Consider the following 72,089-nt stretch of genomic DNA (forward strand, 5'->3'; position numbering starts at 1 on the left):
CTCAAAAAAAAAAAAAATAGACATTTCATAGAGTACTTTTAAAGATTAAATGAGATAATGTGGCTTAATAGTAGGCACTCAGTTTTTTTAAAAGTTGAAGTAGATTTCTATATCATGGGTAGCCCAGGAATGATATTTTCTCACAACATAAACCATATTCTTATAATAACAAAGACTCTCTTTCAATAAGTAATAATATATACTACAATTCTCATTAATTATAGAAAAATGAAGATTCGTAAAAGCTTTCCTTAAAAAAAAAGTAAATTACCATTTCAGTAGAGTTAAGAAAATGGGCAAGCTGAAGTATGTGGCTCTTTGATACTGCAGACTCTTTTTTTTTTCTTTTTTTTTTGAGACGGAGTTTCACTCTTGTTGCCCAGGCTGGAGTGCAATGACGCGATCTCAGCTCACTGCAACCTCTGCTTCCCAGGTTCAAGTGATTCTCCTGTCTTAGCCTCCTGAGTAGCTGGGACTACAGGTGCCCGCCACCACACCCAGCTAATTTTTTGTATTTTTAGTAGAGATGGGGTTTCACCATGTTGGCCAGGCTGGTCTTGAACTCCTGACCTCAGGTGATCCACCCTCCTCGGCCTCCCAAAGTGCTGGGATTACAGGCGTGAGCCCTGCGCCTGGCCCTGTCTGTATAAAACAATTTGAATGACAGTGGATTTCTCATCAGAAGACATGGAGGCCAAAGGGAAGTGGCATCATATTTTTCAAATGTTTATCCTACAACCAGCAAAAATATTCTTTAGGAATTAAGGGGAAATCGATCAAGACATTATTGCTTTTTGGGTTTTTTTTTTTTCTTGCAGATAGGATGTCTGTTTCCCAGGCTGGAGTGCAGTGGCATGATCTCAGTTCACTGCAACCTCTGCCTCCCAGGTTCAAGCAATACTCCTGCCTCAGCCTCCGAGTATCTGGGACAACAGGTATGTGCCACCACATCCAGCTAATTTTTTGTATTTTGTTGTTGTTGTTGAGACAGGGTTTCACCATGTTACCCAGGCTGGTCTCGAACTCCTGGACTCAAGTGATCAGCCCGCCTCAGCCTCCCAAATTGGTGGGATTATAGTTGTGAGCTATTGTGCCTGTCCTCAAGACATTATTATATGAAGGAAAATGAAGAAAAGCTGTGGCCGGCAGACCTATTCTAAAATAATAGCTTAAAAGAAGTTCTCTAAACAGAGACAAAATGATAAAGGAAAAAAATCTTGGAACAAGAAATAACTTTGCAAACAAAATAGGACTAAATAGAATAAGGTTTCCATGTCATCTTGAGAGTTACTACATTAAGTTTGAAGGTTTAAACCATAATGATAACAGTCTGATGTGTTTTTAACTGTATGTAGAGGAAATATCTAAAACAATTACATTGCAAATGGGGAAGGATAAAGGGGCATAAAAGGTTCCGTATTTTATTTGAAATAGTTAAAATAACAGTAGTAGAGTGTGATCAGTTATGTATATATAGTGTAATACCTAGTGCAACACCAAATCTACTCAATCCCTTCCAGAAAACAGAAGAGGAGGAAACAATTTCCATTTCGTTTTATAAAGTTAGTATTAGCCTGATACCCAAAACAGGCAAAGAAAGAATACAGCCAATATCACTCTTGAATACAGATGCAAAAGTCCTTAACAAAATATTAGAAAAAAGAATTCAGCTCTTCCTTCCTGTAGGAGATAGCTTTTTAAAAAACTCAGCTATTCATAAAAATAATGATGTAGCATGACCAAGTGGATTATGTCAGAGATGCGAGGTTGTCTCAACTATTGAAAATCAACCAGTATAATCAACCATATTAACAGGGAAAAGAAGAAAAATCACATAATCATGTAAATTAATACCGAAAAAACATTTGACAAGCTTCAACACCAATTCATCACTCTCAGAAAAATAAGAATAGAGAGGAAACTTTCTCAACTTGAGAAAAAAAATTTACAAAAAACCTCTATAGTGCAGACGGTGGCTCACGCCTGTAATCCCAGCACTTTGGGAGGCAGAGACAGGCGGATCATCTGAGGTCAGGAGTTCGAGACCAGCCTGGCCAATGTGGTGAAACCCCGTCTCTACTAAAAATACAAAAATTAGCCAGGCATGGTGGCACACACATGTAGTCCCAGCTACCTGGGAGGCTGAGGCAGGAGAATCTCTTGAACCCGGAAGTTGGAGGTTGCAGTGAGCCAAGATCCTACCACTGCACTCCAACCTGGGTAACAGAGCAAGACTGCATCTCAAAAAATAAAAATAGCTGGGCATGGTGGCTCACTCCTGTAATACCAGCACTTTGGGAGGCCGAGGCGGGCAGATCATGAGGTCAGGAGTTTGAGACCAGCCTGGGCAACATGGTGAAACCCCGTCTCTACTGAAAATACAAAAAATTAGCCAGGTGTGGTGGCGGGCGCCTGTAATCCCAGCTACTCAGGAGGCTAAGGCAGGAGAATCGCTTGAATCCGGGAAATGGAGGTTGCAGTGAGCCGAGACTGTGCCACTGCACTCCAGCCTGGGCAACAGAGTGAGACTCCATCTCAAAAAATAAATAAATAAAAATAAAAAACAAAATAAAATAAACCTTATAGATAATATTATATTTAATGGTAAAAGACTAAATGCTTTTCTCCTAAGATCAGGAACAAAGCAAGGATATGTGTTCTCACTGCTCTTCTTCAACATATTGCTGCAACTCCTAGCCAGTGTTGGAAATAAAAGGCGACAGATCAGATAGGAAGAAACAAGGAAGTAAAAGGCGACAGATCAGATAGGAAGAAACAAAAGAGTTCCTTTTGCGGACTGCATAGTTGTTTACATAAAAAATTCCAAAGAATTTACAAAAAAACTGAATGCAATTGTATTTCCACATGCTAGCAGCAAACACAATCACTAAGATTAAAAATACAATATGATTTACACTCACTCAAAAAAAAAAAAGTGAAGAGGCCGAGCGTGGTGTCTCAGGCCTGCAATCTGAGCACTTTGGGAGGCCAAGGCAGCAGATTACCTGAGGTCAGGAGTTTGAGACCAGCCTGGACAACATGGTGAAACCCCATGTCTACTAAAAATATAAAAATTAGCTGGGAATGGTGGTGGGCGCCTATAATCCCGGCTACTCCGGTGGCTGAGGCAGGAGAATCGCTTGAACCTGGGAAGCAGAGGTTGCAGTGAGTCAAGATTGTGCCATTGTACTCTAGCCAGAGTGAGACTCCATCTCAAAAAAAATTAAAAAAAAAAAGTGAAGAAATATTTAGGTGTAAATTTAATATAACATGTACAGAACTTATATGCCAAAAGCTATAGAATGCTAATGAAGAAATAAAAAGAGATCTAAATAAATGTAGAAAATTGTTAATGTATTGAAAAATTAAGTGTAGTAAAGGTATCAATTTACCCCAAATTGATACACAGCTTTAATCAAATTCCTATGAAAACCTCAGCAAGACTTTTTACAGATACAGACAAGATTATTCTAAAATGTGTACGGAAAGGCAAGAAACAAAAATAGCTACAACAATTTTGAAAAAGAAGAATAAAGTAATCTGATTTCAAGACTGGTTATATAGCTACAGTAGACAGGACTGTGTAGTATTGGCAGAGAGACAGACACTTAGATCAATGGAACAGAACAAAAAAATCCACAAGTAGACCCATATAAATATGCTCAAGTGATCTTTGACAAAGGTGCAAAAGCAATTCAATGAAGGAAAGGTAGCCTTTTTAACAAATGATGCTGGAGCAATTGGACATCTGTATTTCCATAGGCAAAAAAAAAAAAAAAAAAAAAAAAAAGAAAGAAAGAAAGAAATTCTATGTAATCCCATACCTTCAACAAAAATTAACCAAAAATGGAATATAGACTTAAATGGAAAACTGAAAAACTTTTAGGAGAAAATCAAAGAAAATCGGCCAGGTGCGGTGGCTCATGCCTGTAATCCCAGCACTTTGGGAGGCCAAGGAGATCAATCACAAGGTCAGGAGATGGAGACCATCCTGGCTAACACAGTGAAACCCTGTCTCTACTAAAAAAAAATACAAAAAAATTAGCTGGCATGGTGGCAGGCGCCTGTAGTCCCAGCTACTCGGGAGGCTGAGACAGGAGAATGGCATGAACCCGGGAGATGGAGGTTGCAGTGAACCAAGATTGCACCACTGTACTCCAGCCTGGGCAACAGAGTGAGACTCCATCTCAAAAAAAAAAAAAAAAAAAAAAAAAAAAAAAAAAAGGAAAATCACTGGGTTCCAGGGCTAGTCAAAATGTCCTTAGACTTCACACCAAACTTGTGACCCACAAAAGCAAAAATGTATAAATTGGACCTCATCAAAATTAAAAACTTTGCTATTTGAAAGACCTTGTTAAGAAGATGAAAAATGGAAGAATATATTTGCAAACCTTGTATTTGACAAAAGATTAGCATCTAGAATATATTTTAAAAATTCTCAAAATTCAACAGTCAGAAAAAAAATCAACCCAATTAGGAAATGGACAAAATGTATGAAGAGACACTTTACTGAAGAGGATATACAGATGACAAATAAGCACATAATAAAATGTTCAACATCATAGTTACTGGGGAAGTGCAAGTTAAAACCACAATGAGATATCACTACATACCCACCAGAATGGCTAAGAGATAATGACACACCAAGTGTTGGCAAGGATATAGAGAAATGGAATCACTTATATGTTATTGGTGGAAGTGTAAAATGGTATAGCTACTCTGGAAAAGATTTTGGCAGTTTTTAAAAAAGCTAAATACACAACTACTGTGTGACCCAGCAACTATACCCCTGGGCATTTTCCCCAGAGAAATGATTATATATGTTAATACAAAAACGTGTACATGAATGTTTATAGACAGTTTATTTGTAATAGGCAGAACTGGAAACAACCCAGATGTTCTTCAATGGGTGAATGGCTGTCTAAAGTGTGATGCATCCATGCCATGGAATACCATTCAGTAATAAAGAGGAACAAACTAATGATGTGTGTGTCAAGCCGGATGAATCTACAAAGAATTATGCTGCGTAAAAAAGTCAGTCCCCAAAATGTTACATACTGTATGATTCCACTACTATAACATTCTTGACATGACAAAATTATAGAAATGGAGAACAGAATAGTGATTGTCAGGAATTAAGGAAGTGGTGGCAGGAGAGGGAAGTTGGTGGGGTTATAAAAGGGCAACATAGTAATAATAATGTCCTTTAACTTGATGTATCACTGTTCAATATCCTGGTTATGACATTGTACTTTAGTTTTGCAAGATGTAACCATTGGGAGAAACTGGGTAAACGGCACATGAGATTTCTCTGCATTGCTTTTTACAACTGCTGGTGAATCTATAAATATCTCAAAAATTTTTTAAGTTTTTAAAAGGCTTAATGAAAAAAACACAAGTCCTTGACTTCATGGAGCTTATAATCTAGTTGGGAGGGAAGATATGGATTATTTTTTAAAGTACAGAAGTATATAACTAAAACAGTAACCTCATGTAGTTATGAGGGAAGGCTTTCCTGACTTTTGAGTGACATTTACCATCAGTTATAAAAGATAAGTAGGAGTTGACTAAGTGAGGGAGAGTGGGTTGTTGCAGTTCTTCCAGAACTGAGGGAAGAGAATAGGTAAAGACCCAGGGTTGGGAAGGAGCATGATACATTGGAGTGATGGAAAGAGGGCTGAATGGCTGGAGCAGTGAACCAGAGGTGATAAGGTGGTGTCAAATGAGGCTGGACTGTTAGGCTACATCAAGCAGGGGCTTGTAGGCAGCTCTACGATTTTGGCCTTTTAAACAGTGAAAGAAACTGAAAAGTTTTGAGATAGGATCTCGCTCTGTCACCCAGGCTGGAGTGCAGTGGCATGATCAGGGCTCACTGCAGCCTCAACTTCCCGGGCTCAAGCAATCCTCCTGTCTTAGCTACCCAAGCAGGTGGGACTACCTGTAGCAATCCCACTTCAGCCTCCCAAAGTGTTAGGATTACAGGTGTGACTCACTGCACCCAGCAAAATGGAAAAGTTTTAAGCAGGAGAGAAACTTGTGCAGAATATTACTTTAAAAAGATCAGTCTGACTGCACTGTGGAGAGTGGATTAGGGAGGGAAAGCAAGATCATTAAGGAAGCTAGGTCCAGGTCTCAGGTGATGAAACTGAGATTTTGCTAAAGCAGTAAAAATTGAAAAAAAAAATGGATGCATTTAAATGGTATTTAGGAGGTAGAATTCACAGGACTTGGCATTGGATTTGTGTTGGAAAGAGGTTTTCAAGACCATCCATGGTTTCATGCTTTAATAACTAGATGGCTGGTGGTGTCATTCCCTGAGATAAATATTCAAGTTTTATACAAAAGACCATGAGTTTGACTTTTTAAATTTGATTTTGAAGTACCTTTGAGATATCCAAGTCAAATAGATATGTCAAATAGGTAATTGGGTACATAAATTTGTACCACACAGAATGATCTGGGCTGGCGATATGAATTGAGAGTCATTGTAGGCAACATGCATGGATGACAACATATGAGGAAAGAGTGTAGGGCAAGACCAGATCATAAGATAAAGCCTTGGCGGACAATTTTATTATTATTATTACTATTTTTATAGAGACAGGGTCTTGCTATGTTGCCCAGGCTGGTCTCAAACTCCTGGGCTCAAGTGATCTCCCTGCCTCAGCCTCCCAAATTGTTAGAATTATAGGTGCGAGTCACTGCACCTGGCTATGGGAACAATTTTTAGTGGCTAGGTAGAGGAGGATGAGTCAAGAAAAGACACGGTCATATGGTGAGAGAGGTAGGAGGGAACTTAAGAGAGTATATTGCCAGAGAAACTGAAGGCTTCAAAGAGAGTGTTCAAGAACTCACACTGAGAAGTTACAAAAGGTTAGAACCTAAAATGTATTGGATTTAGCCTCATGGCGGTTGTATTAGTCTCTTCTTGCATTGCTATGAACAAATACCCAAGACTGGGTAATTTATAAGAAAAGAGGTTTAATTGGCTCATAGTTCTGCAGGCTGTATGGAAAGTATAGTGGTATTTGCTTCTGGGAAGGCTCCAGGAAGCTTTTTACTCATGGTGGAGGGCAGAACAGGAGCAGGTGGTTCACATGGTGAAAGCAGGAACAAGAGAGTGAGGTGGGACATGCTACACACTTTTAAACAACCATATCTCATGAGAACTCACTATCTCAAAGACAGTACCAGGAGGGATGGTGCTAAACCATTCATGAGAAATCCACTCCCTTGATCCAATCACCTCCCACCAGACCCCACCTCCAACATTGTGGATTATATTTCAATATAAGATTTGGGTGGGGACACAGATCCAAAACATATCAGAGATCTTTGGTGACTTTGGAAAGACTTGTTTGGCAGGTTAATGGGGGAAGAAGCCAAATTAGTTTATCAAAGGCTACATCATATGCTGAATGACAGATAAGACCATTAGGCTAAAATTCAGTTGTTGAAAATATATTATATATAATATATATCTATCACTGGGTAAATAAGTCGATGTATTACATGAGGTAGGTAAAATTATTCACACTATTCATATTTTTAAAACAGAGTCTTAGAGATGTTAATGTCACATGACTATTAAGTATTTAAAGTCAAGATTTGCACCTGTAGTCAACAACATGCTGATTCTCTAAACAAAGGCATTATCAAGCAAGGAAAGATTCATGTTTTCCTTTTTTCGTTTTTTGTTTTTTGTAGAGACAGGGTCTCATTCTATCACCTAGACTGGAGTGCAGTAGTGTGATCATAGCTGACTGCAGCCTCAAATTTCCTGGGCTCAAGCTATCCTCCTACCTTAGCCTCCCAAGTAGCTGGGACTACAGGCATGCATTACTATGCCCGGCAAAATTTTTTATTTTTATTTCTTGGGTCCCCCGAAGTTGCCCAGGCTGGTCTCAAACTCCTGGCCTCAAGTGATCCTCTTGCCTCAGCCTTCTGAGTGGCTAGGATTACAGGCTGGGGCCACCATGCCCAGCGTTTTTCATTGATTTTTTTCTCTCATTTTTCACATAAGCTGAGACAGAATGCATGAATTTTGAACACTCTAGAATTTAGGCTTATTGATTTTTTTTAAAAAAAGAATTTAATTAGGGAAAATAACAAACATACACAAAATTATAGAGAATAGCATTGAGTTCCAGCACTCTGAAAAAAGGAAAAGAAAAACAAAGAATAGCATAATTTGTTACCATCAACATTTATTGACTCATGGCTTTTCTGGTTTAATGTATACCCCTAGACATCATCTCTCCTCTCTTTCTGCCCTCCCTACCCTAGAAAATTATTTCAAGGCAAATCCCAGACATAGCTCTTCCTAAAATCCATAGCATTTTTTATTCAAAGTTGTCAATTTTGCCTGCTATAAACTTCCTCTTTTAAATATCTGATCAAACTACCTGATAGTTCAAATAGAAGAGCAGGAAATAAAATTACACCTGAAAGTTATGTAAGTTTTAAAGTTAGTTTTTCACTTCCCACAGGTGAAAGGAATCACTTAATTGCTTTAATGACAACAGGTGAATGAAGTAAACTGATGTTTCTTTTGAAGTTTAGCTACTTCTTTTCTGCCAGTTGTTTACTATAATAAAATGATCAGAAAAACTTCATGCATTTTCACATGTAATATTTTATTTTTAAATTTATAAAGACATGGCTTTGGTCATGATTGCTTATAGAGGTCAGATAATGCAAATAACAAAGAGCAAATTTGCATTTTTTTTTTTTTTTTGAGACAGAGTTTCACTCTTGTTGCCCAGGCTGGAGTGCAATCGCGTGATCTTGGCTCACTGCAACCTCCACCTGCTGGGTTCAAGTGATTCTCTTGCCTCAGCCTCCCGAGTAGCTGGCATTACAGGCACCTGCCACCACACCCAGCTAATTTTTGTACTTTTTTAGTAGAGACGGGGTTTCAACATGTTGGCCGGGCTGGTCTTGAACTCCTGACCTCAGGTGATCCACCCGCTTCGGCCTCCCAAATTTCTGCGATTACAGGCATGAGCCACTGTGCCCGGCCAAATTTGTATTTTTTTTAAAGTTGATGTCTGATTTTTTTAAAGATGATTTTTTTAAAGACAAGGTCTCACTGTGTGGCCCAAGCTGATGTTAAACTCCTGAGCTCAAGCAATCCTCCTGCTTCAGCCTCCCAAAGTGCTGGGATCACAGGCATGAGTCACCATGCCCAGCCAGATCTCTACATCATAAACATCACAAAGGGCCTTTGGAGATCACTTGTCCTTGGTACCCAGGAAGTCATGGTTCCTCTGTGTGCTTTATGTGACATCACTAAGTGAATGGTAGCCCATGTTACACCAAGTGCTGAAGGCTGAGATGGTGAGAGCATGAGTCATAAAATGCTCTCTCCCCTTGCTCTCTTTCTGAAGATGACAAACTCCATCTTTTTTCTAAAGTCTTACTAAAGGTGGAAATCTTTTTTCTTCACTTCAATTTTAAAAAATTACTTGTTTTTGTTTTATAGAATAGACTGAGAGTGGGCTTTTAAGAGTAACAAATTGATTTTATATTTATATACAAACACTGCATATTGTTAGACACTTATAAATAGGTTGATGAATATTCAGTATATATGATAGATATACAAGCAGTTTGGTGTGGATATATTAAGCTTACTGAAAAATTTTTAAAATGTGAGATTTTACATATTTCTGACTTTTTCAAAATTTGAGTTTAGAAGAAAGTTGAAATATAGCCCAGAGCTAATTTTCAGGTTGAGCTCTCTGTAGCCCTAGGTACTCCAAACCAAGTGTTTCAAGAGTCACCTGGAGTTGCGATAGTTGGCAGTTTAGGGGGCAAGAACCCTCGTACTCTTTCTGTTCCTCCCCTCCCAATTTGGCAGTTGTATTTATTAAGCATCTGCACCATCCTTTGTTGAAGAAAGGGCTCCCCACTTAAGTTTGATAATCAATGGTCTACAAAAATAGCACTTTGATGAAATCTGATGTCCTGGGAGGAAGGAATTCAGAACAGAAATAGGAAACAGGTTCCACTTGACAGTTTATTTAGTGCGTTCAGAATAGAAGGTAGAGAAACAAGTATTGTAATCAAGATAATATTCATGTACAGAGGAATATAGTGAACATGCAATATTTCTAAAATTGCAGTTTAACAAGAAATAAAAAAAAAGTACAAATGTTTCTCATTCAAGATAATCCACACTTTGAAGATCTCATGTTACACAAAAAAGGGTAATTAGAACTATATAAACAGGTCTTTATAATAAGCACTTAATATAATTAATGTGCAGTTATGATTTTTAAAATTGGCAAACATGCAAAATTGCATTAAATAAGTTATGTCAGATAATTATCCTTTGTTTAATGTTTATTTACAGCTTGTAATTAATGTTTAATCATTTTGTTATCAGTGGTGGGAATCCAAGTTACACAGCACCAAAATATGTTATCAGCGGCAAATCCATACGGGTCTGCAACAACAATTCTTGTGTCCTCAGGAGAGAATCCGACTAAGGGGCATAAAGCAGAAGAGACCAAGGCAAGTTTTAGAGCAGGAGTGAAGGTTTATTGAAAAACTTTAGAGGAGGAATGAAAAGAAAGTAAAGTACACTTGGAAGAGGGCCAAGCGGGCATCTTGGAGGACAAGTGCCCCATTTGACCTTGGATGTAGGGTTTTACATGTTGGCATACTTCCGGCATCTTGCATCCCTTTTCCCTTGATTCTTCCCTCGGAGTGGGAGGCCTGTTAGCAATTTGGAGGTAAGCATGCGCAGTGTGTTTACTGGAGTTGTACGCATGCTCACTAGAGGGGTTCTTCCTTTACCAGCTGAATGTCCTTAGGAGGTCAGCTACCAGTTAAACTCCTCCATTTTGCCTCTTAATATGCGTGCTCGAGCCCACTCTCCCAACTCCTTAGATCTTATCCAGAAGCTGCTGACCACCAGTTTTAGGTGTTTCTATCTACTGGGAAACTGCCTTTTCCTGGCACTGGCTGCAACCAATTATTTTAGAAAGACAGTTTAACAACCGTCTGACATTCCTGGTTGGGATAGGGGGTACCCTCTCTTGCTCTGTTTATGCCTGAATAGCTACCTACTGTAACCATTTATTTTTCAACATACATTTAATTGAAAAATAATGGAAATACAAAATAGGAAAAGTTATGGTCCCTGGCCTCAAGAAAATCCATCTAGTGGTGCTGAAAAGAAAACTTACAAAACAAGTATCTTACAGCAAAGTGAGGTGAAGAGATACGATGATTCAGAGTTGGCAATGGCTGGGGCAGATTTCATGACATAAAGAGGCTTGAGCTGCTACTTGAAAGAAACACAAGACTTTGCAAATTGGGGTGGAAAGCTAAGGGATGCTAGGTAGAGGGTTGATGTGAGCAAGAAATACAATGTGAAGAGCTGTTCACAAGAGAATGAGGGTTTTCCACAGGGAATAATGAGAGAATTGATTGGAGCAAAAGGTTAGGATGAGGAGGTGAAGGAAATTTTTATTTTTGGAGGGGGGTGGGCGGGGAACAGGGTCCAGCTCTGTGGTCTAGGCTGGAGTTCAGTAACAGGATCATGGCTTACTGCAGCATGGAACTCCTGGGCTCAAGTGATCCTCCCGCCTCAGCCTCCTGAGTAGCTGGGACTAAAAGGTACATGCCACCCCACCCTTGGATTTTATTTTTGAAGCCAAGGTTCTCAGTTACCCCAAGGTGAAAGTAGGGTAACAATGTGTATTGCCATTAGGGGTTCCTATGGAAGTCTCTTAAAGAGATGCTTCTACCCTCCCACCATGAGAGATTCTGATTTTTTTCCTTCTTTGCTGTCCGGGTGACAATGTATATAGTATAATGAAGGATGTTACTAAAATGACATGTGCTGCACACCTGAGTCTTGTGGAGGCTGAAGAAAAGGAGGCTTCTGTAGAAAATAGGAACTCAGTGAGTGTTTTCAGACAGCTGGGTAATGTGTATGAAGAAGAAAGCTTTGGGCCAGGCGCGGTGGCTCATGCCTGTAATCCCAACACTTTGGGAGGTGAAAGCTGACAGATCACTCGAGGTCAGGATTTCGAGACCAGCCTGGCCAACATGGCAAAACCCTGTCTCTATTAAAAATACAAAAAGTAGCCGGCTGTGGCGGTGTGCGCCTGTAATCCCAGCTACTCGGGAGCCTGAGGCAGGAGAATTTCTTGAACACGGGAGGCAGATGTTGCAGTAACCTGGGATCGCTCCACTGCACTCCAGCCTGGATGACAGAGTGAGACTCCGTCTCAAAAAAAAAAAACACACAAAAAAAGCAAGTTTTGGCTACTGGTGTGTTAGGCTTGGTGGGAGAAACTGAAGGCAGGGATGTAAGGAGTTGACTGCAATTGTATAGGAATTGAAGAGGCAGAAAGAATATCTGAATGTTTGATGGTAGAGAAGGTGAATGTCAGAAAAAACAAAGCGGAGCAGACACTGTATTAAGAATAACCATTTTTCAAAGTAGGTATTGTTTCTATTTTACAAACAATAAAATCTAGAAATCAAATACAAATCCAAGTTATACAGGTTTTAGTGAGAGAGTTGGGCTCTGAATTGAGGTCTGTCTGACTCTAAATTCCACTAACACACTATGAATTCAATTTTGAGTTTCTAAGAGATGAAAAAAAGAGACAAAAGATGAGCTTGCTTTTGAGGTTTGATGTACGGGTAGGTTGTCCAGCAAGCATCTGGAAAAGTGGCATTTGGCTTTAGAGATGTTGGGCATAGATTATTAAAAATTATTTGCACAGGGTGACAATGATAAGGATTCCAAGGGAGACCACTAAGAGTTGAAAAAGAAAGGAGAGAGCAAAGGCTTGAACAACAATAATATTCCCAGGTTAGAAAAAAAAAATGGGATCAATTATTGAAAAACCAGAAAAGGAGTAGGAAGTTATGAGAAATAGGAAGTGTAGCATCACCAAAAATAGAGAAAACATTTGTACTTAGGAAAAGATTGTCAAAGCTGTTGGATACTGCAGATGTCAAGGAGGCAGGTCTAATTTGGCAATTAGAAAAAAAAATAGTTGGGGTCAGTAGTTTTATTTCGGAAGAGCATTACACAGGAGCCAATCTGTAATTAATTAAAAATCAAAATAGTAAAGATAGGGAAACAGATAATTTACTAAAATCTATAGACACTTCTTTTGAGATTGTGAAAAAATGAAATGAGAGAGAAATTAGCACATGGTAGGTAGGTGGAGGAGCAAGGCCTAGGGAGGGTTTCAATACTGGGCTTCTTTATAGCTTGGTAAGGAAAGAGCCCGTTGAAAGGGTAAAAGATTGAAATGCAGGTAAAGAAAGGAAAATAAATGTCTTAATGGAAAAAAGTTTTTAATTTAAAAAATAAAGAAAATAGGGCCAGGCATGGTGGCTCATGCTTGTAATCCCAGCTCTTTGGGAGGTTGAGGCGGGCGGATTATGAGGTCAGGAGATCAAGACCATCCTGGCCAAGATGGTAAAACTCTGTCTCTACTAAAATTCAAAAAAAAAAAAATTAGTCGGGTGTGGTGGCATGCACCTGTAGTCCCAGCTACTCGGGAGGCTGAGGCAGGGGAATCAGTGGAGGTTGCAGTGAGCTGAGATCACGCCACTGCACTCCAGCCTGGCGACAGAGTGAGACTACATCTCAAAATAAATAAATAAATAAATAAATAAATAAATAAAATAGCAGTAACACCTGTCATCAACCACAAAAATTGTATAAAATAAGTTAAAGGCCATTCTTTTTATTATTATTATTATACTTTAAGTTCTAGGGTACATGTGCACAACGTGCAGGTTTGTTACATATGTATACATGTGTAAAGGCCATTCTTAAATCCTCCAATTTACAAACCCTTTCCTACTTTATCTCTACTGTTAATAGTTTGGTGCGAATCTTTTTTTCTTTTCTTTTTTTTTTTTTGAGACGGAGTCTTGCTCTGTTGCCAGGCTGGAGTGCAGTGGCATGGTCTTGGCTCACTGCAACCTCCGCCTCCTGGGTTCAAGCTATTCTCCTGCCTCAGCCTCCCAAGTAGCTGGGATTACAGGCACGAGCCACCATGCCTGGATAATTTTTGTATCTTTAGTAGAGATGGGGTTTCACCATGTTGGCCAGGCTGGTCTCGAACTCCTGACCTTGTGATCCGCCCACCTCGGCCTCCCAAAGTGCTGGGATTACAGGCGTGAGCCACCGCGCCCGGCTGGTGCCAAATCTTTTTCAACATCTTCCTTTATTTAAAGAAGCATCACTGTTTTTTCTCTCTCTATCTTTCTCTGCATCTGTTCCTAAATAAACCTGTTATTAAATAAAAATGATGCCATATATGCATGCATGTTTTCAAATTACTTTTTTTCATTATATCTATCACAGAGGTCTTTCTTGGTTAATATTTACACTCATATCAAATCCATCTAATTCATTTTAGCTGGTGTATAGTGTTCTTTTGTTTGGCTAGATCATAATTTGTATAGAAATTTCTTTTTAAAAAATTTATTTTTTATTTTGTAGAGAAGTGGGGTCTCACTATGTCTCAAACTCCTGGGCTCAAGTGATCAACCCCTCAGCCTCCCAAGGTGCTGGGATTGCAGGTGTGAGCCACCACATCTAGCCTCAATGTGTGTAGAAATTTCTTCATTGATATACCTTTCTTGGTAGCTTAATTCTAAAAAGTGGATTGCTCTGTGTTGTGGGCTGACTACTCTCCAAAGATATCCATACACTAAGCTTTAGAATCTGTGAATGTTACCTTATATGGCAAAAGGTATTTTGAAGATGTGATTATTAACTTAATCGCCTCTACTGGATATTGAAATAGTAAGATTATCCTGGATTACCCGGGTGAGTCCTAAATGTCATCACAAGGCTATGTGATGGCAGAAGCTGAACAAAGCAGTGTCAGACAGACCAAAGATGCTACATCGTCGGCTTTGAAAAAGCAGGCAGGTGGCACAAGCTAAGAAATATAAGTGGCTTCTAGAAGCTTGACAAAGCAAGGTAATAGATTCTCTCCTGGAGCCTCCAGAAGAAAATAGTCCTTCTGGTACCTTGATTTTAGCCCCACAATACTCATTTTGGATTTTTGGCCTCCAGAACTATAAGAGATACATTTGTAATGGTTTAGTTAACCGAGCTTGTGGTACTCCAATATGACTTTATCTGAACTTTATTACATCTGCAAAGACCCGATTTCCAAATAAGATCATATTCATAAGCATGAAGGTTAGGACTTGAACATAAATTTTTGGGGGACACAATTCAATTCGCACACCCATTTTCAAAAAGTCAATTCGATCTGTGAGTGGTTTTAAAATTTGATTTCTGTGAACCATTTAATTCTGGAATTGTTATTGCCTCATTCCAAAGACAAAATTCTTCCTCCATTTGAGATTTTAGGAAGTCCTAGAAGAAATAGCTGAGCATGGGTGGATGTTTTGGAAATAATCCTCATGGTATGGAGCAGAGAACGTCCCCAGTTGTACGTATGTAGCACATTATTTTATAAAGACAGTAGCTGGGCAAAACTAAACAATATATTTTTACACACACATATGCAGAATGTGTATATGATTTACGTATGACTATGCCCTAAAGAAAAGCAGCAAAGTGAGGGGAGGTGGACGGCAGGGATGGCACATGCAAGAAGCACGCAAGATTCCGCGGTGTGGAGGGTTCGTGGGTACGTATAATTATCCTCCATTATTTACATGTGTACTTTATGCGTTCGTTAGCTATATTTTTGTATGTTTTAATATGCAACAAAACAGCGTATGAGTTATGCTTTAATGTAAAATTGTCTACAAAACACAAAATTTAAAAGAAATGGCATACGGATAGTAGAAAACATGCTTTGAGAAAAAAGCGTCATGTACTAAGCCCAGAAATCGACATTGCAAAGAGGCACCAACTGTTTTCATCAAGCAGGCTTTTCCAGGTGTTACTCAGAAAAGCTTACCGATGATAAGAGCACTGGGTCAACTCACGCTGATTATGAAACCGTGAGTAAAATAACCTGTGCTCCTATGTAATTTAAGTACCAACAAATCAGGAAGCATTCCCGGATGAAAAGCATTCATAGAACCACACACTGGTTCGCCACCTTCCCGGTGGAAAAACCCTTTTCTCGGAAATTCTCAGCGCAAAGACTTTGCCCTATTCCAAAATGGCTCCGGCGCCCACAACTTAAGCAGGGCGCAGGTCCGGAAGTTACGCAACCCCATAAGGTAGCACGCCCTTACCCGTCGGGAGCGTTTCCGCCATTTTTGAAAATTGGGAAGGTCCTGGTTTTAAGTGTAGTTGCCGACGCAATGGCAGCCTTTGCCGTGGAACCTCAGGGGCCCGCGTTAGGTGAGTGAAATATTGCTTTTCCTTGCTGGCACTGCCATCCATGCTCTGGGCCTGGAGGCGGGCAAGACTGAAAGGCAGTCGTCAGGCTCTCGTCTGCTGGTTTCAGTCGCGGAGGGGGAACCCTTGGGTGCCCCCAAGTTCCTAGTCGGTCCCCTACTCGACGCATCGCCTCCGTACTGCTACAAAGGTGGCGCCGGGAAGCTGTGGGCCCTGGGAGGGTGAAGAAAAGACCGTCTGGCGGTGACTGAGCTGTGTTTGTGCCCCCACACGCCAGCCGCGTTAGACTGGCCCATACCTTAACCTCCTCCTGATACCCGAGACGCGATGCTGGTTGCTGGATTCCCCGGTCCCCGGTAGCATCCCTGAGAGGAACTGACCGCGGTACACGTGGGTGGGCGGTGCCCTGAAGTGTGTGGGTGCAGTCCACTGCTTCTTGATCACCTGTGCTTCTAGTTCCTGTTTCGACTCCTCTCTCCCGGGCTTTGCCAAAGGAATCTTGTTGTTAATGGAAGCTCGAATCGTGCAACATTTAATCAACCATGTGGTTGGTAATCATTGAGATATTGACCTTAATAGCAAGCTAGGAGTTCGCACGATATTTCCCGCCTTTATTTGGGGAAAGTGACTCTTAAGTATTGTAGGAGGTATTTTTCTCTAATAAGTCACGATCTGAATTTTTTTAAAGATTCATTTCCATTATTCATTGCGGAGCCTCGTTGAAATATGTCGTCTTTGAAAAAAATCTACCACTTTAACAGCACGCGGATTCCTTTTTTTCCTGCTGAGTTTTGCGACTTGTGAGAATCGTCGAAAATTTTAGAACGGAAAATGAACCGTCTTACTGTCATAGAGACTTACCTGAAAAGTTAGGTTATAACTTTCTGAGCTTGGAAAAGAGAGCAAATGTGATATATATGGTGTAGAAAGAGTCTTTAGATTTGAAGGGTATGTAATGCTTGCCATGTTTGGTGTAAGATAAGTTCCTTCTGAGAACAGAGTAACTTGAACTGCTTTAGTCTGTCATAAAAAAAACTAAATGCATAATGTCAATAATGCAGATACTCTGCATTAAAATTTATATACAGATGTCGTCTTGGTATTTATTTTTAATATATTTTAGAGATCAGAAAACTTCATTTCCGGTTCCAAATTTTTCTATTCAACAAAAACATTTTGGAGTGCGTATTTATTGGGGTTACACATGTGAATAACCAATCCCTGTATATTGCCTTGCCAGAAATCTGACATTGGCCAGTATTAATGTTCAAGTCCACATTTTGCAGATATTCCAGGTGCCCACTGGTGTAGTAAAACTAAGGGTTGACTTCAACAAACTGTGCTAGCTGAGTACGTATCTTTTAGGAGCACAGAATATGAAATGTAATTGAGGACATGCAGCATCTTTTCCTTACGTTTGCTTTAAGTGAAATTTAGCCTGAGGGGTGGTTAGTGACAGTCCTGATTAAGAGCCCATTGTGCCCTCCTTCTTGTCTGGTGCTTTCTTTTTTCTTTTCCTTCCTTCTTCCCTCTCTCCTTCCTTCCCTCCCTCCCTCCCTTCCTCTTTTTTGACACAGGGTCTCGCCGTGTCACCCGGGCTGGAGTGCAGTTGTGCAGTCTCAGCTCACTGCAACCTCCGCCTCCGGGCTCAAGCGATCCTCCCACCTCAGCCTCCCAGGGGCTGGGACCACAGGCGTGTGCTGCCACGCCCAGCTACTTTTTGTATTTTTGGTAGAGACAAGGTTTCGCCATTTTGTCCGGACTGGTCTCGAACTGAGCTCAAGCGATCCACCCGCCTCGGCGTCCCAAAATCCTGGGATTACAGGCTTGAGCCTTCTACTATGTCTGTATGTATCCAGATATATCAGAACTTTTCTTAAGCCAATTCTTACTTTATTTTGCTATATTTTTTTTTTCTTTTAGGGAGGGGGAGTGAATGTAGTGGATGTTACCAAAAACTTTGCGTTTAATGTGGTATTCTGAATATCTGTTAAGAATATGCTTTTGTTAAGACTTTTGGTTTGATTTTAGTGGATCTTCTTATGAAATATTTCTATAGTGCCATGTAACATAGTAACTAGCACTTTATAAAATAATTACAATGTAATTAGAGTTTTTCACACCTTGTTTTAGTATTTGCTTTATCCATTTATTGAAATTTTTTTTTTTGTCTTTTATACACTTGTTAATATCTAGGCCTAGTATAATGGGAAATAAGAGGAAGACTAAATAGTTGGCAGCTTTTGGATATTAAGAAACAGATTTTTAAGGCTGTCTAGAAGTTAAGTAATAGTTAATAAAAAAACATACAAATAACATAGCAAACATTTGACCCTTCTGAGTGCAGTGAGTCACACTCAGGCTTGTCACCTAGTTGAAAATTATTTTCATAAGCAGACATTGCAAATTCTATATTTATACTTTACTCAGTTTTTGCTGTTATAAAATATTTGTAGAAAATAATAATTCGTATTTATTGAGCACCTAACTGTATATCAGGTACCAGGTCAAGCTATACTTGCAGTAATTCTAACAAAAGCTCTGTTAGTGGATGCTAGCTATGGTTATTCCCTTTTGCTGAGAGAACTTGAACCCACATCTTTGACTCCATAGCCCATTGTTTTCCTTATTCTGCTATTTTGCTCTGAAATTAGAATTACATAGCTCACTCATCTTCATAAGGGAAATAATATCTACTCTATAGATTGTGAGGATTAATTTTGTATCAGTTGTGAGGTTTCATTTCTCTAAGTTGGCTTTATATTGGGATATTTAATGATGATTCTTTAATTTTTTTTTTTTTTAAATAAAAAAGATGAGATCTCAGTGTGTTGCCCAGGCTGGTCTTGAACTCCCAAGCTCAAGTGATCCTCTTGCCTTGGCCTCCCAAAGTGCTAGGACTGCAGGCGTGAGTCACCATGCCCAGCTGTGATTATTCTTGATTTAAACTAATGATTAAGAAAAAAGATAGAAAAATAAGTTTTCAACTCTTTTCAACATGTTTCTGAGTTAGGATGCTAGTTATCGCTGTTATTTTCTAAGTGCTCTAATATATGCATGGTTACAGTTTTATCACAATAATGATGAACTTTTTATGGGGAAGAAAAAGAAACAATTTAGCAAGCTAAACCCATTGTGTTTGATATGCTAAGACTTTGTATGTATAAGTAGTGCAGCCTGTCCTTGTTTTCGGTTGTTACATAGTCCCAACTGATTCGGAAATGGAAAGAAATTATTATATTAGTGTGATTTTTAAACCCCTGAAATAATGTAAACAAAAATAGCTGTCACAGATTAATATTGTGCTGCCAGGCGTAGTGGCTTCACGCCTTTAATCTCAGCACTTTGGGAGGCGAAGGCTGGTGGATCACCTGAGCTCAGGAGCACCAGAGCAGCCTGGACAGCATGGTGAAACCCTGTTTCTACAAAAAAATACAAAAATTAGCTGGGTGTGGTGGTGCAGGCCTGTAGACTTAGCTACTGAGAGGCTGAGGAGGGAGGATCGGTTGAGCCTAGGAGGTGAAGGTTGCAGTGAGCTGAGATTGTGCCACTGCACTCCAGCCTAGTGACAGAGTGAGACTCCGACTCAAGAAAAAAAATGAATACAAGATAACTTTACATTTTTCTAGAAATATTTTTTGTTGGCTTTTAAAATAATAAATTCAACTATGGTTCTATTACATCTAAAAGTTTTGATTAAATTTTCAAAATTATGTTAGATTCTTGCATGTTTTTGTCAGATACTGTAACAGAAAAGTCCTTAATTTATTTTTTGATTCATGTAGGATCTGAACCAATGATGCTGGGTTCACCCACATCTCCAAAGCCAGGAGTTAATGCCCAGTTCTTACCTGGATTTTTAATGGGGGATTTGCCAGCTCCGGTGACTCCACAACCTCGATCAATTAGTGGCCCTTCAGTAGGAGTAATGGAAATGAGATCACCTTTACTTGCAGGTAGGTGAATTGCTTAAAATAATTTTTATAGACATGCTAAATACAGGGATGTCCAATTTTTTGGCTTTCCTGGACCACATTGGAAGAAGAATTGACTTGGGCCACACATAAAATACAGTAACTCTGATAATAGCTGATGAGCTAAAAAAAAAAAAAAATGCAAAAAAAATCTTAAAATGTTTTAAGAAAGTTTACCAATTTGTGTTGGGCCACATTCAGAGCCATCCTGGGCTTCATGCAGTGTTCAAGCCATGGGTGGGACAAGCTTGTGCTAGAATTTTAAAAAGTGTAATGGTGCAGCATTCACCCTCATCAATACATTCATTAATTAAAAAAATTTAAGCAATGTGTCTATTATAAAGCAAAGCCTTTATTTAAAGGCTCTTGGAATAGAGGTGTAAGCAGTATAAGCTATAATTTCTAGAGCCACTAAAATGTATTCTATGTTTTATTCATTCTAAGATGCCTTTGAATTGGCTTTTAAGTACTACTAGGAAAGATAACCCTAAATATGACACAATGCTAAGATGCCATTTTTTGTAAAATTTCTGTTTTGGAGATGTCAGAGAGTGGTAGGGGGAAGAGTGCCTCATAGAGTTGATGAAATACCATCATTTAGCTTCAACTGAATTGATTTAAAGTAATTCATCTTAAGATACAAGAATAGGAAATAATCGGTCAAAAGAAGTGTAACTTGAAGATGTAGATACGAATTTTGCCTTTAGTCTTAGTGAATTGAGATTCTCACATACAGCATGTTTAAGGAAACTAGGGGGAGGTTTTATACACAGAATTGGTGATTGTGAGGGCAAAGTATTGTAAATGCAGCCTGTATTTATTACAGAACTCCTTTAGCAAAGAAATATTTTTAAAAATGACTTCGAAGTTTTAACTGAGTAGTGAGAATTAGATACAGAAGTGTTGAATTCTAATTGTGAGCTAATATCCTTTAGTAGTTGTTCAAGTGAAAACTCTTTTTACCTTAATTGCCCTTTAAAGTATTTTTGCTTTAAAATGGTTTATTATTTAGGATTTATCAGGGAGAATGATAAATTATATTTGAAGTAATTCATTTAACATTAAACATTAAATTTCAAATGTGTTATTTTATTATGGTAGCCAACATATATTGATTGCTTATGAGCCTGGCAGTATGCTAATCATTATTTTGTCAATCTTAAAGGGTAGGTAATAGTATCCCCATCTTTAAAAAGAGAAAACTGAGGCTAAATGCAATAAATAATTTGCTGAAGCTCACTTGCTAGTAAGTGAGAGAGCACTACAAACCTCAGGTTAGTCTTATTCCATAGATTGTGCTCTGAATAGCTTAAGCTGTACAGTCCAGGCTCAGACATTAGTCTTACCGATGGTCTGGGCTGCATCACTATTTGACATTGCATGTTCTCTGATCGATAAAGACATCTTTATGTCACAGAACTTGGTCCTTTTACTACATCTTTATTATGTACTTAAATATATTTCTACTGTGAGAAACATGAATGGGATCTACTTAATCTGGATAGTCAAGTTCTACATTAGGGAATTATATTTATTCAGGAATCTACAGACTGGAGCTGTTTAGTACCTACTTTCAAGTGAGAAATGGGATCAAGTTTTGTATTTAAATGTTAAGCGTTTTGTAGAGCAAGCAAAAGTTACATGTGTTTTGTGAAAACTAAGATTTTCATTAACTACTTACTCCGAATCCTTTTATTCAAAATGCAGTCTGTGGATCAGCAGCATTGGCATCACCTGGGAGCTTATTAGAACTGTATAATCTCAGGCTTCACCCTACACCTTCTGAATCAGAGTCTGAATTTTAACAAGGTCCCCAGGTGACTGTTCAGCATATTAAAGTTTGAAAAGAACTAGGAGACAAGATTTTAAGTCAGTATTTCAAAAATATCAATTTAAAAAATCTTACCAAAAAGACAGAAGAATCCTTTTTTTTTTGTGTGCTGTAGGTGGGTCACCACCACAACCAGTCGTACCAGCTCATAAAGATAAAAGTGGCGCTCCACCAGTTAGAAGTATATATGATGACATTTCTAGCCCAGGACTTGGATCAACACCTTTAACTTCGAGAAGACAGGTAATATGAATACGCTTTTGATCCACAATGAACAACATCATGGTTTTATGTGGCTGTTCAGTGAGAGTCAATACTTTGAAATGTTTCCCTAAAGTCTATTTTAATAGACTATGCAACTATGTTGCACCGAATAAGCATTAAACACATCATAGAATGTACTTCAATTGTGTTGATGATGAACTGTACTTAACAGTGTAGAACTCTAGATTTTCTCTCATAGGTAATTCTCAGGTTTTTATAGGTATGCCTTATCCACCTGCCCATACCTCCAACCTACTTAATGTACATGTAGAATGTGATTATCATTTAAATCATTCTGATTGTTTAAGAAGTTTAATATTTAATATTTAAAAATTATTTGAAAGAACAAATGAAAATTTAGAGTTTCATCTAGATCTAGGGCACTTGTCAGCTGAGAAGTAGTATGTATTTGTCTTTATTTTCTTCTTTTTTTAGGGTCCCCAACAGGGTCCTGCTCAGTTGCCCAGGCTAGAGTGCAGTGGCACAGTCATAACTCTGCAGCCTTGAACTCCTGGGTTCAACCAGTCCTCCTGCCTCAACTGTCCTATTGGGATATAGGCACGTGCTGCTATGCCTGGCTAATTGTATTTTTTTTTGTAGAGATGAGGTCTTGCCGGATTCAGGTGATCCTTGCACCTTGACCTCTCATAGCTCTAGGTTATAAATGTGAGACACTGTGCCTGGCTGACTTTTCTTTTAAGTAGAAAATTTAGCAGCTTCATAGACAAAAGTGTTTCCTATTACTGTGCTTAGTAGGATGTATAAACAAAGTTTATCAGTTAAGTTGATAAGTTCTTTATATAAAGATATGTCTGCTGTTTGCTTTAGATAAATGTTTTATGCCTTTCCCTAAATTGTATTTAGTGAAGTTGAGAGTTCAAGAATATTAGAAAGCATTTTTCAGTGGATTCATGCTATTTATAGGCTTGATATGTCTGGCATACTAGATTTCCTTGTCAAGTAAAGCAAAATTCATTCACTGTGGTAAACAGGTTGCTGTTTCTTCCCAATACTTCTAGACTTGCCTTCCTGTCCAACAGGAGCCACTAGCTAAGTGTGGCTATTGATACTAGAGATATAGCTAGTCTTTATTGAGATATACTTTATAAAATACACACTAGAGTTTGAAGACTTAGAAAGAATGTAAGGTATCTTATTTTTTTATGTTGATTACATATTGAAATGATAATGTTTTGGATGTGTTTGGCTAAATAAACTATTACTAAATTTTACCTGTTTGTACTTTTAAAATGTGCCTACTAGAAATGGTAAAATTACACGTGTGGCATTTGTTGTTCCTAATGGATATCCTGGTCTGGGATGGTTTTCTAAAGGTTGCTAAGTAAAGCTTATGATTAGTTTGGTATGAAGGCTGGGCGTGTTGGTGCACGCCTGTAATCCCAGCACTTTGGGAGGCCGAGGTGGGTGGATTGCTTGATTTTTATGTATTTTTGTTTATTATTATTATTTTTTGAGACAGGGTCTTACTCTATCACCCAGACTAGAGTGCAGTGAAATGCTCATGCCCCACTGTAGCCTCGACATCCTGGGCTCAAGTGATCCTCCCACCTCTTCTCCCTAGTAGCGGGGACTACAGACGTGCACCACCATGTCTTGCTAACTTTTGTATTTTTTGTAGAGATGGGATTTGTCCTGTTGCCCAGGCTGGTCTTGAACTCCTGAGCTCAAGTAATCCACCTTCCTTGGCCTCCAAAAGTGCTGGGATTACAGGTGTGAGCCACTGTGCTGGCCTTTGGGCAGATTGCTTGAACCCATGAGTTTGAGATCACCTTGGGCTACATGGCGAAACTCTGTCTCTACTGAAAATACAAAAAAAAAAAAATTGGCTAGATGTGGTGGTGTGTACCTATAGTCCAAGCTACTCAGAAGGCTGAGGTGGGACGATTGCTTGAGCCTGGCAAGCTCAGGCTACAGTGGGCTGTGATCGTGTTACTGCACTCAGCCTGGGTGACAGAGTGAGACCCTGTCTCAAAAATAAAATAATAAAAATTAAAAAATTAAAAAATTGTTTGTTACAAGAACCACTGGCTTCTAAATTTGTGCAAGTTTTCATTACTTCTCTGATGATACAAACAAAGGTTTACAGATATTGCTGTATTCAAAATGTTTCAAAAACTCATGGGTCATGATTTATAGAGAATATTTTTGATTTGAAAGTTGGTAGGAATATTATTGCTAGATTAGAGCCCAAATTAGTTATGCCCCCTGGAATTTGCTCAACCTTTTTCTATCATGAAAGAATTGGCATTAATAATTGAAGAATAAATTTTATATCTCTCCCAACATTCTCTCAGCATTTAGTTCTGGTTGCTAAATGAAGCTATTTGAGATTTCCTTAGTTTAATTAGAATCTGTTTTAAAAAATCTTTATTGAGTTCTAGAGGGATTCTGTTCTCATTTATTGATTGGATATTGTCTTTGTTTTAGAAGGATTTTTAACTATTTTAATCCTTAATTTTTTTATATTTAAAGGAACTGAAATGGATAATTTACCAGTTTTGGAACTTTCTACTGGTAGTGGTAGGGATATGCTGTCTTTTATTGTTTAGACTGATTTGAATCTATAGTATTTCATGGTTTCTAAGTATCTGTTGAAAATCAAATTTTGTCACCCTTCTGTTTTTCTATATGAACTTGGTCATTTTAAAAATTACCATTATCTCTGTTATTTCAAATATTGTACATTAGAAACTAAAAACAGTTACCATGTCACCTTTTACAGAAGATAGCCTTTTTTTTTTTTTAAACATAATATGACTTTTCTTATTTTAAACAAATACTAAGGGATCTAGTAAATTTTAGGTTAATACTGTTTAACTTACGGGGAAAAAAGAGTGCATTTGTACTTTGAGCTAATTAGAGGCATCTCCAGCACATGATAAAAATTCAGTTATCCATTGAATGAAGCCTTTTAACACTTACTGTATTTATGTTTTGCATTTTTACCATAACACTTTCTTCTGTTTTTGTGTAGCCAAACATTTCAGTAATGCAGAGTCCTCTTGTTGGAGTTACATCTACTCCTGGAACAGGTAAGTGATTCTTTCTTTTTTTTTTTTTTTAAAGACAGGGTGTGGCTCTGCTACCCATGCTGGAGTGCAGTGGTGTGATCATGGAGTAAACAACTCTGACACCAAATACTTCTCTATTCTTCGAATGAATTTAATGTAAGATGTTTGTTGGTAACTGCCAAAATTTTTTATTTTACATTTCAAACTTGGAGATTTTCCGAAATCTCTATAACTTCTTTCAGGAAGGAAATACTTTGTATATTGATTATTTTCTGAATCAAATCACCCTAAAGGTATGATGGGGTGAATATTCAGAATGTCTTTTTAAGAAATTGTATACTTAATAGATGTTTGAAGTGTCTCATTAGTTATTAAAACTTGTCAATAAAAAAACCATTGCGATTGGGATGAAAAGGAATAGTTAAGACACAATAATAAAGGTGTTTTGAGAGATGTTAATGCATAGTTATAAATCTGAATGCCGTTGAATAGAAGCAGCCACTGATTATATACCTAGTTTTTCTTTAAGATTAATGGCTTTTTAATAATCATCATTATCCTTAGCACAGTTCTTCATATGTAGTCATATGTGTATAATCCCATCAAATGTTTATTCAGCAAATATTTGAGCACCTAACTATGTACTCTGGGAAATAGTAAACAAAATAGATATTCCCTGCCTTTATGGAACTTACATTTATTTGCAGAATTTACATTTATAAACAAAACAAATTATAAAGTTTGTTAGAAGGTATTACATTTTGTGGAGGAAAAAATTAAGCAGCAAAGGGGGGAAGTGGGTGGAGACTTAGAGTTTTACATAGGGTAATGTATTAGTTTTTTGTTGCTGCCGTAACAAACTACCACAAACATAAAAGTGGCTTAAACAAACAAATTCATTGTCTTTCATTTCTGGAGGTCAGAAGTTTGAAATGGGTCTTGGTGGGCTAAAATCTAGACATTGGTAGGGCTGTGTTCATTTATGGAGGTTCTAGACAAAAATCTATTTTTCTTTTTTTTTGAGATGGAGTCTTGCTCTGTCACCCAGGTTAGAGTGCAGTGGCACCATCTTGGCTCACTGCAACCTCCACCTCCTGGGTTCAAGTGATTGTTCTGACTCAGCCTCCTGAGTAGCTGGGATTACAGGTGCTCGCCACTGTGCCTGGCTAATTTTTTTTTTCTTTTGTATTTTTGGTAGAGATGGGGTTTCACCATCTTGGCCAGGCTGGTCTTGAACTCCTGACCTTGTGATCTACCCGCCTCGGCCTCCCAAAGTGCTGGGATTACAGGCTTGAGCCACTGCGCCTGGCCGGCAATAATCTATTTTTTTGCCTTTTCCATTTCTAGAGGCTACTTACGTTTCTTGGCTTGTGGTTCCCTTCCTCCATCTTCACAGTCAGCAACTTTGTAACTCTCTGATCATTCTTCTGTAGTCACATCTCCCTCTCTCTTTTAAAGACCCTTGTGAATACATTGGGCCGTTCTAGATAATCTAGGATAATCTTTGTATTTTAAGGTCAGTTGATTAGCAGCCTTAATTCCACCTGCAACCTTAATTCCCTTTGCCATGTAATGTAACATTCACAGGTTCCAGGGATTAGGTCATGGCCATCATTTGGGGACCTACCCAGCTTATTCCACCTACCACTGATAGTTAGGGGACAAGTAAACTTTACTCAAAAGTCTGTAAGTGAGGGAGGTAGGGAATAGTATTCTAGACGGAGGGAACAGTGTGTCTGGGGTGTTCAAGGAAGAGTAAGGGGACAGTGACTGAAATGGAGTAAGTGAGAGGGAGAATAGTAGAAAATGACGTCAGAGAGGAGAGGTAATGGGGGCAGATGTATTACAGGGCCCTGTAGGTTATTGACACAATTGGTCTTTACCCAGAAAAGGTGGAAGACAATAAGGATGAGACTGTTGCTGGGTTCAACTAGTTTGGGAGTAAAAATTAGCTTAGAAGCAAGGAGACAAGTTAGCAGGCTACTTGTAGCAATCTAGGTGAGAGATGATAGTGATAGAAAAAGAAGGCAGGCAAGAAGGAAAAGAATACAATAACAGGGAAAGATGGAACATAAGAAACAATAGCAAGACAGTAGATTTTAAACTAAGCAAATCAGGCATGTGCCTATAGTCTCAGCTACTCGGAAGGCTGAGGCAGGAGGATTGCTTGAGCCCAGGAATTTGAGGTTGCAGTGAGCTGATTTTGTCACTGCACTCCAGCTTGGGTGACAGAACAAGACCCTATCTCTAAAAAAAAGTAAATAAAAATTTTTAAAAAAGCCAAAAAACTAACCAAATTAACAATTATGTAAAATGTATTAAACACTCTGGTTAAGGCAGGTATTGTCAGAATGGATAACAAAAGGAACACCCAAGACAAATTGGATCCTTGGAATCCTCCAAGTCTGAATTTCTTGAGGCAGTCTGTGAGCACTCATAGGCCATGTCTTTAAAGTCTACATTTCTAGTAAAATGTTCTTCAAGGAAACTTAGTCATTTTCTATCACGATGCTCAGAATTCTTCCAGCCTCTATCCACTGCCTGATTTCTAAAGCCATTTCCATATTTTTAGTTGTGTGTTAACAACAGCACCTGACTTGTACCAAAACCTGTACTAGTTTTCTGTAGTTGCCATAACAAATTACCACAAACTTAGTGGTTCCAAACAATACATGTATTATCTTCTGGTTTCTAGAGGTCAGATATCTGGGCTGTTGCTTAGAGCTCAGGTGTCAACAGGGCTGTGTTTCTCTCTGGAGGCCTTGGGTATGAATCTGCTTCCAGGCTCCTTCAAGTTGTTGGCAGAATTTAGTTCTGTGTGGTTATAGGAATGAATGAGGTCCCTCTCCTTGCTGGCTGTTACCTTAAGATCTTAACTTCTAGAGGCTGCCCTCACTCCCTGGCTCATGGCTCTCCATCTTCCATCTTCAGATATAGCAATGGCAGATCAAGTCCTTTGTTACGCTTCGTATCTCTCGAGCTTTACTTTTCTGCCTTCTGCTGGTGCTTAGAGCTCGTTTGATTATATCAGGCCCATGAGGATAATCTGAGATAGTTCCTTATTCTAAAGTCAGCTGAGTAGTAACCCTAAGTTCATCTGCAAAGTTCCTTCACGGCAGTACCTAGATTGGTTGATTGGATTACCAGTCAGTCAAACCAGGGGACAGAAATCTTGGAGGCCTCTTTAGGCTGGGCACAGTGGCTCATGCCAGTAATCTCAGCACTTTAGGAGGCCGAGGAGGGCAGATCACTTGAGGCCAGGAGTTTGAGACCAGGCTGGCCAACATGGGGAAACGCTGTCTCTAGTAAAAATATAAAAATTAGCCAGGCATGGTGGTGCACGCTTGTAATCCCAGCTGCTTGGGAGGCTGAGATGGGAGGATCACTTGAACCTGGGAGGCAGAGGTTGGAGTGAGCTGAGATCGAGTCACTGCACTCCAGCCTGGGTGACAGAGCGAGACTTTGTCTCCAAAAAAAAAGAAATCTTGGAGGCCTTTTTAGAAGTCTATCTACTGTGTATGTCATGATCAAACATCTAGAATGTCACTCTAATCTTTTCAGCCAGGTGACTGAAGTTGAATGTCTAGGAAAATTAGTTCTGAACAGCCTTAAGCTGATCAAACTGTAACAAATAGGTGGATGATGATGCTTTGTTACACACAGAAATAGTGACTATTCAGTTATTTGAGTCATGCCAGCTGCCACTGGCTCACGCCTGTAATCCCAAGGCAGGTGGATCACTTGAGTCCAGGAGTTTTGAGACCAGCCTGGGCAACATAGTGAGATGCCTGTCTCTACAAAAAAAATTCAAAAATTAGCCTGGCATGGTGGCACACACCTGTAGTCCCAGCTACCTCGGAGGCTGGGGTTAGGAGGATCACTTGAGCCTGGGAAGTCAAGGCTGTAGTGAACAGTGATCACACCACTGCATTCCAACCTGGGTGACAGAGTGAGACCTCCTTGTTTCAAAGAAATAAAATAATTGAGTCAGTAAGTGATCCCAGGGACATTGAAAATCCCCAAACAGGGCTGGGTGCGGCATGATGGCACATGCCTATAATTCCAGCGCTATGGGAGGTCAAGGTGGGAAGCCCTCCCACCTTCCAGCGCTATGGGAGGTCAAGGAGTTTAAGGCTGCAGGCAGCTATGATTGCACCACTGCATGCCAGCCTGGGTGACAGCGAGACCTCAAAGAAAAAAAAAATGCAAAAACACATAATGTTAAGTAATGTTTTACATTTTAGCGGCTTTCTTAGTTGACTGAAAAGCATACATTTTATACATTTTAATTTTCCTACTGTTGTCAAGTAGAAAAGCACAAGATTAATGTTAATAAATATCTTTTTGTTAACTTATTTTTTTTTCTAATATAGTAACTTCTGTGAGGTTTTGTAATTATAGAAACTACATATGAAAATACAAGAGCTGTGATAGGAAAAATACCTATCATGAATTGGCCACTGGGAGCCACTGCTGCTTCTACTTTGAGTTTAAGGAATTTACATATAGAAAGTCTTAATGGGGCATAAGTGACAAAGAATATTTTTGAAAAGATGACAAGGTGTGGAGATCTATCATGCATGGCCAATGATAGGCAAGAAATAGAAAAAGAGAATTGACAGGAAAATTGAGGGGAAAACCTAGAGTTTTCATTTAGAGCTATATATATATATATATATATATATATATATATATACATATTTTTTTTTTTAGCTCCTATATTTAGTGTTAAGTGAATTTTTTTGGATAATTAGTAAATCTCAGCTTTCTGAGATTGGCAGCTTTTATAAAGAGATGTCATGGGATATAATGGCATGACTGCCACTTTATGCTTAGGTTGTTTTTTGCACCTAAAGAGGTTAGTGGGTTTATTTTATTTTATTTTTTAAACATTCTGTAACGGATGTTAAGATCTTTTTTAGAATATTATTTCTGGTGCAGGAAAACATTGGTCATAAGTCAAAATAGGAAATCTGGGTTAAAGAATATAAGAAACTCTTAGTCATGGTATATTACTGCCCCTGGTAAAGAACATTGAATGTGTTTGCTCTACTTTCCCCATCCTCATCCCTCAGTATTTTTTTTCTGCTGCAATTTAAGTTTTCTTCTGCTTTTCTTCTTCCTTTATATTTTTTATTACTTTTTTTCTTGAGAAGTTTTTTCACTTATATATTAGCTCTCTTCCAAAATGGTAGGTCACTAGTTAATTAACTAGAATCATTATTTGTGTTAGCATATTGTTAACAGGTTAAGTGTGATATTAAGTGATAGTAGCACTTTATGGCGCTTTTGTTGATGCAAGGACCTCAGAGTTTTGATAGTGTTCCTGGAAGTGGGGGCCAAAAGGGACTCTTCTTTTTCTGGTTTGGGTTAGGTACTCCTTACATGTGTTCCTTTTAAAGCTCTCTCTGCTTGGCTCTCATCTGTCTTTATTACTTGATTATGAACTCCTTCAAGACAGAGATTTTTCCTGTGTCTTCAGTGTTTACCCATCTCAGAGCTGGGTACAAAGGGCCTACCTAACATTAATCCTGTGCTTTTCCACTTGACAACAATAAGAAAATTAAAATGTATGCTTTTCAGTAGACTAAGAGAGCTACTAAAATGTAAAACATTACTTAACATTATGGTTTTGCATTTCTTTATTTTTTATTTTTTTGAGAAAAGATCTCGCTGTCACCCAGGCTGGAGTGCAGTGGTGCAGTCATAGCTCCCTGCAGCCTTAAACTCCCAGGCTCAAGCAGTCCTCCCACCTCGACCTCCCATAGTGCTGGAATTATAGGCATGTGCCACCATGACATACCCAGCCCTTTGTAAATGTTTGTTGACTGAATATATTGATGGATATAAGCTGTAGAGATTTGAATGGTGGCCTCCATACAATAGGTCCACATTCTAATCACTGGAACCTGTGACTGTTAACTTACATGATTGAGTTAAGGATTTTCAGAGGGGAGACTCTGAAGGAGAGTCTAAAGAGTTAAGGAGGGAAGGGGAGAGAATCCTGGATTGCCTGGATGGCGCCTAAATCCAATCACAAGGGTCCTTGTAGGTAAGAGGCAAAAAGAAATTTGAAACGGAAGAGGAAGAGAAACATATAGAGGAGAGAGATGTTCAGAAGGGGGCAGAGATTAGAGTGTTGTTTCCAAAGCATGCCATAAGTCACCAAAAGGTGGAGGAGGCAAGCAGTGGCTCCTTCCATAGAGTCTGCAGCAGGTGTGCCACCTTGCCAACAACATAATTTTGGACTTCGGGCCTCCAGAACTTGTGAGAGAATAAATTTCTGTTTTAAGCCGTCCAGTTTGTGGTAATTTGTTACAGCAGCCATAGGTAACTAATATATGTAAATATTGTTTTGAGACAATGACATTCCAACACCAGTATCCACTACCAAATAAGAGGATTGGAGTATTTGCATCCAACTTGGCAAGGCATGATTTTTCTTTAATAATACTGAATAAAAACTATCCTTATTCTAGACTGTGTAGCTTCTTGTTGCTGCTGAACCATATTATCACAAATTAATATCTTAAAACAACACAAATTTATTGTGTTACAGTTATGGAGGTCAGAAGTCTGAAGTAGGCCTCAGTGGACTAAAATCAAGATGTTAGCAGGACTGCATTCCTTTCTGGAGGCTCTAGAGGAGAATTTTTTTTTTTTTCTTTTCTAACTTGTAGAGGCTGCCCACATTCTTTGGCTTATGTCCCCCTACCATCTTCAGAACCACCAGTGTCCAGTGAGTGTTTCTACATTATTCTTTTCCTTTCCTCTTCCCCTTTTAAGGACCTTATTGGTTATATTGGGCCTATTTGGATAATCTAGGATAATCTTATTTTTAATTAGTCACCAAAATTTTATTTACTCTCATGTCAGATTAACTATGCTACCACTGAGTGGTCTCTAGTTATGGTGGTGGCAATATTTATGTTTTAGTCAAAATAATAAATTCAGATAGTTTTAGAAAATTAAATAGAACTTACTGTAATCCCAGCAATTTGGGAGGCCAAGGCGGGTAGATCACCTCAGGTCAGGAGTTCAAGATCAGCCTGGCCAACATGGTGAAACCCCATCTCTACAAAAACTACAAGAAATTAGCCAAGCATGGTGGTGGGCACCTGTAATCCCAGCTACTCAGGAGGCTGAGGCAGGAGAATCACTTGAACTGGGGAGGTGGAAGTGGCAGTGAGCTGAGATTGTACCACTGCACTCCAGCCTGGGCAACAAGAGCAAAACTCCATTCAAAAAAAAAAAAAGGAAAATTAAATAGAACTTTAATACAACAAAATGCAATAATCTTTAACCTTATTATGAACTAGCCAGTCCAGATCTTAGAGCTATTCTTTTTGGAATTTACTTCTATGTCCAAATTAGATGTTATATTAGTTTACTCTTGCCATTGTAACAAATTACCACAAATGTAGTGGCTTAAAACACTTTACATTTATTCTCATTTATCCCAAAATCAGTTTCACTGGGCTGAAGTCAAGGTGTTGATAGATTACCTCTGGAGATTCTATGGACAATCAGCTTCCTTGTTTTTTTTTTTTTTTTTTTCAGCATCTAGCTGGATTCTCGTTTATGCCTTTTTCCTTCATCTTCAAAGCATATCATTCCAGTCCCTGCTTCCATAATCACATAGCCTTCTCTGAAGTAAAATCTCCTACTTCCCTCTTGTAAGGATACTTGTGGTTACATATAGGGCCCACCTGGATAATCTCCCCATCTGAGGATCTGTAATCACATCTGCAAGATCCCTTTTGCCACATAGATAGCATTTGCAGATTTCAGGGATTAGAATGTTGTTATCTTGGAGGGCTGTTATTTAGCCAGCCACATATCATCATATTGCTAATTCTTAATTTTCAGTTTTTAATTTTGCTATATTTCTCTTAAAGTAATTGAAGATACTGTATTTTCTCCTCATATTATCTGAATATAGTTATATCTAACTTTATTCCTTTGTCAGTGTTTATACTGTGACTATGTAAATACTGCTCAGTGCTGAACCAATTAATATGATTAGTCTTTCTGTAAAACTCTTGATTCTCCAATAGTTAATAATTGTTTTTTTTCTATTAGTCTAATTTTTATGCGCCATTTCTTTCCTTTATTTTAAGCAAACATTCTGTTGCTATGGTACATACCTATTTTAGTACACTCACTTTTCAAGCATATTTTTCTTTGTTTTAAATTGAGAATTTCTCTCTCTAAGCCTCTGTCTTGATTTCTTGTTTTGGTATGGTGTATGACAATCATCCTAGGACTTGCAAGTTTCTAGCGTCGGGTTCTTTTTCCTAGAAAGCATGCCTCCGTCTTTATGTCCTGATTTTGGTGAAGAACATATTTAAGTAGCTTTCTAAAAAAGCTTGCTTAGGAAGTAAAAATTTAAGACCTCATGTCAGAAATGCTTTTTTTTAGTCTTCACACTTGATTGATAGTGTAGGTGGGTGGGTTGGAATTTTGGAGGCATCATTCCATTGTCTTCTGCCTTCCAGTGTTCTGTGGAAGCCATTTGTGATGATGATTCGTGAGTATTTCTACGTGACCTGTTTTCCAGAATTTATGATATCTCTATGGTTGGTATTCTCAATTTCACAAATATGACTTGGTGTGGAACTTTTTCATTTGTTTTGCTGGGGAATTGATGGATCCTTTGCATCAAGATGCTTATATTCTTCAGTTCTGGGAAATTTCCCTGTATTATTTGTTTGATAATTGCTTTCTCTCTGCTTTCTCTGTTCCCTTTTTTGGAATTCCTTCTGTTTGTGTGTTGCATTACTGCAGAGATTTCTAATTATTTTTTCCCTTTTATGTTATCGTTTATATCTGTATGCTACTTTCTGAGAGATTTTCTCAAATTTTGTGGTTTTTTTTGGGGGGGGGTGGGGGGCGCGTTTGTTTTTGTTTTGAGATGGAGTTTTGCTTTGCCATTCTCCTGCCTCAGCCTCCCAAGTAGCTGGGACTACAGATGTGCGCCACATGCTGGGCTAATTTTTCGTATTTTTAGTAGAGACAGGGTTTCACCATGTTGGCCAGGCTGGTCTCGAACTCCTAACCTCAAGTGATCCACCTGCATCAGTCTCCCAAAGTGCTGGGACTACAGGTGTGAGCCATTGTGCCCCACCATCTCAGTTTTTTATTTTCTCTGTCATTTTAATTCCAGGAACCTTTTTGTTGTCGTTCTTTGAATGTACTTTGAATGTACTTAGTTTTTTGTTGTTGTTCTTTGAATGTTGTTCTTTGAATGTACTTAGAAGTATAGCATTCTGTTGTTTCAGCTGGGCGCGGTGGGTCATGCCTGTAATCCCAGCACTTTGGGAGGCTGAGGTGGGCGGATCACAAGATCAGGAGATCGAGACTGTCCTAGCTAACATGGTGAAACCCCATCTCTACCAAAAATACAAAAAATTAGCTGGGCGTAGTTGCAGGCGCCTGTAGTCCCAGCTACTCGGGAGGCTGAGGCAGGAGAATGGCCTGAATCCGGGAGGTGGAGCTTGCAGCGAGCTGAGATTGCACCACTGCACTCCAGCCTGGGCGACAGAGCGAGACCCCGTCTCAAAAAAAAAAAAAAAGAAAGAAATATAGCATTCTGTTCTTTCATAGGTAAAATGTCCTAGCAGTGAGGTTAATAGCATTCTTTTTTATTCTTGCTCTTATTGTCTTGTCTCTTCTAGTTCTTGGTATTTTTTTTTCACCCCTCTGTCATTGCTGGTGAGCAAATATTTATCAAATGAGGCACTAAAAGCTATTTGGATAAGTGTGTGTATAGGGTTCAGTATTGGCAGCAGGGTAGAATTGATGGAGAGAAGCTGTTTTATGTCTTACTGGGCTTCACTTTAAAGTGTTCCCAAAGAAAAATCTTTTAATACTCGGCCTTAATGCCTAAGCTCGTGTTCTGAATATGGGCAGGGGCAAGTCTCCTTTTCAATGTGCAGATTTTCACTAAATCTCCTTACAGTTGTCTTCTGCTGTCAGACTCATGGAGTTTTGAGCTGTTTAGGTTCCTTTTCTCCAGAGACAAAATCTTTGGTCTTTTGAGGGTGGATTGGGAAAGTGACAGTTATCTGGCTGTCTGGGATAAGGAGAGGCCTGGCCTCTAAGTCCTTATTATATACTTTACATTAGTTTTCCTTAAGTTCAGCCAGGAGTTTTTCACAGTATCATTGGTCCCCAAAACCTGATACTTTTTTAGAGTGTCTGTCAGTAGGTGTTTGCGAGGGATTATAAAAGTGAATACAGGGTTCAGTTCACTATGCTTGATTGGACATTGTACCGTTCAATATGCTTTTTCCGTACAATGCGTGTGCCATACTGCAAAGTCTGATTAAATAGTCCTTATAAGATTATCCTTACTTCAGATACTAGCTGTTAATTTTGGGATGATCACTTTAGACCAGTTGTCTATAAATTAAGAGGTTCCCAAGGTTGCTTGTAATGTTTGGTAGTTTACTAGAAAAACTCACAACTCCACTGAAAGTGCTGTGCTCATGGTTATAGTTTTATTACAGCAAAAAGAAACAAATTAGAGCCAGCCAAAGGAAGACACATAGGGTGTTGTTGGAAAGGGTTCCAAATGTGAAGCTTCCTTTCCATTGTCTTCAGGGAGATGTGTTATCCTTCCAGTGTCAATGTATGGCAATATACATGGAGTACTACCAACTAGGGTAGCTCACTGGAGCATCTGTGTCCACAGTTTTTATTGGAGTTTCATTACATAGGCATGATTGAATTACCAATCAGGTGGTTGAGTTCAGTCTCCAGTCTTCCTCCTCTCGTTGAGCAGAGACCAAATCCCTTATTACATATTGTGCTACTTTGTTTCATGATGAGAAGTTAACACTGCCAGGAACCTCTTTTTTTCCAAGTTTCATTTGGCTCATATCTGTTTAAAATTTACTAGTCTTTTAATCTCTTTTGTTTTCATTTAGGTTAGTGGTCTGTTTTGAAATAATTGAATGTTTCTTTTAATTGAAGGCATTTTCATAAAGGATAATAAGGTCTTTTGCCCTCTGCTTTAATCCAGTCTTAGAAAGAATGTTTGAATAGTGGTTTACTCAGGGAGACACATTGCAGTCAGATTTGATGTGGTTTGATAGGCACACTTTATTTTCATCTTACAGAGCATGGCATGTGCGCACCAGAAGTCTGATTGAAAGGAAGTAAAATCAGTGGAGCAATTAAACATTAACTAGGTGGGGGGCAATTATGCTAGAGTTATGTAAATAGTTTTAGATTATGTATAAGTAATTATATTTTTCAGAGTAGTTGACAGGGCAAAAATTAGATTGCTTATTCGTTTGAGACCTATTTTTGATTTGTTTTATTTTTAAAGGTTGTAATGGTTGTCACAATTCGAACCTTCATTTAATTTCTTGCTTGAAAGTTATTACATGATGTAGCATAACTAAATTTTATCTTCTTAATGGTAATACTTGTAGACCGTAGAAAATTTGGATTGGCTTCAGATTAAATGCCTTTTACTGTTTTCGGTTTGTTAATGGAATGTCTTTGTAGTAACTAAAATTAGTTAAGAGTATCTTTTGTATAAATATATGCTTCCACTTACTAAAGCAATAGTTGGTAACTTAGTTGATAAGTAGATTCTTAAAAATATAACAGCACTTGTCAAAGTGGGATGTTTCATTTTAAATCAGACTTATTTTAGAAATATATTGAACAGGTTGAGTATCCCTTATCAGAACTGCTTAGGACCAGAAGAGTTTCAGATTTTGGAATATTTGTATTATACCTATCAGTTGAGCATTGAAAATCTGAAATTTCCTTTGAGTGTTATGCTGGTGCTCCAAAAGTTACAGGTTTTGGAACATTTTGGATTTTGTATTTACAGATTTGGGATGCTCAGCCTATACCTATTAAATGCTTCTGTGGTGATGAGGGAAGTAAATTGTTAAATGTATTATAGGATGATGTACTTTAGTATTCCTCCACATGTACCCCGTACATTTGTACAAATAAAAAGCTATCCAGTATAGTTGAAGATTACCTGAAAGAGAATTTTAAAAAGTTTAATAAATATTACTTAGTTATTACATCTATAATGAACCTTAACGCAAGACTTAGGTGTTACTCCAAAAATAAAATGGGACAATAGACAAGAACTTTAAAAAGTTAACTGTTGTTAGTAATACATGACTTCAATTACAGCACAAATATTAATTTATAAAGTCAAGTCTAAAAGACTTCTAGGAATGATGTCCGTGTCTTGCCTCCAAATGATATCAAAACAAAACTACAGCCTGGACAGGATCAAAAGAGTTGTCAAGTAAAAACTACAGTGCAATAATATCATTCTAACTGAAGAGAAAAAATATAATCACTTAAGAATTTCAAAAATCTGCTGGGCACGGTAGCTCACGCTTGTAATTGCAGCACTTTGGGAGGCCAAGGCAGGCGGATCACCTGAGGTCAGGAGTTTGAGACCAGCCTGGCCAACCTGGTGAAACCTCGTCTCTATTAAAAATACAAAAATTAACTGGATGTGGTGGCACACACCTGTAATCCCAACTACTCCAGAAGCTGAGACAGGAGAAACGCTTGAACCCAGGAGGCGGAGGTTGCAGTGGGCTAAGATTGCGCCACTGCACTCCAGCCTGGGGAACAGAGTGAGACTCCGTCTCAAAAAAAAAAGTATTTCAAAAATCTTACTTCTTTAAGGTTGCTAAACAATTTGAGTTCCTAGACTCCTTTGAATTCAAATTTAGAAACTAGAACTAATGTAATTTAACCTATTAATGTAAACTTTCCTTTAGGAAAAATATTTTTCAGATCACCTCACATCTATTAAGCTTATTAAAGAATATATTTTATCCAGAACACTATTCTAGACCTTACTAGACAACAAGATGTTCACATAGTAGTGCTATTTTGAGTTCTACAAATCTCCAAACCGCTTTCTGTTGAGGCTGAACTAATTTGCACTCCCACCAACAGCATATAAGGGTTCCCTCTGCAGCCTCATCAACATTCTTACATTCTTATTTTTTGACTTTTTTTTTTGAGTTGGAGTCTCACCGTCATCCAGGCTGGAGTGAAGTGGCACGATCTTGGCTCGCTGCAACCTCTGCTGCCCGGGTTTGAGCGATCTCTTGTCTCAGCTCCCGAGTAGCTGGGACTACAGGCACCCGCCACCATGCCCGGCTAGTTTTTGTATTTTTAGTAGAGATGGGGTTTCGCCATGTTGTCCAGGCTTGTCTCTAACTCCTGACCTCAGGCGATCCAAACGCCTCGGCCTCCCAAAGTGCTAGGATTTCAGATGTGAGCCACTGCTCTTGGCCTATTTTTTGACTTTTTAATAGTAGCCATTTTGATTGGTGTGAGATGGTATCACATTGTGGTTTTGAATTGCAGTCTCTCTGATTAGTGACATTGAACATTTTTTCATGTTTGTCAGTCACCTGCATGTCTTCTTTTGAGAAGTGCCCGTTCATGTCATTTGCCCACTTTTTAATGTTTTTTTTTTTCTTGTTAATTTAAGTTCCTTACAGATTCCTTTGTTGGATGCATACTTTGCACGTTTTCTCCTATTCTGTAGGTTGTCGATTTATTCTTTTGATAGTTTCTTTTGTGTGCAGGAAGTCATTAGTTTAATTAGGTCCAACTTGTCAATCTTTGTTTTTGTTGTATTTGCTTTTGCAATATTAGTCATAAGGTCTTTGCCTAGGCCAGTGTCCAGAAGAGGTTTTTCAAGGGTTTCTTTTAGAATTTTTGTAGTTTGAGGTCTTACATTTAAGTCTTTAATTCATCTTGAGTTAATTTTTTTATATGGTGAGAGGCAGGCTGCATATGGCTAGCTGGTTTTCCTTGCACCATCTATTGAATGAGGCATCCTTTATCCATCCTCTATTTTTGCCAGCTTTGTCGAAGATCCATTGTTTGTAGGTGTGTGACTTTGTTTCTGCGTTCTCCATTCTGTTTCATTGGTCTGTGTGCCTATTTTTGTACCAGTACCATACTGTTTTGGTTACTGTAATCCCATAGTTTGAAGTCAGGTAATATGATGCTGCTGGCTTTGTTCTTTTTGCTTAGGATTGCTTTGGCTATTTGGGCTCTTCTTGCTTCCCTGTGAATTTTAGAATAGTTTTTTATAATTCTGTGAAAAAGGATGTTGGTTATTTGATAGGAATTGTGTTGAATTCCTTTGGGCAATATGGTCATTTTAATGATACTGATTCTTCTAATCTATGAGCATGGAATGTTTTTCCATTTGTGTCATCTGTGATTTCTTTCATCAGTGCTTTGTAGTTCTCCTTGTAGAGATTTTTCACCTCCTGGGTTAGATGTATTCCTAGGTATTTTAATTTTTTTTTTTTTTTTTTTTGGTATGTGGCTATTGTAAATGGGATTACATTTTTGATTTGGTTCTCAGCTTGAATGTTATTGGTGTACAGAAATGCTACTGATTTTTGTGAATACTTTTTTAAGCACTCGCTTATGAGTGAGCATATGTGATGTTTGTCTTTCTGTGCCTGGGTTGTTTCACTTAAGATACTGACTTCCAGTTCCATCCATGTTGCTGCAAAATTGATTCCTTTCCTTTTAATGGCTAATAATATTACGTTGTATATATACACCACATTTTCTTTATTCATTCAACCATTGTTGAGCCCTTAGTTGATTCCATATCTTTGCTATTGTGAATAGTGCTATGATAAACTTATGAGTCCAGCTATCTTTTGGTATATTATTTCTTTTTGTTTGGTTAGAAACCCAGTAAGAGAGATTGTTGGATTGAATGGTAGTTCTGTTTTTAGTTCTTTGAGAAATCTCCATATGGCTTTCTATAGAGGTTGTACTAATTTACGTTGTCACCAACAGTGTATGAGTTCTCTTTTCTCTGCATCCTCGCCAGCATCTGTTTGTTTTTTTGTTTAACAATAACCATTCTGACTAGGGTAAGATGATGATGTAGTTTTGAATTGCATTTCTCTGATGATTAGTGATGTTGAGCATTTTTTTTATATACCTCTTAGCCATTTGTATGTCTTTTGAAAAATGTCTATTCATGTTCTTTGCCCATTTCTTTAATAGGTTATTTTTATCAAATCTATCTTTATATATATTTTGAGATGGGGTCTTACTCTGTCATTTAGGTTGGAGTGCAGTGGCACGATCTTGGCTCACTGTAACCTTCACCTCCCAGGCTCAAGTGATCCTTCCATCTCAGCCGCTCAAATAGCTGGGACCACAGGCGCACACCACTACGCCCAGCTAATTTTTTGTATTTTTAGTAGAGAGAGGGTTTCGCCATGTTGCCCAGGCTGGTCTCGAGCTACTAACTTGGGATTACAGTCATAAGCGCTGGGATTACAATCATAAGCCACAGTGCAAAGCCCAAGCTTTTTTATCACAGTAGCTTTCCCCCCCACCTTCTGTAGATAATCTTTTTTGTTTCTTAAGAACATCCTTGGAGAAATCCATGTGACTGTAAACACTTTGGAATGAGTTAGGATGGTTTTCAACTCATTTGGGAATTAAGGATAAATGACAAGTCAGGAGATACATACAATAGTTAGAATATGTTAAGTAGCCTCTAGAAAATCAATAAAAATGGAGCATGACTCATGCGCATTGACCTGTAGAACAGTGGTTTTCAAACGTCTTAGTTTTGTAGTTTTTACCTTGTTTATACTCTTAAAAATTAAAGAGCTCTTGTTTATATAGATTATAGCTATCAATATTTACTGCATTCAAAATTAAAACAAAATTTAAAATTTAAGTATTAACTCATTTAAAAATAAAGCTATTTCATATAAACATAACCTTTTTTGAAGTGAACAGTAACAACTATTTTCTAAAGAAAAAAAATTTGCAGGAAGAGTGACATTGTTTTTGTTTTAAAAATCTTTTTAGTGTCTGCCTTAATAAAATACCTCTGAATTCTCATGAATCTGCTTCTCTGTTCAACCTGAGTCCGTTGAATCACATGAAGTTGCCTCTGGAAAACTCCATTGTACACTCATAAGAGTCTGAGAAAAAGGCAAATGAAACTTCATGTTTTTGTGAAAATAATTTTGAGTTGGCTGATCTCATGAGAGAGTCTTGGGGGAGCCAAGGATCTCCAGACCACACTTGTCGTACTGCCACAGGAAATAAACATGTTAACTAGATTACTGCCTCAGAGCTCATGCTTTGGATTCCGATTGCCTGGATTGGAATTCCAACTAACCTTCTGGATGTTATTTAATATTATCCTGTTTCCTAACTTGTTAAATGGACTAATTGGACCTTTTGTAGGATTGTTAGAATTAAATAAAATTACACTCGTAAAGTGTAATAATCACTTAATAAAATGCTACCTTTTTTTTTTTTTTTTTGAGACAGAGTCTCTCTGTCACCCAGGCTGTAATGCAGTGGTGCTATCTCAGCTCACTGCAACCTCCGCCTCCCGGGTTCAAGCGATTCAACTGCCTCAGCCTTGAGAGGAGCTGGGATTACAGGCATGTGCCACCACACCTGGCTAATTTTCGTGTTTTTAGTAGAGATGGGGTTTCGCCATGTTGGCCAAGCCGGTCACAAACTCTTGACGTCATGATCCGCTCGCCTTGGCTTCCCAAAGTGTTGGGATGACAGGCGTGAGCCACTGGCCTGGTCCTTAAAATGCTACCTTTTAATATCAAAGTTTTAGTCCTGTTATGTCACGCTTAGAATTTTCTGTTGGTTTTCTACCTCACTTAGAGCTTTAGCTTTTACAGTGGTTTTGTAAGGTTTTTCTTCATGATCCGGCATATTGCTGCCTCTCTGCTCTCATCTCCTTGTTCTCATCTCACATCCCCCTCACTGTGCAAACAGTGGCCTTCTTGCGTTCATCTAAGACCAGTCATGTCTTTCCTCATGGCCTTTGTTTTGTTATTTTCTCCACAAAATGTTCACTTCTTCAAATATTGTTTTGCTTCCCTTGTCCTTCAGGTTTTTGCTTTAACGCACCTCAGTGAAATCCTTTTTCATTTAACCCACCCACACAAATTGGCCCTGTCTCCCTTCTCTGCTTTATTTTTTTTTCTCTATAGGATTTTTAGTTTTGTAGCACATTAAATATTTACTTATTTGCCTCTCTTTCTCTAGAATGTAGGCTCCAATAGGGATGGATTTTTTGTTTTTATTTGTCTAATGTGTTTACTGCTATACCTTCAATACCTAGGTTGATGCTTAGTGCATATTTAAGTGCTGAAAAAATATGTTTTGAATGAGTAAATCATTATTGCTACTGTGAAGATGAAAGGGAAATAGTCTCTGCTTCTCACAAATGTATAGCCTTAATTGGACAGTGCTTCTGAGATAAAATGAACTTTGTAAAGTGTTTAGCATGGCATGTTGGACACACAGAAGTACTCAATTGGTGGCTGTTACTGAAGAATAAGAAATAAAAGGATAAGACATTTTAGATAGAAATGACCTGAATAAAAGAAAATTGCATTCACATTTTAAGGGGTAGGGTAGATATTGTTTAGTGCATACTGGAAAAGTAAGGTTGCAACTGTATAGCTGAAGCCGAGGCATTCGGATTTTGTTCTGTGGGTAATACATTTTTACATGTTCTTAAGGCAGAGGTGCTGTGATGAAAGTGGTAGGTTTGGAAGACAAAACCAACAGAAGTCTTTGAGGTTGCCTGGGATATCCTTCTGGTGTTGGCTTAACCAGACATGCTTAATAAAACATTTAGATAATTTATCATACATAATAAAACATTTGCAAAATTATAAACTATGCCCAATTATTACTTCCTCTAATTGTATGGTAGCGACCACAGTTGTATGTTTTGAACTATTTATATAATTGCCAACTTCATTAGACTTTATCATTTAAAACTAAGATTTTTGATTTAGAATCAATCAAGGTGTTTATACTGGCAACTAACTTGCTAAATATACTAATATAGGGCAAAGTATGTTTAGTCCAGCAAGTATCGGTCAGCCACGAAAGACGACATTATCTCCTGCCCAGTTGGATCCTTTTTATACTCAAGGAGATTCTTTGACTTCAGAAGATCACCTCGATGACTCTTGGGTGACTGTATTTGGGTAAGGTTTTCAGATCATTTGCTTTTTAAAAAGCCCACCCTATGAATATAATCAAACATACAGTAAAATGGAAAGAAGTGCATAGCAGACACCCATCTTACTACCACCTAGGTTCTATGGTTAACAGTTTGCTACATTTGCTTTATCATTATCCATCTATCCATTCTTTTTGTTGGTGCAGTTCATAATAAGTTGTAGACATGAATACATATTACCGTGACACTTGAGCATGCATGTATGTCATTAACTAGAGGTTGATACTTGTTTGTAGTTTTTTAAATCATTTGTCTGTTTATTTCTTCCCAAATTATTTTCTCTTAAGCATATTTTCTAGATGGAACACAGTTGTCCCTTTAGACTTAGGGAACTCCTTCCCCTTTTTCTAGTGACTAGTTCTCTACATCTAGTGGAATTCACCAGTTTTGAACTAAGAGAATGAACATTTACAAACACACACACACACACAATGTCACAGGGTTGATACTTTCTAGTCACAAAACATTGAATATTAATAGAAACAGAGTATGACAGTCCTTGTTACATTTTTGAATAGATTTTTAGGTCTAAAAAATACTTTAAAATGCCTTTTTTTTAAAAAAAAAAATTTTTTATTTCCATAGGTTTTTGGGGAACAGGTGGTATTTGGTTACATGAGTAAGTTCTTTACATGATTTGTGAGACTTTGGGGCACCTATCTCCCGAGCAGTATACACTGAACCCAATTTGTAGTCTTTTATCCATCACCCCTTTCCCACCGTTTCCCCCTGAGGCCCCAAAGTCCATTGCATCATTCTTATGCCTTTGCATCGTCATAGCTGAGCTCCCACTTATGAGTGAGAACATACGATGTTTGGTTTTTCATTCCTAAGTTACTTCACTTAGAATAAATGAGTTACTTCACTTAGAATAATAGTCTGCAGTCCCATCCAGGTTGCCACAAATGCCATTAATTAATTCCTTTTTACGGCTGAGTATTCCATTTTGTATGTATATATATCTATCACAGTAAAACTCCTTAGAGATCATATTGTATAATGTTTTATTTTACAGGTGAGGAAACTGAGGTGTAGGCAGATTAAGTGATTTATTCAGCAGTTCACATCTAGTTATTATTAGCAAAGCTCTAGCAAAAACTTAGGTCTTTTGATATTCAAGCTGATATTTACACTCTACAAAAATATAAAGTTTGTTTCTGAAAGTATGATTGCCATACTGTATTAGTCCGTGTTCATGCTGATAAAGACATTATCCGAGACTGGAAAGAAAAAGAGGTTTAATTGGACTTAGGGTTCCATGGCTGGAGAGGCCTCAGAATCATGGTGGGAGGTGAAAGACACTTCTAACATGGCAGTGTCAAGAGAAAATGAGGAAGAAGCAAAAGCGGAAGCCCCTGATAAACCCGTCAGATCTCGTGAGACTTATTCACTATCATGAGAATAGCACAGGAAAGACTGGCCCCCATGAATCAATTACCTCTCCCTGGGTTCCTCCCACAACACATGGGAATTCTGGGAGATGTAATTTGAGTTGAGATGTGGGTGGAGACACAGCCAAACCATTTCATTTGGCCCCTCTAAATTGCATGTCCTCACATTTCAAAACCAATCATGGTTTCCCAACACACCCCCCAAAGTCTTATTTCAGCATTAACCCAAAAGTCCACAGTCCCAAGTCTCATCTGAGTTAAGGCAAGTCCCTTCCACCTATGAGCCTCTAAAATCAAAAGCAAGATAGTTATTTCCTGGATATAGTGGGGTTATAGGAATTGGGTAAATATAGCCATTCCAAATGGGAGAAATTGGCCAAAACAGAGGGGTTATAGGCCCCATGCAAGTTCAAAATCCAGAGGGGCAGTCAAATTTTAAAGCTCCAAAATGATCTCCTTTGACTTCCTGGTCTCACATCCAGGTCACACTGATGCAAGAGGTGGGTTCCCATGTTCTTGGCCAGCTCCGCCCCTGTGGCTTTGCAGGGTACAGCCTCCCTCCTGGCTGCTTTCCCATGCTGGCATTGAGTGTGTGGGTTTTCCAGGCACAGAGTGCAAGCTGTCAGTGGATCTACCGTTCTGGGGTCTGGAGGATGGTGGCCCTCTTCTCACAGCCCCACTAGGCAGTGCCCCAGTAGGGACCCTGTGTGGGAGCTTTGACCCCACAGTTCCCTTCCGCACTGCCCTAGCAGAGGTTCTCCATGAGGGCCCCACTCCTGCAGCACAATTTTGCCTGGGCATCCAGGTATTTCCATACATCTTCTGAAATCTAGGTGAAGGTTCCCAAACCTCAGTTCTTGACTTCTGTGTACCCACAGGCTCAATACCATGTGGAAGCTGCCAAGGCTTGGGGCTTCCACTCTGAAGCCACAGCCTAGGCTCTACATTTGCCCCTTTCAGCCACGGCTGGAGGGGCTGGGACACAGGGCACCAAGTCCCTAGGCTGCAGACAGCACGGGGACCCTGGGCCCGGACCACAAAACCGCTTTTTCCTCCTGGGCCTCCGGGCCTGTGATGGGATTGCCTATCTTGAAGGGCTCTGACATGCCCTAAGAGACATTTTCCCCATGTTCTTGGGCATTAACATTAGGCTCCTTTCTAGTTGTGCAAATTCCTGCAGCTGGCTTGAATTTCTCCTCAGAAAATGAGTTTTGCTTTTCTACTGCATTGTCAGGCTGCAAATTTTCTGAACTTTTATGCTGTGTTTCCCCTTTAAAATGGAAGGCTTTTAATAGCACCCAAGTCACCTTTTCAATGCTTTGCTGCTTAGAAATTTCTTCCGCCAGATACCTTAAATCATCTCTCTCAAGTTCAAAGTTCCACAAATCTCTAGGGTGGGGCAAAATGCCACCAGTCTCTTTGCTAAAACATAACGAGTCACCTTTTCTCCAGTCGCCAACAAGTTCCTCATCTCCATTTGGGACCACCTCAGCTTGGACCTTATTGTTCATATCACTATCAGCATTTTTGTCAAAGCCATTCAACAAGTCTCTAGGAGGTTCCAAACTTCCCACATTTTCCTGTCTTCTTCTGAGCTTTCCAAACTGTTCAAACGTCTGCCTATTACCCAGTTCCAATGTCGCTTCCACATTTTTGGCTATCTTTTCAGCAATGCCCCACTCTACTGGTACCAATTACTGTATTAGTCCATTTTCTTGCTGCTGATAAAGACATACCTGAGACAGGGAAGAAAAAGGTTTAATTGGACTTACAGTTCCACATGGCTGGGGAGGCCTCAGAATCATGGCGGGAGGCAAAAGGTACTTACATAGTGATGTCAAGAGAAAATGAGGAAGCAAAATCGGAAGCCCCTGATAAACCCGTCAGATCCTGTGAGACTTATTCACTATCATGAGAATAGCATGGGAAAGACCAGCCACCATGATTCAATTACCTCCCTCAGGTCCCTCTCACAACACATGGGAATTCTGGGAGATACAATTCAAGTTGAGATTTGGTTGGAGACACAGCCGAACTGTATCACATGCTGATACTGGAATGTATCTATTATATATTTTTTGGGATTAAAAAATATATAAAAAGGTGCACAGTAAATGTTTAGTGGATTTTATGTATTCAATTTATTTAAAATTAAAAATTCAAAAGGTATGTAAGAATGTACAATGAAGTTTTCCCTTTTGCTTTTGTCCCAAGCTAGTTTTCCTCCTCTTTAAGGCAATGATTGCCACCTGTTTTTTGTGTATGTTTCCAGAGAGATTTTATGTGTTATTGATTTCTATTTAGGTAAAAAGCAGGGTCATTGCATTCTGTTGTTCTCTAGAAAGTCCATACTCAGTCCTATATCCATAGCAATTGGGCTGGCGTGTTTTTTTCTTCTCCTTTTACATTTACATTTTTATATTCGCTCATAAAATGACTTTTTTTTTTTTTTTGAGATAATCTCTCTGTTATCTAGGCTGGAGTGCAATGGCATGATTATATTTTACTGCAGCCTCCAGTTCCCGGCCTCAAGCAATCCTGCCTCAGTCTCATGAGTAGTTGGGATAACAGGCATGAGCCAGTTTGGCTGCATGTTTTTGAAAATAGGTACCCACTCTTAAATCTGTTTTTCAGGCTCAGTAGTAGTGGTTTAACTTTTAAGATTTCCAGTAATTAGATAAATTACTTGAAGCACTCCTAATATTTTTTCGTATTTCAGACATTAAGTTTCCCAGCTATTTATTTTTTTACTTTCATGTTTTAATAACCCTCTATAACTTTAATTTCAGAATTGAAGCATTCTCCTTTAAGGGATAAAAGTATTTTATTTTGATCATTTATGGGGAAGTACCTCTAAAAGATGCATTATATATGTTCTTTCTTTGGTAGTTTAACTTTTTCCTATTGACTTAGGGTTATGAAATATCTATCATTCATTGTTTTGGGTGATTCTGCTATAGAGTACTAGAATGTAAGTTTCTACTCAAAGTGGTCCAAGAGTTTTAGAATTATGTTTTATTTCTTAAGTACTACCCTCACTTGCAGACATTCTTTCTTCTTTTCATTTTTATCTCTGCCCTGTAGGCGCCCAGCCTATTTGTTGTTTTTCTTTGTGGTTAGAAATTTCATGTCCAGATTTTATACAAATGAATTTTCAGTTCTGATTGCAGTGAATATTTTACTCATATAGATTTTATTTAATTAATTAATTTATTTTGAGATGAGGTCTCACTCTGTCACCCGGCTGGAGTGCAGTGGCACGATCTCGGCTCATTGCAACCTTTCCTTCCCAGGTTCAAGCGATTCTTCTGCCTCAGCTGCCTGAGTAGCTGGGACTACAGGCGCCCGTCACCATGCCCAGCTGATTTTTTGTATTTTTAGTAGAGGCGGCGTTTCACCAGGTTGGCCAGGCTGGTCTTGAACTCCTGACCTCAAGTGATCCACCCACCTCGGCCTCCCAAAGTGCTGGTATTACAGGTGTGAGCCATCGCACCCAGCCTCACATAGATTTTTAATGTGTTTGGTTTCTGATTTATTTTTGAGACTCGGATTTGTTTTTTTCTTTAGGGTTCTAATTCAGTCTTCAGATAACGGAAGTTAGGTAGCCATTTCTATGCTATTGGTAGTGGTTATTGTTTTCAAATTGAAAACAGCTTTATTGTTAAGACTGTAAAAGAATAATATGTCATTGTAAAATATCCAAACCATACAGAACTTTATAAAGAAGAAAGTAAAAATTACTTAGAATTTTCTCATGCAGAGATATGGCTGATCAAATTTTGGTAACCGTCCTTTTAAGTGATTCTATACCATACATATTGATGCTGAATTTTCTCTTTGTTATGAGACTAGATTTCAGAATTTTTAAGTGATGCTCAATGTATAATGATTCATTTATAATTTAAAATTCTTTATCTTTTCATAACCATAGTATACCTAAATATATTACATATTAACGTAAACATATTGAAATAAATTATATATAGAACTGCAACTTCATGATTTTTTTCTAAGACCTGGATAATGGCAATGAGAGTAGCATTTTTAGAGATTTCAGAGGTAGAATCTGAGGATGGAAAAGAATGGCAGAATAAGACTAACTTTAAGGTATTTGCTTTTGAGTGACTGGTCATTGACAGAATTAGCCCATATTGGGGAAAACAGGATGATCAGCGCTCTCCTGTTAACGTTGTAGACAGTTGGGGGGCATTTATCTTGAAACATTATCTTGTAGTAATTTGCATTCACATTGATAGTAGAAGCTGACTGTTTTCTTTGGACAACTCTTTTTTTCAGGTTTCCTCAAGCATCTGCTTCCTACATATTACTACAATTTGCACAGTATGGAAATATCTTAAAACATGTGGTAAGGTTTAATTTTTTTCAGTTCAGAATTTTGACTAAAGAGGGATAAGTTGTGAATTGAGAGAAACTTTGCTTCTGAATTTTGTGGGTTTTTTTTAAACTTAATTTTTTTTTTTTTAAGTTTTGATATAATACATCCTTTGAAGTCTGGAAGGCTGGAAGTTGCATAGTTTTTGATAAAAAGAGATATAGTGAGAAGATATGGAGAAGTTAGAGTTTGAAAATCCACCTCCTCTCACCTCCTTTCTTAAATAGTTTACAGTCTTAAAAAAGATAGATTATACCAAGTGTTATATTACTGTTTTCCAATTTGAGCTTCTTTTATTGGGGATAAAAGAAGTAGGAGGCAGTTCCTGAGCTTTTAGAGTTTTTAGAGCTTTATAACTCTAAAATTTAAAAAATTATCTTACCTTGTGCTACAAGTTATAAGTAACAAATCCTTTTTTGTTGCTAGAGATTGACTTAACTCCTATACAAAATCAAATTGAGTAGTTTTAAATAATTTTATGGCAAGTGTTGCTTTGATCTCTTTACAATAAACATTATATTTTGAGAAGTATTTTACTTTCAGAGAATATGTACATGTTGATTGTAGAGAATTGAGAGATTGTTGAAGCTGTTTTAAATACGATTTTTGTTGAACTTTACAGCTTTTTACAAGGCATCAAATACGGAATGGAAGTAAATTTATCTTCACATGTTCCTATTTTCTAGTAGATTTCATCAGATGTAGATTTTATATATTTTCTATTTTAAGAGACAGTTTTATTCTTTGCAGATGTCTAATACAGGAAATTGGATGCATATTCGTTATCAATCTAAACTGCAGGCTCGGAAAGCCTTAAGCAAAGATGGGAGGATTTTTGGAGAATCCATCATGATTGGTGTAAAACCATGTATTGACAAAGTAAGTTATTGGTGATGTAAGCAAAGTAGCTTAATCTATATGAAGAGCACAAGACCAAGGATTGAAATTGGGTGGTTGTGTCACTTGGTTTCACTGTGTCTGTTTTTTTTAGTTTGTAAAATGTGATGATATTTATAGTACTCTTTGTGGTAAGCCAAAGGTATTTAATCACGGAGTTTAGAATTTAGAGGTAATCTGTCCTCACAGCTCTTCATTTTTCAGATAAAGAAACTGAGAGGGCTTAAGTAACTTGTCCAGAGTTGTTAAAGGTGAGGCCTAGATTTTAGGTCTCTTGACTACTAATCCATTCTCTTTCTTGTGCAAAGCGATACCAGATTCTTTAAAGTACTTAAATGGAATGGTACTATTTCAGAATGAATTAGTTCACATTAATGTTAACTGATAGTTAACTTTTAAATGCCAAAGGTTTTTGTTTCAAAATATTTGTTTCAAACTATTTTAAAATTATTCTGTATATACTCATTAAATAGTACAGAGTACAATTTAAACTGTTCTTTGTGGCTTGTCAAATCATTGTGAACATTCTTTAAGTATATGTGAACTTGTACTACATTCCAGGCATTGTGCTTGGTGCTAGTATACACACATTAATGAACAAAGCAAGATGTGGTTCCTATTCTTAAAATCTGTTATATCAGTGTAGTTATATAGTTATAATACTGTGCTGTAACAAATGTTTGCAGAGGCCAGAAGAATATTTGGGGTAACTAAGTGCTAAATAGCTTTGGAGTTTGATTCTTTCCAATCCAGGTTTCCCTAAGAATTTTTTTTTGTCCTTGCTGATTTTTCATAGTGTTTTAGGAAATTCTTATTTTTGTGGTCTATAGTTGCATTGAGATTGTTTGAGGTCACTGAAGTGAGATTTCTGGCTGAGCATTCAATCTCAAATGCTACCTAAGAAGCAAATATTTTCTCAAGCCTAAAATTATTTGGAAGTTTAATTAGAGCAAATAAAGTATTTCATCTTTATCTTTTAATTAAATTTTCTAAGTAGGATGTAATACTGGATGATAGGTATTATGTTTATAAACAAAGGAGTTATTTCTTTGTTTCTCCAGAGTGTTATGGAAAGCAGTGACAGATGTGCTTTATCATCTCCATCTTTAGCCTTTACACCACCAATCAAAACTCTAGGTACACCAACACAACCTGGAAGTACTCCTAGGATTTCTACCATGAGACCTCTTGCTACAGCATACAAAGCCTCTACTAGTGATTATCAGGTATTTTAAGGATTGGATAAAAAAAGATGTACTTTAATGGCTGAGTGCACAGCATGCTTAACTTTTTCATTGTATTGATTTGTATGCCATTAAATGTTTCCTGAGGAGGCTATTACCTTGATGAAACCTTTACGCTTTAAAATTTTTCTACTTTAAAGTTAGCATGTTGGCCAATTGGAAAGTTATCATGAATTAAAAAAATATTTATTTGCCATTCCTTTAAATTTTTTGAGAGTTGTTTTAGCTTTTTCTAATTTATATTTGCATACATACGAAATGTATCCTGTGTGCATCTTTGACATGAGGGCACATTAAAACTCTATTAAATTGATGACTAAATTGATGGTATCCAAAGTACAGAACCTTAGGTTGGAGTAGCTTTGGTTATTTAAATGAAGACATTGACCAACCTCCAGACAGAAAAAAATTTCTCACTTCAAAAAAGCTTAAAGAAGTTAATTATGTTCTTTGAAGAATGGTAGAAGTATTATGACCTCATTCAGTATATTATTGTCTCCTACTGATTAGCCAAGTGTTCGAACTTAACCAGCTGCAGAAACAGGTCCTGAAACACAGAGTACATGAAACGCTTGTGCTTTAGTAGGGCAGATAGTGGTAGTTCTGTTTTTTGACTTCCTCTGAAATTTGGAGATTATTCTAGAACTGTTTTTTTCTTTAGTTTCTATTACTGTAATTTTAAATTTCCCATTTTGTGCAGCTTTTGTGTTATTCAATTTTTCTTTCTTTTGTTTTGAGACGGAATCTCACTCTGTTGCCTAGGCTGGAGTACAGTGGCGCTATCCCAGCTCACTGCAACTTCTGCCTCCTGGGTTCAGGTGATTCTCCTGCCTCAGCCTCCTGAGTAGATTACAGGCACGTGCCACCACGCCCAGCTAATTTTTTGTATTTTTAGTAGAGATGGGGCCATGTTGGCCAGGGTGGTCTTGAACTTTTGACCTCAAGTGATCTGCCCACCTTGGCCTCCCAAAGTGCTGAGATTACAGACATGAGCCACTGCGCCCAGCTATTCAATTTTCTAATTTAAGAAACAGATGTTATTTGCTTTGCCAAAGGAATAAAATTTTGGCATTCTTAAAAGCATAAGGATATTCTAAGTCCATATTTTAATTTTAAAAATATACAATTCAGGCCGGGCGCAGGGGCTCACGCCTGTAATCCCAGCACTTTGGCAGGCCGAGGTGGGCAGATCATGAGGTCAGGAGATCGAGACCATCCTGGCTAACACGGTGAAACCCCCGTCTCTACTAAAAATACAGAAATATACAATTTAGTGCTATAAATGCATTTTGGTGTTTCTCTTTTAAATGAGCAATTCTAGAATTGACTATGACACTGAAGTAACAATAACCTAACAGTTTTTTTTGTGTGTGTTTTTTAATAGGTTATTTCTGACAGACAAACGCCAAAAAAAGATGAAAGTCTTGTATCCAAAGCAATGGAGTACATGTTTGGCTGGTAGTAGAAGACCAAGGAGGAGGTTGCTACACGAAAACAGAGTTAGCAGAGTGCTGCGGTTTCCTTCGGTTAGTTATATAACCGTTCCTGCAGTATTGGACAGCTATCTCATACTTCTTTTAGAAAGAAGCCTTTTTCATTAAGGATACAGCCTATTTGTAGCTCGCACTTTAAAAGATGCTTGAGATACATTTTAAAGAAAACTAAAAATCCCTGTAAATAGGATTTTGTGCTTTCTGTAACAGTGCATGCTTCAGCACAGAAAACTCAGCATTGATTATTGTAAATTAAATAACTGAAATTGTGGTGAGATGTCATAGTCTTCATGAGAACGTGGGGGTGAATTTCATGAAGGGGAACTATAGTTATTTCTACCGACACAAATATTATAATTAGCAATTTGAATTATGGTCTTTTAATTTAGATAGTATTTAATATTTTAATTATCCTTGTTTGTATATGTCCTGTCACAGAGTGTCCTCTTGGTGTATTCTAAAACGAGCATTCTTTTAAAAAACCTAAGGTTTCTTGATAATAAACATTGTCAACGATATGTGTATTAGTCTGTTTGCATTGCTATAAAGGAGTACCTGAGGCTGGATAATTTATTAAAAATAAAAGAGGTTTATTTGGCTCAGGGTTTAATTGGCTTGTAGCTGTACAAGAAGCATGATGCTTTACTCGTGGAGGAAAGTGAAGAAGAGTGAGCATATCACATGGTGAAAGAGAGGAAGAGAGCAGGAAGAAGGAGGTTCTAGACTCTTTTTAATAACCAGGTCTCACATGAACTCATTACTGCAGGGAGGACACCAAGCCATTCATGAGGGATCTGCCCCCATGATCTAAACATCTCCCACTAGTCCCCACTTCCAACATCGGGGATCATATTTCAACATGAGATTTGGAGGGGACAGATATCCAAATGATATCAATGTGTATTGAACATTTTTTGAAAGGGTGATTTATTATAAAAAGCTTTTAAGTATTCATTGAAAGAGAAAATATGTATGAACCACTATATACCAGCTTTAATTACCATTAAATTTTGCCATACTTGTTTCTTTTCTTCCCCTTTTATTTTGTTTAAAGCACATCCCAGATAAGATGTCATTTTACTGTAAATACTTGAGGATATATCAAAAAAGAATATTTCTACATGGAATTACAATGTCAGTATCCCACTGAACATAATATCTTTTTTTTTTTTTTTTTTGAGACAGAGTCTTGCTCTGTCACCCAGACTGGAGTGCAGTGGTGCAATCTTGGCTCACTGCAGCCTCTACTTCCTGGGCTCAAGTGATTCTTGTGCCTCAGCTTCCCAATTAGCTGGACTACAGGCGTGTGCCACCATGCCTGGCTAATTTTTGTATTGTTAGTAGAGACGGGGTTTCACCATGTTGGCCAGGTTGATATTGAACTCTTGAACTCAAGTGATTCACCCACCACGGCCTCCTAAAGAGCTGGGAAGTATTACTAAGTAATACTAAGGAATGTACTGGCATGAATGAAGATTCATTTATAAAGTATATTTTCATCTGAAAACTTTTACATTGAAGTCTTTTTCTTCCAATTTAGGATTATATTTTATATCCTATTTCATAATGTGCAGAACTCAATTATTCAATGTAGAACTGGCTACTAAATTCCATTTTAAAAGTCGTGCATTTGTATTAATACACATTTTATTAAAAGGGTTGTTTATTGGAGGGGTTGTTTTATTTATTTGCATAGGCGTTCATGGACTGTGAAGTTTGCTTTTGGGCTAAAAATACTTGTTTGCTATATTTTGTTTTGTTACTTCTCCCGGTATCATATCTTACCCATCTTTGTATCTGTCATTTATTTTAAAAGATCCAGGAAAATTTCAGAAAGAAAGCTGTCGTATTTTGGAACACTACATAAAAACAACAAAAGTGGAGTATCTGTGATGTTAGGAAAGTTACCCTGAACTAAGTCTCCTTTTAAAAGCTCAGAGAAGCTGACTTCAAACAAAAATAACATGAAACTATAGTCATGCAAGGTTGTTTAAAAACAAACAAAAAAAGAGTATAAGGAAGAAAATAACATCCCTGTAGACATTGAAAGCACACCGGAAAGGCATGCCCATAAAATGGATAGAAACTATAGAGTAGTACTTAAAATTGAGTTTTAAGACGTTTAGAAAATGATACAAGATATGAAAGAACAACAGAAATAAAATTGAAGAACTTGGGAAAATATTAGTAATAGAGGAAGATCACTCAAATTAAGACTAGACTAAACAACAGCTGATGAACAACAGATAATGCCCTAAGAGAAATAAAAGATAAAAATGGAGGACTTTTAGAAATCAGAAAGAAAAGAGATAAAAAGGATTAGTAGGGGTATGACAAACTCTAGAGACAGAAAAAATGCAACATACAGAACAAAATCAAATGATTACTTTGATGAAAAAATTTGGAACTACACATTGGAAGAGTAACCTGCCTACCTGAGATTATTATACTGGGACAACCAATGGCAATATACAAACTTTGGGTTTGACTAGACAAAAACAGCAAATGACTTATAAGAGCAAGAGTTAAAACAGCAGCACTATGTCAGGAGGAAAAAGAATAGCCCCTTTAAGATATCTGTAGAAAGAAAATGTGAGTAAAAGATTTTGTATCTACCAAAACTGATTAAGTATAAAAATAACTCCTCAGACACTATCAATGTGCAAGAATTCAGGGAATGTGTTTCCCTTGAGTGTGTCCTGAGGAATGGACTAGAAAATGCACCTCCAGCAAGCTAAATGCCTAGAAAGATGACATAAAGGCTGGTGAGCATTTAATTTTATGTTACATCATGAGCAAAGTGCTGATCAGGTTTATTGCTTGAATTGAAGCTCAGGCCACTGGGTAGCTTTTCCCTTATCACTGTCTTTCAAGTCTAGTCAGGCTAATATGGCAGGAGTCAGTCTTTGGTTTACAGTAAAATACCAAGCTGATTTATCTGTGAACCAAGCCTGGGGTTTTTTCCTCCTCTGTCACCTGGTAGTAGTGGTGAACCCCAGCGAAGCCATGAGCTGAGGGAAAGGTGCTGGTGTCTTGGAGGTAAGTTACATGGGCCACCTTTTCATGGAAGTTGGAGCCCTAGGAACTGCTTGGGCACCATCCCGAATGTAACATGAGTTATTACTATGCTGGTCTATTCTTTGGGTTTGGTGGATCTGACAATACCCAGCTCGTGATGGATAGCTCTGGTCACATAGTTGATGTGCTCTGATGTGAGGAGCTACTCTCTAAATAGTGACTAGTTATCTGCTGCGGAAAGACTGACTGAGCTCCAGAAACCTAAAGGTCTGTGTTATGACTTATGCAATCAGGGCTTGCCAGAGACTCTAGCATCCTTGTCTACCAGGAATGTCTCTGGCATCATGGGATTTGCCAGGTCATATGGCCTAAATGTTGAGTTATTTGTACTGTAAGCTGGAACTTGCTCCAGAACTCCCTCACTCTGGGCCCTACTATAATCTAAGCCACATAAGAAATGGGTCAAAGGAGTTTTCCTGTCTACAATTTGTGTTTGTAAAATCCAGAAGCCTATAAAGTGCGGTGTCTCTTTTCAATGGTAGGAGGATCAAGGTGAAAAAAATTATCCTTTAGTGACGGGCAGTCCTAGTGTGCTCCAGACCAATGGACCCCTCATAACTTCACCAATGGGGTTGTCCTCTGAATTTTTGTGGTTTATCTCTAACCCTCTGGAATGCATGTGACTTAGGGCATCCTGAGTACTTCCAGTTATTATTATTTATTTATTTTTTTTTGAGAATGAGTTTCGCTCTTGTTGCGTGGGCTGGAGTGCAATGGCGGGATCTTGGCTCACTGCAACCTCTGCCTCCCAGGTTCAAGTGATTCTCTGAGTAGCTGGGATTACAGGCGCCCACCACCATGCATGGCTAATTTTTTGTGTTTTTAGTAGAGACAGGATTTCCCATGTTAGCCAGGCTGGTCTTGAACTCCTGACCTCAGATGATCCACCCGCCTCAGCCTCCCAAAGTGCTGGGATTATAGGCATGAGCCATCGCACCTGGCCAGTTATTTGTTTTTAAAAAATTTTTTTCTTGTGGTACAATACATATTACATTAAAATTACCATCTTAACACCCCCCCCCCCTTTTTTTTTTTGGAGACAGCGTCTCTCACCTGGGCTGGAGTGCAGTGGTGCAATCACAACTCACTGCATCCTCAACCTCCTGGGCTAAAGTGATCCTCCTACCTCAGCCTCCTGAGTAGCTGGGACGACAGGTGTATACCACCATGCCTGGCTAATTTGTATTTTTTAGTAGAGTTTGCCACATTGCCCAGCCTGGTCTTGAACTCCTGGGCTCAAGTGATCTGCCTACTTCGGCCTCCCAAAGTGCAGTGATTACCGGTGAGAGCCACCACGCCCATCTCATCTTAAAACAATTTTAAAGAGATGTTCAGTGATATTAAATACATTCATAATATGCAGCCATCATCACTATCCATTGCCATAATTCTTTTAATCTTGCACAAATGAAACTCTATCCATTAAGTAACACCCGTCCCCTTCTCCCAGGCGCTAGCAACCACTATTCTTTCTAGCTCCAAAATTTTGACTGTGCTTTCTCATATAAGTGGAATCTTGCAGTATTTGTATTTTTGTGACTTGCTTATTTCATTTAGCATGATATCTTCAAGATTCATATATGTTACAGCATATGTCAGAATTTCATTCCTTTTTAAGGCTGAATAATATTCTCTCATATGTATATTACCATATTTGATTATCCATTTTTTGATTTGTTGTAGGGTACACAGCAACTAGAACAGAGGGTAAGAACACAGAATACATTAATACCTTGTCTAAGATCACATAGATATGTAGCAACAGCAATAGGATAGAAACTTTTTCTTTTTTTTAGAATGCAGTTTTGTGGAACTGTAACATTTTGAGATTTAGGTGTTTTTGATTTCTATTTTAGGTCCAGGAGTACATATGCAGTGTTGTTACATACGTTAATTGTGTGTTACAGGGTTTTAGTGTACAGATTATTTTGTCACTCAGGTAATAAGCATGGTACATGATAATTACTTTTTCACTCCTCTCCCTTCTTCCACCCTCCAACTTCTGTTGTTCCCTTCTTTGTGTCCATGTGTAGTCAATGTTTAGCTTCCACATTGAGTACACATGGAATGAGAACATGCAGTATTTGGTTTTCTGTTCCTGTGTTAGATTGCTTAGTATAATGGCCTGCCTCTCCATCCATGTTGCTGCAAGGGACATGATTTTCTTCTTTTTTATGGCTGTGTAGTATTCCATGGAATATATGTACCATATTTTCTTTATCCAGTCTATTACTGTTGTTGGGTATTTACATTGATTCCATGTCTTTGCTGTTGTGAATGAATGTGCTGTGATGAATATATGTGTGCATGTATTTTTATGGTAGGATGATTTATATTCCTCTGGGTATATACCCAACAGTGAGGTTTCTGGGTTGAATGGTAATTCTGTTTTAGGTTCTCTGAGGAATTGCCACATTGCTTTCCACAATGGCTGAACCAATTTACCTTCCTACCATCAGTGTATAAGTGTTCCCTCTTCTCTGCAACCTTGCCAACATTTTTGTTGACTTTTTAATAGCCATTCAAACTGGTGTGAGATGATGTCTCACTGTGGTTTTGGTTTGAATTTCTGTGATTAGTGATGTTGAACATTTTTTCATATGCTTGTCGGCTGTATATATGTCTTCTTTTGAAAGGTGTCCATTCATATCCTTTGCCCACTTTTTAATGGGGTTGTTTTTGCTTGTTAATTTAAGTTCCTTGTAGATTCTGGATATTAGACCTTTGTGGGATGTACAGTTTGCAAATATTTTCTTTAGTTCTGTAGGTTATCTATTTAATCTGTGTAATGGTTAATACTGAGTGTCAACTTGATTGGATTGAGGGATACAAAGTATTAATCCTGGGTGTGTCTGTGAGGGTGTTGCCAAAAGAGATTAACGTTTGAGTCAGTTGACTGGGGAAGGTAGATCCACCCTTAATCTGGTGGGCACAATCTAATCAGCTGCCAGCAAATACAAAGCAGGCAGAAAAGGAGAGAGACGGGCCTAGCCTCGCAGCCTACATCTTTCATCTTTCTCTTGTGTTGGATGCTTCCTGCCCTCAAACATCAGACTCCAACTTTTTCAGTTTTGGGACTCCAACTGGCTCTCCTTGCTCCTCAGCTTGCAGACAGCCTATTTTGGGACGTTGTGATCTTGTAAGTTAATACTTAATATACTCCCCTTTATTTTTGTATATATATGTATATATATTTATATTTATATATTTATATGTCTAATACTGTCAATGGGGTGTTGAAGTCTCCCACTATTATTGTGTGGTTATATAGGATGTATATATAGGATATATATATCTCCTATTAGTTCTGTCCCTCTAAGAGAATCCTGACTAATACAATCTGTTTATAGGTTGTTTTGTTTTGTTTTGTTTTGCTGTGCAGGAGCTCTTTAGTTTAATTAGGTCCCATTTGTCAAGTTTTGTTTTTCTTGCAATTGCTTTTGGCGCCTTTGTCGTGAAATCTTTGCCAGGGCCAGTATCCAGAATGGTATTGCCTAGGTTTTCTTTCAGGGTTTTTATAGTTTTAGGTTTTGCATTTAACTCCTTAATCCATCTCAAGGTGATTTTTGTATATGGCATAAGGAAAGAGTCCAGTTTAAATAGTCTGCATATGTCTAGCCAGTTACCCCAGCACCATTTATTGAATAGGGAGTCCTTTCCCCATTGCTTATTTCTGTCAACTCTGTCGAAGATCAGACGGTTGTAGGTGTGCAGTTTTATTTCTGAGTTTTTGTTTGTTTTGTTTTTTGAGTTGGAGTTTCGCTCCTGTTGCCCAGGCTAGTGTGCAATGGCATGATCTTGGGTCACTGCAACCTCCACTTCCTGGGTTCAAGTGATTCTCCTGCCTCAGCCTCCCGAGTAGCTGGGATTACAGGCATGCGCCACCACGCCTGGCTAATTTTGTATTTTTAGTAGAGACGAGGTTTCACCATGTTGGTCAGGCTGGTCTCGGAACTCCTGACCTCAGGTGATCCGCCTGCCTGATTTCTTTATTTGTCTCTGTGTCTGTTTTTGTACCAGTACCATGGTGTTTTGGTTACAGTAGCCCTGTAGTACAGTTTGAAGTTGGGTAATGTGATGCCTCCAGCTTTGTTCATTTTGCTTAGGATTGCCTTGGCTATTTGGGCTCTTTTTTGGTTCCATGAATTTTAAAATAGTTGTTTTCTAATTCTCTGAAGAATGTCAATGGTAACTTAATGGGAATAGCATTGAATCTATAAATTACTTTGGACATTATGGCCATTTTAACAATATTGATTATTCCTGTCCATGAGCATGGAGTATTTTTCCATTGGTTGTATTATCTCTGATTTCTTTCAGCTCTGTTTTATGATTCTTGTTGTAGAGATCTTTCACCTCCCTTGTTAGCTGTATTTCTAGGTATTTTATAACTTTTATGGCTATTGTGAATGGTATTGCATTCTTTATTAGGCTTTTGGCTTGGACGTTCTTGGTGTTTAGAAATGCTACTGATTTTTGTACACTGATTTTATATCCTGAAACTTTGCTGAAGTTGTATATCAGATTTAGGAGCTTTTGGGCAGAGCTTATGGAGTTTTTTAGGTATAGAATCATATTGTCTGCAAACAGATAGACTGACTTTCTCTCTATTTGGATGCCTTTTATTTCTTTCCCTTGACTGAGTGCTCTAGCCAGGAATTCCTGTACTTCATTGAATAGGAGTGGTGAGAGTGGGCATCCTTGTCTTGATACGGTTCTCAAGGGAAATGCTTCCAGCTTTTGACTATTCAGTATGATGTTGGCTGTAGGTTTGTCATAGATGGCTCTTATTATTTTGAGATGCTTTCCTTCAATGACTAGTTTGTTGAGAGTTTTTGATGTGAAGGATGTTGAATTTTATTGAAAGCCTTTTCTGCATCTATTGAGATGGTTTTTGTACTTCCGGTTTATGTGGTGAATCATATTTACTGATTTGTATATGTTGAAGCAACCTTGTATCCCAGGGGTAAACCCTGCTTGATTTTTATAGATTACCTTTTTACTATGCTGCTGGTTTTAGTTTGGTAGTATTTTGTTGAGGATTTTTGCATCTATGTTCATCAAGGATATTGACCTGAAGTTTAGTTTCCTTGTCTTGTCTTGTCCTGTCCTGTCCTGTCCTGTCCTGTCCTGTCTTTTCAGACAGTCTCACTCTGTTGCCTAGGCTGGAGTGCAGTGTCGCAATCTTGGCTCACTGCAACCTCTGCCTCCTGGGTTCATTCAAGTATTCAAGTGATTCTTCTGCCTCAGCTTCCCGAGTAGCTGGGACTACAGTAGCCTGGCTAATTTTTCTATTTTTAGTAGAGACAGGGTTTCACCGTGTGGCCAGGCTGGTCTCAAACTCCTGACCTCAAGTGATCTGCCCGCCTCAGCCTCCCACAGTACTAGGTTTACAGGTGTGAGCCACTGGGCCTAGCCAACTTTTCCCTCTTAACACTTCTTTAGCTGTGTGCTAGAGATTCTGATATGTTGTTTTATTCAAATAATTTCTTTATTTCTGTCTTAATTTCCTGTTTATACAAAGGTTATTCAGGAGCGGTTGTTTAATTTCCATTTAATTACATGAGTCTGAGTGATTTTCTTAGTTTTGATTTCCATTTTTATTGTGCTGTGGTCTGAGAGTGTGTTTGGTATGATTTAAATTTTTTTGAATTTGGTGAGGATTGTCTTATGGCTGATTATGTGGTTGATTTTAGGTGTGTGCCATGTGCAGATGAGAATATATATTCTGTCGTTTTGGGGTGGAGAGTTCTGTTAGGCCCCTTGGTCAAATGTTGAGTTCATGTCCTGAATATCTTTGTTAGTTTTCTGCCTCAGTGATCTGTCTAATATTGTCAGTGGGGTGTTGAAGTCTCCCACTATTATTGTGTGGTTATCTAGGTCTCTGTGTCAGTCTCTAAGAACTTGCTTTATGAATTTGGATGCTCCTGTGTTGGGTACATATATTAATATATTAGGATAGTTTGGTCTTCTTGTGGAACACTTTACCATTGTGTAATGCCCTTCTTTATCTTTTCTGATCATTGTTGGTCGAAAGTCTGTTTTGTCTGAAATTGGAATAGCAACCCCTGCTTTTTTCTGTTTGCTGTTTGTTGTTTTTTTTTTTTTTGAGACAGAGTCTCACTGTGTTGCCCAGGCTGGAGTGCAGTGGCGTGATCTTGGCTAACTGCAAGCTCCGCCTCCTGGGTTCACACCATTCTCCTGCCTCAGCCTCCCGAGTAGCTGGGACTACAGGTGCTCGCCACCACGCCCGGCTAATTTCCTTTTGTATTTTTAGTAGAGACGGGGTTTCACTGTGTTAGCCAGGATAGTCTTGATCTCCTGACCTTGTGATCCACCCTCCTTGGCCTCCCAAAGTGCTGGGATTACAGGCGTGAGCCACTGCGCCCAGCCATTTGTATTTTCGTCTGACAGAGTTATTTTGGAGAAGCAGTCTTCAGGTTCTGAGATTCTTTCCTCATCTTGGTGAATTCTGCTGTTAGTACTTGTGGTTGTATTATGAAATTCTTGAAGTGAATTTTTGAGCTCTGTCAACTCAGTAGTTCTTTCTTAAAAGGATCATTTTGTCTTTATCTGCTTTATCACTTTATTGTAGTCCTTAGAGTCCTTGGATTGGGTTTCAGCTTTCTCCTGAAAGTTGATGATCTTCGTTCTATTCGTGTTCTGAATTCTATTTCTGACATTAAGCCATTTAACCTTGGTTAAGAACCATTGCTGGGGAACTAGTGTGGCTGGAGATGAGAAGACATTCTGGATTTTTGAGTTACCAGAGTTATTGTGTTGGTTTTTTCTCATCTGTGTGGGCTGATGTTCCTTCAGTCTTTGAAGCTGCTGTCTTTTGGATGTTTTTTTCCTCCCCTTTAACCTTCTTTGTGGTTTCACTGTGGTATAAAGTGAGTTCAGTCAACTGGCCTTAATTCTAGTCTGCTCCTGGGTCTTGGAGGATTCCCCCTCAATTGCTGTCTCTGTGCCTTTTTTCCTTCCTTCTTTCCTTCCTTCCTTCCTTCCTTCCTTCCCTCCCTTCCTTCCCTTCCTTCCCTTCCTTTCCTTCCCTTCCTTTCCTTCCCTTCCTTCCTTCCTTCCTTTCTTTCTTTTTCTTTCTTTTCTTTTTTTTCTTTCTCTCTCTCTCTCTCTCTCTCCTCTCTTTCTTTCTGGCATAGTCTTACTCTGTTGCCCAGGCTGGAGTGCAGTGGTACGATCTTGACTCACTGCAACCTCTGCCTCCAGGATTCAAGTGATTCTCCTGCCTTGGCCTCCCGAGTAGCTGGGACTACAGGTGCCTGCCACCATGCCTGGCTAATTTTTGTATTTTTAGCAGAGACAGGGTTTCATCATGTTGGCCAGGCTGGTCTCAAACCTGTGGCCTCAAGTAATATGCCTGCCTTGGCCTCCCAAAGTGCTGGGATTACAGGCGTGAGCCACCATGCCTGGCCCCCTACTTTTCTTTTGTTGGGTGTTCTTGTCCGTGGAGCTCCCTCAGGCAGGTGTCACAGTTGTATACAGGCCATATACTTGCTGGGTCAGCCCTAATCTGCTCTCTGAGTGCTTCCTGGGGGGACACAGGATTGTGCCTGCCCAGGCATAAGCAGGACCCCTGGACTAGAAGCTTTAGTGGGTATGGCCCTTCTTATGAGAGTGGGTGGAGTTGCCTGCCCTGCCATCCAGGCATTTCCAGGGCAACAGGAGGCTGTGCCCCTCAGCAAATTCAGGCAGAGGCAGGACCTCTGGACTGGAAGCTCTAGCAGGTGTGGTTCTCCTGGAGTCACCCACCCTGCCCTCTGGGTATTTTCCAGGACAACAGGGTGCTACAATCAGACAGAAGCGGGACAGCTGGGCTGGAAGCTCTAGCAGGCATTGCTTGCCTGGCTGCCAGCCGCAGGGGTGAGTGGGGTCATTCACCCTGTTATCCAGGTGTTTCCTGGGACAACAGGAGGCTGTGCCCACCAGCTAAGTCTACACAGAAGAGGGACCACTGGGCTGGAATCTGTAGCAGGTATTGCCTATCTGGCTTCTAGTGGTGGGGTTGGGTGGGGTCACTCACCCTGTTATCCAGATGCTTCCTGGGCAATAGGGGGCTGCAAACTCTGGCTGAGTTCACACAGAAGTGGGACCCCTGAGCTGAAAACTCTGGCAAGCACTGCCCACAAGGCTACTAGTAGTAGGGGTGGGTGGGGTCACACACCCTCCTGTCTCAGTGTTTCCGGGACAGGAGGCTGCAGCCACTGGCTGAGTCCAGGCAGAAGTGGTTCCACAGGGCTGGAGGCTGGCACCAAGCCTCGTCCAGCGAGGGGGTGTGGAGTAATCTTACTGCTCCCAGGCACCATGACTATAGCCTCTATTGGGTCTGTGGCACCAGTGCTGGTCTGCTCTGGGGCTCAAGGCTTGTCGAGGACCCCTTGGACTTGAGTGTTGCCCCTACAAAATGTCCTGGTGTCTCTCAACTGCAGTCGTCAAAGCACAGTGGGGGAGGTGCAGGGGAGCCAGGAGGATTCTCCTGTTCCCAGTCTTACACAGGTCCCTGTGGAGAGTGTGCATCCTCCAGGGGGCTCTCACTTATTGATCCTTTTCTGTGTTGGAGAGATTCTCCTGCCTCTGCCCTGAGCTCAGACAGGCTGGTGCCCAGCTTCGCTCCTCTCTGCTCTCTCTGTCCCCCTGCTGCCTTGATGCATCCTGATGTGGTTTCTCAGATGATTGGCATGCAGGGTCAGTGTTCACTAGCCGTTCTGTTTCCTCTCCATGAGAATGGCACCCATGAGCTGCTTCTAGTCATCCATCTTGACCCAACCCCCAAGGTTATTTTATTTTTAAACCACTTGAACTTAGGTGAACTGGAGAAATATTTTATATGAATCTCCTGGGTTCCAATCACAGCTCCTTAATTAACTACTAATTAAAGAATATTTGAAAAGACTGTATTTTAAAAACAGAAAGTCAAATAAAATATTTCTTTTTGGTCATATAAAAAATTATACTTAAAACTTTACAACATGCAAAGGATGATCTCAATGTAAATCACTGGACACATTTGGATACATTTGTTAACTATGAATATTTAAATAGTATCAAAGTGCTGAATTCTTCATATATTTTGTTTGTGCTAGCACTTATTGTCTAGGCTAAGGCATAGGGACATTCTTGGGACAAAAAAGCATCTCTGACCCAGAGGACACATATGCATCCTTTAGCTCCAAGATCTCCAAGTTTTGCCAATTGGGAGAAACATCAGGGCAATGTGTGCTGGGGTAGAGGCAAAGACACAGGGAAGGGACTCCAAACTTTTTTCTTTCTTTTTTATTGAGACGGAGTCTTGCTCTGTCACCCAGGCTGGAGTGCAGTGGCATGATCTCGTCTCACTGCAGCCTCTGCCTCCTGGGTTCCAGTGATTGTCCTACCTCAGCCTCCCAGGTAGCTGGGATTACAGGGACACACCACTACACCTGGCTAATTTTTGTATTTTTAGTAGAGATGGGGTTTCACCATGTTGGCCAGGCTGGTCTCAGGAGGGTTGGTGAAAAAGGTTTCTCTGGAGCCTTTGGGTCATGTCTTCAGTTATCAGGTTATTTCTGGGCTCATCAGCAGAAGATATTTTATAAATTTAAACCATCTATCTCTTCCTGGTTGGTTTTTTTTTTTTTTTTTTTTTTTTTTTAATGTATGTACCAAAGTCTTGCAGCAGGTTTTAAAGCACAATTTCGAGTGGCATTTAAATAGATTGTCTATTTTATTTTATTTTATTTTTTAAGATGGTGTTTCGCTCTTGTTGCCCAGGCTGGAGTGCAATGGCGCAATCTCAGTTCACTGCAACCTCTGCCTCCCAGGTTCAAGTGATTGTCCTGCCTCAGCCTCCTGGGTAGCTGGGATTACAGGTGCCCGGCACCATGCCATGCTAATTTTTTGTGTTTTTAATAGAGATGGGGTTTTACCATGTTGGCCAGGCTGGTCTTGAACTCCTGACCTCAGGTGATCCACCTGCCTTGGCCTCCCAAAGTGCTGGGATTAAAGGCATGAGCCACTGGGCCCGGGTGATTGTCTATTATTGAAAACAGCTTTCATGTACTCAATACTTTACAAACGTATCTAACTCAAACTTCAGATGTACCTCCATCTTGTGGTGACTTGTCAGAAGTGTTCAACATGAAAAAGTTTTAGAGTAAAAATGTTTTTTCTTTTTTTCTTTTTTATACTTTAAGTTCTGGGAGACATGTGCAGTACTTGCAGGTTTGTTACATAGGTATACATGTGCCATGGTGGTTTGCTGCACCCATCAACCTGTCATCTAGGTTTTAAGTCCTGAATGCATTAGGTATTTGGCCTCATACTCTCCCTCCCCATGTCTCCCAACCCCTGACAGGCCCCAGTATGTGATGTTCCCCTCCCTGTGTCCGTGTGTTCTCATTGTTCAACTCCCACTTATGAGTGAGAACGTGTGGTGTTTGTTTTTCTGTTCTTGTGTTAGTTTGCTGAGAATGATGGTTTCCAGCTTCATCCATGTCCCTGCAAAGGACATGAACTCATTCTTTTTTATAACTTCATAGTATTCCATGGTGTGTGTGTGTGTGTGTGTGTATATATATATATATATATGCATGCCACTTTTTCTTTACCCAGTCTATCATTGATGGACATTTGGATTGGTTCCAAGTCTTTGCTATTGAAAATAGTGCTGCAATAAACGTAAGTGTGCATGTGTCTTTATAGTAGCATGATTTATAATCCTTTGGGTATATACCCATTAATGGAATTGCTGGGTCAAATGGTATTTCTGGTTCTAGATCCTTGAGGAATCACCACACTGTCTTCCACAATGGTTGAACTAATTTACACTCCCACCAATGGTATAAAAGCGTTCCTATATCTCCACATCCTCTCCAGCATCAGTTGTTCCCTGACATTTTCATGATTGCCATTCTAACTGGCATGAGATGGTATCTCATTGTGGTTTTGATTTGCATTTCTCTAATGACCAGTGATGATGAGCTTTTCTTTCATATGTTTTTTGGCCACATAAATGTCTTCTTTTGAGAAGTGTCTGTTCATATCCTTTGCCCACTTTTTGATGGGGTTTGTTTTTTTCTTGTAATTTGTTTAAGTTCCTTGTAGATTCTGGATATTAGACATTTGTCAGATGGATAGATTGCAAAAATTTTCTCCATTCTGTAATTGCCTGTTCCCTCTGATGTTAGTTTCTTTTGCTATCCAGAAGCTCTTTAGTTTAATTAGATCCCATTTGTCAATTTTGGCTTTTGTTGCCATTGGTTTTGGTGTTTTAGTCATGAAGTCTTTGCCCATGCTTATGTCCTGAATGGTATTGCCTAGGTTTTCTTCTAGGCTTTGTATGGTTTTAGGTTTTACGCTTACATCTTTAATCCATCTTGAGTTAACTTTTGTATAAGGTGTAAGGAAGGGGATCCAGTTGCAGTTTTTTGCATATGACTAGCCGGTTTTCCCAACACCATTTATTAAATAGGGAATCCTTTCCGTATTGCTTGTTTTTGTCAGGTTTGTCAAAGATCAGATGGTTGTAGGTGTGTGGCATTATTTCTGAGGCCTCTGTTCTGTTCCATTGGTCTATATATCTGTTTTGTTACCAGTACCATGCTGTTTTGTTTACTGTAGCCTTGTAGTATAGTTTGAAGTCAGGTAGTGTGATGCCTCCAGCTTTGTTATTTTTTACTTAGAATTGTCTTGGCTATACGGGCTCTTTTTTTGTTTCCATATGAAATTTAAATTAGTTTTTTCTAATTCTGTAAAGAAAGTCAATGGTAGCTTGATGGGAATAGCATTGAATCTGTAAATTACTTTGGGCAGTATGGCCATTTTCATGATATTAATTCTTCCTATCCGTGAGCATGGAATGTTTTTCCATTTGTTTGTGTCTTCTCTTATTTCCTTGAGCAGTGGTTTGTAGTTCTCCTTGAAGAGGTCCTTCACATCCCTTGTAAACTGTATTCCTAGATATTTTATTTTCTTTGTAGCAATTGTGAATGGGAGTTCACTCATGATTTGGCTGTTTGTCTACTATTGGTATATAGGAATGCTTGTGATTTTTGCACATTGATTTTGTATCCTGAGACTTTGCTGAAGTTGCTCATCAGCTCAAGGAGTTTTTTGGCTGAGATGATGGGATTTTCTAAATATACAATCATGTCATCTGCAAACTGAGACAATTTGACTTCCTCTCTTCCTATTCGAATACACTTTATTTATTTATCTTGCCTGATTGCCCTGGCCAGAACTTCCAATACTATGTTGAATAGGAGTGGTGAGAGAGGGCATCCTCATCTCATGCCAGTTTCCAAAGGGAATGCTTCTAGCTTTTGCCCGTTCAGTATGATACTGGCTATGGGTTTGTCATAAATAGCTCTTATTATTTTGAGATGTTCCATAAATACCTAGTTTATTGAGTGTTTTTAGCATGAAGGGGTGTTCAATTTTATCGAAGGCCTTTTCTGCATTTATTGAGATAGTCATGTGGTCTGTTTTGTCATTGGTTCTGTTTATGTGATGGATTATGTTTATTGATTTTCATATGTTGAACCAGCCTTGCATCCCAGGGATGAAGCTGACTTGATCATGGTGGATAAGCTTTTTGATGTCCTGCTGGATTCAGTTTGCCATATTTTATTGAGGATTCTCACATTGATGTTCATCAGGGATATTGGCCTGAAATTTTCTTTTTTTGTTGTGTCTCTGCCAGGTTTTGGTATCAGTATGATGCTGGTCTCATAAAATGAGTTAGGGAGGAGTCTCTGTTTTTCTATTGTTTGGAATAGTTTCAGAAGGAATGGGATGAGCTCCTTTTTGGCCCTCTGGTAGAATTCAGCTGTGAATCCGTCTGGTCCTGGGGTTTTTTTGGTTGGTAGGCTATAAATTACTGCCTCAATTTCAGAACTTGTTATTGGTCTATTCAGGGATTCGACCTCTTCCTCGTTTAGTCTTGGGAGAGTGTATGTGTCCAGGATTTTATGCATTTCTTCTAGATTTTCTAGTTTATTTGCATAGAGGTGATGGTAGTTTGTATTTATGTGGGATCAGTGGTGATATCCCTTTATCATTTTTTACTGTGTCTATTTGATTCTTCTCTCTTTTCTTCTTTGTTAGCCTGGCTAGCTGTGTATCTACTTTGTTAATCTTTTCAAAAAACCAGCTCCTGGATTCATGGAATTTTTGAAGGGTTTTTCATGTCTCTATCTCCTTCAGTTCTGCTTTGATCTTAGTTATTTCTTGTCTTCTGCTAGCTTTTTAATTTGTTTGCTCTTGCTTCTCTAGTTCTTTTAATTGTGATGTTAGGGTGTCAATTTTAGATCTTTTCTGCTTTCTGATGTGGGCATTTAGTGCTATAAATTTTCCTCTAAACACTGCTTTAGCTGTGTTAGAGATTCTGGTACATTATGTCTTTGTTCTCATTGGTTTCAAAGAATTTCTTTATTTCTGCCTTAATTTTGTTATTTACCCAGTAGTTATTAAGGAGCAGGTTGTTCAGTTTCCATGTAGTTTTGCGGTTTTGAGTGAGTTTCTTAATCCTGAGTTGTAATTTGATTGCACTGGTTTTTCCTTTGCATATTTAGTGCTTCCTTCAGGAGCTCTTGTAAGGCAGGCCTGGTGGTGACAAAATCTCTCAGCATTTGCTTGTCTGTAAAGGATTTTATTTCTCCTTTGCTTATGAAGCTTAGTTTGGCCAGATATGAAATTCTCGTTTGGGAATTCTTTTCTTTAAGAATGTTGAATATTGGCCCCCACTTTCTTCTGACTTGTAGGGTTTCTTCAGAGAGATCCACTGTTAGTCTGATGGGCTTCCCTTTGTAGGTAACCTGACCTTTCTCTCAGGCTGCCCTTAACATTTTCTCCTTCGTTTCAACCTTGGAGAATCTGACAATTATGTGTCTTGGGGTTGCTCTTCTCGACGAGTATCTTAGTGGTGTTCTTTGTATTTCCTGAATTTGAACGTTGGCCTATCTTGCTAGGTTGGGGAAGTTTTCCTGGATAATATCTTGAAGTGTGTTTTTTAACTTGGTTCCATTCTCCCTGTCACTTTCAGGTACACCAATCAATCGTAGGTTTGGTCTTTTCTCATAGTCCCATATTTCTTGGAGTCTTTGTTCATTCCTTTTCATTCTTTTTTCTCTAGTCTTGTCTTCACACTTTATTTAGTTAATCTTCAATTTCTGATATCCTTTCTTCCACTTGATCAATTCAGCTATTGATACTTGTGTATGTTTCACGAAGTTCTTGTGCTGTGGTTTTCAGCTCCATCAGGTCATTTATGTTCTTCTCTAAACTGGTTATTCTAGTTAGAAGTTCCTGTAACCTTTTATCAAGGTTCTTAGCTTCCTTGCATGGGTTAGAACATGCTCCTTTAGCTCAGAGGAGTTTGTTATTACCTACCTTCTGAAGCCTACTTCAGTCAATTCGTCAAACTCATTCTCTGTCCAGTTTTGTGCCCTTGCTGGAGAGGAGTTGTGATCATTTGGAAGAGAAGAGACATTCTGATTTTTGGAATTTTCAGCATTTTGCCCTGGTTTTTCCTCATCTTCATGGATTTATCTACCTTTAGTCTTTGATGTTGATGACCTTTGGATACAGTTTTTGTGTGGGTGTCCTTTTTGTTGATGTTATTGCTTTCTGTTTGTTGTTTTTCCTTTTAACAGTTGGTCCCCTCTTCTGCAGGTCTGCTGGAGTTTGCTGGAGGTCCACTCCAGACCCTGTTTGCCTGGGTATCACCAGCAGAGGCCTCAGAACATCAAAGATTGCTGCCTACTTCTTCCTCTGTAAGCTTCATCCTAGTGGTCATCCCCCTGATGCCAGCCAGACCTCTCCTGTATGAGGTGTCTGTTGACCCCTGCTGGGAGATGTCTCTCAGTCAGGAGGCATGGGGGTCAGGGACCCACCTGAGGAGGCAATCTGTCCCTTAGCAGAACTGGAGTGCTGTGCTGGGAGATCCACTGCTCTCTTCAGAGCTAGCAGGCAGGAATGTTTAAGTCTGCTGAAGCTGTGCCCACAGCTGCCTCTTCTCCCAGGTGCTCTGTCCCAGGGAAATGGGAGTTTTATCTATAAGTCCCTGACTGGGGCTGCTGGCTTTCTTTCAGAGATGCCCTGCTCAGTGAGGAGGAATCTAAAGAGGAAGTCTGGCCACAGCTGCTTTTCTTTGCTGGGGTGAATTCCACACAGTCTGAACTTCCTGGTTGCTTCCTTAACACTGTGTGGGGAAAACCGCCTACTCACGCCTCAGTAATGGCAGACTCCTCAACCCCCACCAAGCTCAAGTGTCCCACGTCGGCTTCAGACTGCTGAGCTGGCAGCGACAATTTCAAGCCAGTGGTTCTTAGCTTGCTGGAACCCAGCAAGCTAAGAGTGGGAGTGGGACCTGCTGAGTGAGACCACTTGGCTCCTTGGCTTCAGCCCCCTTTCCGGGGGTGTGAACGATTCTGTCTCGCTGGGGTTTCAGGTGCTCCTGGGGTACAAAAAATAAACTCCTGCAGCTAGCTCAGTGTCTGCCCAAACAGGCATCCAGTTTTGTGCTTGAAACCCAGGGCCCTGGTGGTGTAGACATGTGAGGGAATCTCCTGGTCTGCAGTTTGTAAAAACTGTGGGAAAACTGTAGTATCTGGGCTGGATAGCACAGTCCCTTGACTAGGTGAGGGAGGTCCCTGGACCCTTGCACTTCCCGGGTGAGGTGACGCCCCACCCTGTTTCTGGTTGCCCTCCATGGGCTGCACCCACTGTCTAACCAGTCCCAGTGAGATGAGCCGGGTACCTCAGTTGGAAATGCAGAAATCACCCACCTTCTGTGTTGTTCTTGCAGGGAGCTGCAGATGGGAGCTGTTGCTCTTTGGTCATCTTGCCCAGGAACTCCTAGAGTAAAATTTAAATACAGAAGCTTGAAAATCTGATATAAAAATCAGTTGCTGTATTTAAGATTTTAGGAAGATTGACAGCTTTTCCTTTACTTTTTTTTTTCCTTTCCACCTTTCTTAAGGCTTGGTTTCAGCCCTATTATACATATTCACTTTTATCAGAAAGGATCAGAAACGTTTTTTGAGTGTAATGAACAGGCATAAATACTTTTTCAAAACATTTTTCTAAAAATATTTT

At 38.9% G+C, this 72,089-nt stretch overlaps 1 protein-coding gene across 3 annotated transcripts; it reads left to right on the top strand.

Moving 5' to 3' along the window:
- Positions 1–9,314: 9,314 nt before the first annotated feature.
- On the top strand, positions 9,315–53,437 carry NUP35 (nucleoporin 35). Of its 3 annotated transcripts, XM_054478992.2 has the most exons (10): positions 9,315–9,427; positions 10,391–10,518; positions 20,110–20,280; positions 22,245–22,372; positions 25,389–25,446; positions 43,325–43,466; positions 49,189–49,258; positions 50,036–50,164; positions 51,244–51,408; positions 52,811–53,437. In XM_054478992.2, exons 3-10 carry the CDS (start codon positions 20,121–20,123, stop codon positions 52,886–52,888), a joined length of 930 nt encoding a protein of 309 aa, XP_054334967.1. In that variant the 5' UTR covers positions 9,315–9,427; positions 10,391–10,518; positions 20,110–20,120; the 3' UTR covers positions 52,889–53,437. The 3 variants fall into 3 exon arrangements, with proteins under 3 accessions (XP_054334967.1, XP_054334966.1, XP_054334968.1); XM_054478991.2 differs by lacking the exons at positions 9,315–9,427; positions 10,391–10,518 and adding an exon at positions 16,207–16,327; XM_054478993.2 differs by lacking the exons at positions 9,315–9,427; positions 10,391–10,518 and adding an exon at positions 18,066–18,171.
- Positions 53,438–72,089: the final 18,652 nt, after the last annotated feature.

This window comes from Pongo pygmaeus, chromosome 11 (assembly GCF_028885625.2).
Source record: "Pongo pygmaeus isolate AG05252 chromosome 11, NHGRI_mPonPyg2-v2.0_pri, whole genome shotgun sequence".
In the NCBI taxonomy this organism is placed as follows: domain Eukaryota; kingdom Metazoa; phylum Chordata; class Mammalia; order Primates; family Hominidae; genus Pongo; species Pongo pygmaeus.

Bases quoted from the DNA above. Each gene is read 5' to 3' on its own strand.
- NUP35 (XM_054478991.2), top strand. From the start codon at position 16,288: ATGGCAGCCTTTGCCGTGGAACCTCAGGGGCCCGCGTTAG. The intron at 25,447-43,324 runs GTAAGTGATTCT...ATACTAATATAG, and splicing joins TACATCTACTCCTGGAACAG to GGCAAAGTATGTTTAGTCCA. The intron at 49,259-50,035 runs GTAAGGTTTAAT...TATTCTTTGCAG, and splicing joins GAAATATCTTAAAACATGTG to ATGTCTAATACAGGAAATTG.